The 72089-nt window shown below is 36.8% G+C and overlaps 2 protein-coding genes and 1 long non-coding RNA gene across 6 annotated transcripts in view; 2 read left to right on the forward strand and 1 right to left on the reverse strand.

Moving 5' to 3' along the window:
* Positions 1-7547: 7547 nt before the first annotated feature.
* On the forward strand, positions 7548-16807 carry gata6 (GATA binding protein 6). 3 transcript variants are annotated; one of them, XM_058762834.1, is made up of 7 exons: positions 7548-7670; positions 8376-9281; positions 10456-10622; positions 11073-11198; positions 11326-11413; positions 11516-11616; positions 11833-16806. In XM_058762834.1, exons 2-7 carry the CDS (start codon positions 8429-8431, stop codon positions 11998-12000), a joined length of 1503 nt encoding a protein of 500 aa, XP_058618817.1. In that variant the 5' UTR covers positions 7548-7670; positions 8376-8428; the 3' UTR covers positions 12001-16806. The 3 variants fall into 3 exon arrangements, with proteins under 3 accessions (XP_058618817.1, XP_058618829.1, XP_058618824.1); XM_058762846.1 differs by lacking the exon at positions 7548-7670 and adding an exon at positions 7885-7995 and having other exon boundaries at positions 11833-16807; XM_058762841.1 differs by lacking the exon at positions 7548-7670 and adding an exon at positions 7984-8121 and having other exon boundaries at positions 11833-16807.
* A 34801-nt stretch (positions 16808-51608) lies between these two features.
* On the reverse strand, positions 51609-55258 carry LOC131523776 (uncharacterized). Its single transcript, XR_009266848.1, has 2 exons — positions 55171-55258; positions 51609-52782 (listed from the first exon to the last, which is right to left on the reverse strand). It is a non-coding gene; the product is annotated as an uncharacterized LOC131523776 (long non-coding RNA).
* cables1 (Cdk5 and Abl enzyme substrate 1) overlaps positions 52777-72089 on the forward strand; it is a 27731-nt gene continuing 8418 nt past the window's right edge. Inside the window, exons 1-4 of one of the 2 annotated variants that reach the window (XM_058750409.1) lie at positions 52777-56115; positions 67739-67810; positions 68294-68386; positions 69882-69959. In XM_058750409.1, the coding sequence (XP_058606392.1) occupies positions 55574-56115; positions 67739-67810; positions 68294-68386; positions 69882-69959 (785 nt within the window). In that variant the 5' untranslated portion in view covers positions 52777-55573. The remainder of the gene's footprint in view (positions 56116-67738; positions 67811-68293; positions 68387-69881; positions 69960-72089) is intronic. The other variant, XM_058750415.1, reaches the window with a different exon arrangement.

Consider the following 72089-nt stretch of genomic DNA (forward strand, 5'->3'; position numbering starts at 1 on the left):
CTTAACTAACAGCCGGTGTTAAGTTTTGCATAACAAACTTTTTGGTCAGATTTTTTTTTTGTTGTTGTTGTTTTTTCTTCCAAAATGACATTACACTTATTTATTATTTAATTCCATAAGTTGAGGGGTGGGGGGGAGGGTTCTTTTGGTGGTTTATCTGTTAAAGTTTAAAAAAAAAAACAATACTTACCCTTTTCATTTAAAAGAGGAAAATTCACCCAAATATTTTGTTATAATTTGCTCACCCTCATGTTATTCCAAATTGTCTTCAACCAACTTTTAAACAAGCATGCAATATAAACATGCATGAATGAGAAGAGAACTGAGATCTATAGTAGATTTTCACCAAATGTTGACTTAAATTTATCTGTTCATCAAAAAAAAGCATATGGTTTTGGTCATATGGTTTTAATCTTGTGTATATATAATGCACAACTGATATGAACAAGTTTTACTTTTCTTCTCCATTTAAGAGCTTTAGCAACCCAAGGTAACTGCATGCATTGTGCGGAAAAGAACGTTCTGTTCATCTTTTGTATTGTGTGAAAATGTTTTCACTTTTATATTCTCCCCTTCTTCAGGCTGTGTACGTGCTAAAATCAAGGTATTGATTTTAAAAAAATACCCTGTTTTAAAGTGTGACATTTCTAACAGTCTGCATACGTGCTGTAGAGACATTACATGGAAGTGCTGTATATCTGTCATGGAGCACAGAACTCTGATCTCCCACGCCTCTCAAAACTACTTCACAATGTTAGCATTATACACAGCAGATCTGCCTGATACGACTCCCTTTCTGAAGTTCCGCTTCTTCAAGACTTTGGATCCCTTTGCAAAAACAAGCACAACAAAACCCAGCAGCACTGCAGCCTGGGCACTTTTTTTTTTAAATGGGGCAGAAAAAGAGGTGAAGGAACAAAAATTAAAAACCAATCAATCTGGTAGATATGAGAGGGAGTGACACATCATTTTTAGTGTTATAGAGTATTACATCTTTCATTCTCTCTTTCTTTTTTCCAAAGCAGGGAGCAGATCCAGACTCACTCAATTCCCACCATGAGTAAACAGCGAGTCCTTCTCTTACAGTGCCTGGTACAGCGCTGGTTCTGAAAGAATTATCTCCATTTGACTGTTTGATGACCTGATAAAAACATAATTGAGAATGTGGACTACTTATGTATTTTCTGCCTAAACAAACCCTGGTCATACCACAGAAACTAGGCTCAACAAATCTATTGTGTGTACGTTTTCAAACACGAGGAGCATGTTTAAGTTGTAATTGTGAGCTCCGTGTGTGTGTGTGTGTGTGCATGGAGGTCATGAGGACAAGATGAATTTGTACAGGAGAAACAGTGCCATATCATGGTGGCCATGTTTCTCGGGAGCTCACTCCATTGGAGCAGAGGGAGACCTTATCGTAACTAAAGTGCACAGCTTTGTTTGCCAGACAAAGAAATGGAAAGAAAACTGTCTGAGGCGTGACAAAATTTTTCCATGTACACTGCAAAAATCTAAATGAACTGGTTTTATTCAAATATAAAATATTATTCAATGTGGTTGACTCAAGCCAAATATGTTCATTTTTCATTTTTATTGGTTAAATCAGGTATAAATAGCCTTTTAATTGCAGGTTACCAAATTTTTACAGTGTAGAGGCGAAGGGTAAATACTCTTTAAGCAGTTATTAAAGGATTAGCTCCTATTCTGTTATCATTTATTTATTTATTATCATGTCATTCCAAACCTATGACTTGCTTTCTTTAGTGCAACAGAACACTTTGCATAAAAAAAGCATCATAAAAGTGCTATATTCGAACTCTTCTAGCTGTAGGTGACAAACAAAAAGTAGATATTTCACTGAAAATATTGGTGGGCACTCTTTTGCAGGTATGCAATGACTGAAAAAAAAATGAAATTGATTCAGGTCACTCAAATGCTTTGAATAATTCATTCATTGATCAGTCTAGGTAGAGTAACACATTTAATTTTGGTCTTTCCATCAAACAAAGCTTCAGAGAAATTGAAATAGGGTGCACAAGATGTATGAACCTTTTTCTTTTTCTTTCTTTTTTTTCTATGGTGCTTTTTGTCATTTTTAAAGTGTCCATTTTTGGATTGCATGGAAAAGAGTAACCAGTAGGTTTATGCAGATAAAACAACATGGGTTTGGATTCTGAAGGAACTATTCCTTTAATGATATTAAAATTAAAGTGAAGTGTGTGAGAACATAATGAAGTTACATCTCATTGCCTTCAACATGAAAAACTGTACTGAGCTGGGGGAAAAGCTGTAGAATTTGCTTTACTTTAGAAAAACAAATGTCACTCTGAAATTGCTAGTAAACATCACAAATAATTACAGCAAGTAACACATTGAATTAAATTGGATTGGTAGAGTAATATTTTCTTGAAAACATACTCCAATAATCTTGAAATAGATGACCGCAATTAACAATGTCAAACTCAGTCACACAAACAGGCTTGACTGCCCAGATCTCAGGCCCGAGTGATGTAGCACAAGGCAGATAGCGTCCACTGCCACTAAAACAGCTGATTCGGGGAGAGCCACAGTCTGTACCACAAAGCCGACCTTCCCCCCCTAGACAAAACACAGCCACAGCCCAACAGGATGGAGGCTGATTGGAAGGTGTATGGGAAAAACAACACGGCCCAAAGAACGTTAGCTTCATCGCATTTTATTTTTGGAGGGCATGCCGCGGTAGTAGTGGATATAGACACACAGACACACAGTGGCTAAACAATATCGATTTCACTCTGAGGTCCTCATGAAGAGTTCAACGGCCAAGCACACACTGAAATGTAGCACAGGGTAGTGTGAGAACATCTTGCTCTTACTGTTCATACAAATGGGCAAGATGCCCCGAACCCGTCAGTTTGGTTTCAAGTGAATCCAAGTAATCAGTTTTCAAAGGCTAGAATCAAAAGCAATACAGCAATAAACTTGTAATGATACTAAATTTTTATGTAAATAACTGATATTGTAGTGTCAAAAAAATAAAAATGATTTTTTTTATTTTTTTTATTGTGTAATTAGTGTTTGTTGTGGTCCCCAATATATTTATATATATATATATATTACATTTGATTAGCCTTTTTAATTGGATGTATTATTATATTCATAATTTAAATAAGATATTATTATTATTATCTTAGAAATTAATTTGAAACTTTAAACAATAGGCCTCTACCGGAACAGTCATCATTAAATCTGGTGTTTATAATAGACCTGTGCAGCTCTATCTATTCATCCATTCTACAAATGGCTTTTTTTTAACAATATGTAACAATATTTATTTATATTTTGTTGCTGTTGCTTATAAAATGCATGTAGGCTACTTCTCTTAATAATGTTTTATGTTAAATTCTCTTAGACGTAACAGTAGTTTATCTTTAATTAATCGACAGACCTCTTTCTGAGAATATACAGGCCCTATCAACTATCATGTGCAGCTCTAATAGTTTCTTAAACACTTGAATCAAACGACTAATGACTGGGACTCTTATCTGTAATCCTAGCTCATCTTTCATAGGTCATCTATTGTGCTTGACTGCTCTTGGCTCTTCACTGCCTAACAGCCCATGTGAAACTGTTTGGTTTCTGATTCTCTCTCTCTCTTTCTGTGTGTTACTGTTAATCATTCATTTTGTATATCTACTGTAACTATGCTCTTACATTATTTTTGACATACAATTTTTGGTATTATTATTTATGTTTTAAAGGAGTGAGGCATCTCACAGAGAGCCTAATAGTTCAAAGTCCATACTGTAAATTTGCCTGGTTAATAACTACATTTTCATACAATGTAGCAGCAAAATAATGTGACAACCTTTTCATTTTAATAGCATATTAGATATAGTAACAATTCGATTTAAAAACCATGTGGGTGTGTAAAACAGAAAATTATATTACAATAATTTTAAATAATTTAATGTGATTTAAATGGATTTACATCCACTATTATTATATACTAACAAAACTGACAAAGGACTCAAAAGACATACAACATTGTCCTTTTAAACTTCCTCTACAGTGCTTCTGTATTTCTACTGAATTACTCTCATGTTGAGAGCAAGAGCGAGAGAAATACAGTTGTCACAGACAGTAGTGAATCGCATGACTCCAACAGGGTGTGACCGAAGATCTGTGAGAAGGTTGTTAACACGTTTACTATCAAGGCCTGTCCCACTCGCCCCCATATATAAACTCACACACACACACACACACAAAGGTTGCTTTTACACCTTCTCGTTTAATCATCTACTATTGCAAACATATATGCCTCTGACTGTCCCTCGCAATGGATGACAGTCTCTGACTTTTAGTTCAACTGGAGAAGACAGTACCAGGCATAAAACCATACCATTTGTTGTAAACCACAAGTAAATAGGTCAGGTTTTAATGTAATGGCAAGGAGAGTGAATCACTCAAATGTAAGATGCAACACAAGTGCTCTGTTTTGCTCTTTCAGTGTCAGCCTGAAAGTCTTGAGATCTTAAAGCTTTTAATATTTAATTCATAGCCTACATAAGAACATAAATTGGGAGATTAATATTCACATTTTTTTGTGGGACACTAAGCACTCCGGTGACTTAATGTCCACAATGACTGGTCTTCCGGGGAACGGCCAACACCCTGTCTTACAATATGTCACCAAAGGTAATGAGTATTTGATCACTTCATCATCATTCATGCGGCAACAACTTTAGTTATGTAAAACACAAAGCAAATGAATCTAGCAATGATTGGTCTACAAGAAACATTGTTTGAAGCAACCTGATGAGCCTTGAGCAAATATCTAATATGACATTGACCAACCGCACACATTTTCCTTTACTCTGCTGAAGCTGTCTAATCAAATAGAGATAATCTGATGGCACTGTTGAATTATGAACCTTTTTTTTTTTTTTTTTAGATAGAAAGCAAACTAGTCAAATTATTCTGTAGTTGTAATTATCCAATAATATATGGGTATGTCAACTCTAGTATTTTTTTTTTTAAATGTGTAGATAATTGTCCAAGAAAACAGTTATACCAACAACAGGAAGCAAGGTTCAAAAGGTTCTTCACAGCAATGCCATAGAAGAACCATTTTTGGTTCCACAAAGAATCATTCAGTCAAAGGTTCTTTAAAGAAGCATCTCTTTCTTACCTTTTTATAATCTGAAGAACCTTCTTACGCCACAAAGAACCTTTTGTGAAACAGAAAGGTTCTTCAGATGTTAAAGGTTCTTTATGGAACCATTTAGACAAAAAGGTTCTTCTGTGGCATGGTGAAGCACTTTTAAGAGTGTACCAACAACAAAACACAAACGAATAAAAAAAAGAAAATAATAATAATAATGTAGAATTAAAATGATAATTCTGTCGCTAAAATCATTGATCACTGCAGTTGGCTTATGAGACCATATTTGCACAGACATTGTGTCCCTATTGTGTTCGTTGAATTCGTTTTACATTGTGGGGTCAAAGTACATGGAGGCAGCCTGATAAAGACTCTCTTTGTAGCGGCCTGGCATGCAATAAATAGACTAGTATACGATATTTCACATATACTGTAGGAAAGCATTTATTCCCGTTATTAATTGTAAGGCTGTGGTTTCGATACGCATGTTCGGTTTTTTTTTTAACCTGTTTATTTTAATTGACGGTGATGTTAAATTTCCTTTCCTTATTTCAATGAACAGCAGTGATAGTGATATATGCCTAATGTGTGTGACAACTGCTCAATACTCTGAAACACATTTCACCCATGCTCGCAATATTTCATATAATCAAAGAGAGGCTTTATGATCTCGCTTTAGTTCACTTTAGGGCTTCTGTAAGGTAAATAGGCCTTATTTAATGTATGTGATTTTGCGTCTTTACTTAAAAAAAAACAAAACAAACAAAAAAAAAACATTATCATTATTGTTATTGTTTATGATGACGACGACGATGATGATAATGCCTCTATTTATTTGTTAACAGCAATGCGATTTGTTTATTGCATTTGCTTTAACAGTTTTAATTAGTGAAATTAGTGCGATTAGTTCCTAATTACCACGTATTAAAATTTATATTACATTTCTTTAATTGTAAACCAGAAGTTCCGTTTTCGTCCTAAAAATAAATTGTTGTTCGATTTCTCTGAATGAAAAAAAAAAGCAGATGATTTTATTTCACTGAGTCTTCGATTATTATTATGAGCCGCTCATCTGTCAGATAACTGCAGGACAGACAGCAGACTGACGCCCGGATCATATTCACATGTGCTCCTAAACGGTCTGTAGCATACTAACTATTGACAAATACTCCAGTTGCAAGTGACTATGAAAAAAAAAAAAAAAAGTTTTATATTTATCGTTTTATATTGCACAGTCATTTTTTCCCCTCATATAGTGACAAGAGAGATATTTAGCCTTTTTAAATAATAACCCCTATGCATAATAAGAAATGCATCATATAAAACAACAACGCAACTATTTTTTTCTAGCACAACATTTTTACAGTGGCTTCAGATACCTGTTTTTGACACACACTGTTCTGAAATGATTTATCAATGTATTATTATAACTATCGTTAATGATACAACAAATAAATAAATAATACATTTTTTAATTATGACATGCATGGGTGTTTAACTCAATTGTGCAACAGCAGCTCATAACTCAAATAACACAATAATTCAGTGTTATCGAATAAACTGAACAACAAAAGAGTCACAGACCCTTACGACATTCAAATGATTAATCTAATTGGCTACCTCCAATACTTGATCAGGTCACAATACAATGTATATTCTGCTTGAATGAATTATCTGCTGTTCAAAGTCAAGCACTCAGTAATGCCTATTGCCCGCTGGGTGTTTGTGTTAGGGTCTCTTGCTATCCTAAACGATGCCCCATCGTCTTAGATGAACTAATTAGCAACGACCCTCATTTGCATAGCACAGACAAAGTTCAACAACAAAACAAATAGAAGAGTAAGTGATTTCATCTTTCTGTTTTCGTGATTACCCTCACATTAAACAATTTTACGCTATTAAAAATAGATTGATATCTTTCATATTTGGATACGGAGATTAGTCATCGAAAAGACATTTTTCTCGCTTACATTTCCAAACTGTAACATAGTATGTAGGCTACCTATTTTTGGCAGTGGGCTATGCTTTTTTCTTTTCTTTTCTTTTTAAAGAACTGCTATAAATTAAACCGACATTTTATGCCGGCAAATTAGGCTGGCACCACTTATGAACTGCTTGTAAATTATTGCTTTAAATTACAATTTTAACCAACTTGCACTTGTCCTTCAGAGAGAAAAATATATAGGCTATATAAATAAAAAAGTCCGCTGAAGCAAATCTGTTTGTTAAGCAAATTTGTTCCGTCCCTTTGAGAAAATATAGTTAGATTCATAAGACTCGCATTTTCCATTCGACATCAAGGACATCAAAACTAAGTAAGGTGGAAAGTGAAGAGCAGCACCCCTATCGAGCAGATGTGTTTGCTCAAGCTGGAATCCAATCAGAGGCTCGGAGCACAGGAGGCACCTCCTCTCTTAAACATCGTCACGAGTGAACAGAGAACTTTCATTCCTAATAGTTCTCCAAGTCCTGCAACCACATAACCGCTGGATCCTGCGAACACCAACTTATGGCAAACCACCAATAGGTCAGTGAAGACTTTTTTTGTCTTGATTATAAATGTCTTCTCCAGCTTTTGTCAAACTTCTTGTCGTGGTGCTGAGTTCGGTGCCAGCTGAGGAAAGCCTAAATCATTTCGGGTATTGTTTTTTTTTTTTTCTTTACCCTGCCTCTCTCTCTTATCTTTTGTGGGTCTTATCAAGTGGTTATCTCTTTTCTGCAAAGACATATTACGTTTTGTTTCCTATCTGTTACGTTGTGTGAGTTTTTGGGTAATTATGATGAGGCTACATCAAGAGGGAGGACTCATGACACGGATGGATTCAGATCTTCAGTGTAAAGCCCTGTATGGGGTGTGTATGTGCGTGCGCATGTGTTTTCTGGGAATATTGTGAAGTTGTGTTCAGTCAGTCACGTCATGCAGCTCGACTTTCAAATTTAGAATATTACAAATGGCACAACAATTATGAATTGTTTGAGTAAGTTTGTATTCGACTGTTGCGCGCTTTCTGAATTGAAACTGCTCCTCCGCTATAAAAGAAAAAGTGACCATGTTTCAATTAATATTTGCGCACATTTTAAAACTCAGTAAGCATTCTGGGAAACTTGTTTTATTTGCTTAATGACTTGAGATCTTATGGCATTTAGTGTCTAAAAGTAAAATATTGTCGTTCTCTCATTTCTTTTTTTTTTCTCCCCAGCGTTTCTCACATTTTTATGTTCTCATTTTCAGTGCGCTCTGCCTCTGTATTTTCCACATACTGTGAGAAATAAAAGGGATCCTGGATGGACCTGGGTGATAACAGCTGGTCCATGGTCAAGCGCGAAGTGTCCAGCAGCAGCCCAGGGTCTCCGGCTGAGCAGAGCTACCTGAACACTGACCGCAGGGACCGGCTGAGATCACCGGCGCCGACTCACCTGGACGCGGTGGGAACGCGTCGCACCGAGGGCAGGCCCCTACACTCCTACGTCCACTTTGGGCATCCCAACAACGCCCTGCCCAATTCTGACGACGTTACACTATTCACGGATTTAGACCAGGGCAACAAACTCATCATCTCAGGTGGGCACACCAGGGAGACGCATAAGGGAGGCTTAATTGTGGACCCTACCGACATGTATCAGACCCTGGCCATCGCCGCGGCCCAGAGTCAGGCCGGTTATAACGACACGCCATCGGCCGGTTACATGCACTCCAACCCTAATTCCCCCGTTTATGTGCCGACGTCTCGAGTTGGAACGATGATACCGAGTTTGTCCTACCTACAACCCAGCGTTTCATCGCAGCCGAGTCATGCGGTCAGCAGTCATTCGGTGTGGTCACAGTCCGCCCCAGAGAGCCCATCCTACAGCACTGGAAGCCCACATACCTCCAACCGTTTCCACTACTCCCCCAGTCCGCCTATGAATAACGGCACATCGAGGGATGCCAGCTATACTAATCCTCTGAATGTAAACAGTCGAGACCAGTACCTTTCACGGCCGATAAGTGGATCTTACACAAGCCCGTATCCTCCGTATGTTGCACCGCAGCTATCACAGTTACCGGCGGCATGGCCCGCGGGGCCCTTCGAGAACTCCATGCTGCATTCCCTGCAGTCCAGAAGCGCACCGCTGTCTATCAGGGGACCAAACGGAGGTAAGCTACGGCTATTCATCATGCCAAAGGTCTTTTTTTGACTGTGAATTTCAAAGCCCATGTTTCTCTCACATTTTGGGCAGCGTTATTAGCCTATTATTATTATTATTAGCCTATATTTGTAATAAATTTGTAATAAATGTATGTTTTTTTTTTTGTTTGTTTGTTTGTTTGTTTGTTAAACGGCTGCTAAATAATTAAATGTTAAAGCACAGGTAATTTTCGGGGTGCAATCATTCTAATATGGCGCCATTCTCACACATTGATCAATGTCAGAAAGATTTGTAAAACAAAACATTAAAGTTGTGCGATTTATTTGTAATCAAATGTCTTATATATAGGCCTAATGTACCGCCAGAAATTGTTATGTTGACCTTCTTCGGTACGCGATTTCTGTTCTTTTAGCATGCAGCTTGTTTGGCGACAGGTGAAAACACGAGCTATCGCACAATTTATTTATTTATTATTATTATTTTGTTTTTAATTGTTGTTTGTTTTAAATCAAACTTGCATCGTTACAGAAACAACCGGTGGAACCTTTAGCTGCGTGTGTGAAAAAAATAATAACTTAAAATAATAAAGACCCCAAAATATATTGCTGTGTGTTATCTATCTGGCTATTTTTAAGAAATGAAAATGAATAAATTTAATGAATTCTATCGTTTCAAACCGAAGTTCAAAATTCAAATCACAAATAATAATTTTTTTTTTTTTTACAACAACAGTGACAGCTGTGTAATGAAATTTTTTATGATAACGCCATTTACAAGTTTGAAATTATTTGAACAAAACATAAATCTGAGGCTATCAACGAAGTCCTGTTGCAGCCCCTTGTGTGTTTTACTATGCTAGCTAAAGTTTCTGTTTATTGCCTAGCTATGCACTAGGGTCCGTGTTACAGGTGTACATGTTTATATAATTAATTGCGATTAAAATAAAAATAGGTAGGCTATAGGTAATTACAAGCTGTAAATAATAATACACGAAATAACAAAGTGGATATTTCAGTGTAAATTTAATTAAGAGAAAAGAGTTGCAGAGAAAAGCAATAATCACATCTGTCATTAATGCTATTAGTCTGTTACAATGTGTCATGTCTGCGCAATTCATTTGGCACACATTGAAGTTGATGGTGAATGTGATGTTGACTGACGGGGAACTGTCTGTGTCTCAGATTTGCTGGAGGACATGATGGAGAGCCGCGAGTGCGTCAACTGCGGCTCCATTTCCACCCCGCTGTGGAGACGCGACGGCACGGGTCACTTTCTCTGTAACGCCTGCGGTCTGTACAGCAAAATGAATGGACTCAGCCGACCATTAATTAAACCTCAGAAGCGTATGGTGAGCACCGACTCGATGAGCTACTTAACCACTCAATTTCCTGCCTATTTATTTCAAACAATAGCCAGAGGTTATCTGGGAACATCTTCACAGGTCTACTCCCATAATAAACGCAATTTTTATTGGCGAGACAATTTTATTGAACATGCATTGAACATTAATTGTTTAGGCAAAAAAAAAAAAAAAAGGGGAAAAAAAAGACAGTGCGCATGCATATAGTTGATCATTTTTTAATGTAAATTTAAAAAAAATGCATTTGTGCAATCGATTTTATTGTTTATGATTATGAAATTCACTTTGCTTTAAACAAGTAAAAAATGAATCAAATTAAATACATTTAATCTGCCCACATCTAGGCTATTTAATTCTACCACTTCAGATTCATGACTATAAGAAACTTTAGCATTATCATTATTAATTAATGACAATGTTAATTGCTTTTGTCTCCAGTCGTCTTCAAGGCGGATTGGCCTGTCATGCGCGAACTGCCAGACCAGCACTACAACACTGTGGCGCAGAAACGCAGACGGAGAACCCGTGTGCAACGCGTGTGGACTTTACACAAAATTGCATGGGGTAGGTTATATTAGATGTTTCATAAAAACAAATTATAGGCTACAATTAAAAAAAACAACCAAAAAAAAAACAGGGGAAAGCCACAGGTGTCATTACAGTATTTTAAATCTGATTTCATGTTTTTTAGGTGCCCAGGCCCCTTGCCATGAAGAAAGAAGGTATTCAGACAAGGAAAAGAAAACCAAAAACCTTGAACAAAACAAAGGGATCATCTGGTATGTTAAATAATAATAACAATAAAACACTCAATCAGACAAGTTAAAACCTTTCAGTAATAATCCCACCAAGGTTAACTAACTGGTTCGAATTATTCACAGGAAGTAGTTCTGTCCCCATGACTCCAACTTCTTCGTCGTCTTCTAATTCAGAGGAGTGCACAAAGAACAGTCCTTCATCGACGCAGGTGCCTGTAACATCAGTAAGTTTATGTACCCTTATTTTTTTGCTGCATTAAAATGAGTCAACAGCGTAACCAAACCTTACAGCTAAAAAGTTGCTAGTGCTTGATAAACAATTTTTCTGCATTACTCATGAAACTTTTTGTACTTTTAAGGCATCGTACAAATAGACAATTTCGTTACATCAACTGGTTTGCTTTTTATTTGTCATACTCACATTCTCTGGTTTGATCCAGGTCAACTCTTCGACGCTGGTGGGCCAAGTCGATGTTCCCGGCACGACGGGCTCCATGGTGAAATACCCCGGCCAGGAGAGTCTGTACACGAATGTAGGCCTGACGTCCACGGCTGACGTGGCAACCTCCGTGAGAGGGGACACTTGGTGCCCCATGGCCTTGGCCTAAACCCTGGCATTATGGGCTGGAAGCCATCTGCTGTCCTTCAGCTCTCCAGAACGTCCCTTAAAATCTGGCAGGGTGTGGGGTGTCATCTGTTTTTGGTCTGTGTTAGTGATCTTGAGCAGAGGCTTGATCTGTTCCAAATACTCCCGTTTTTGTTTGACCCGTGGAATACTGGACATCCACGATGGAGATTATCTTTGCTACTCTGCACTAGAGGACGACACTTGAGAGCGTCTGCTTTAACACGCCTTTGGTACTTTCAGAGCACACCCTGCACCATGAATGTTGTTCGGAGGAGTAAGTGGATCAAAAATGATTTTTTTTTGAAAGTAGAGTTGTACATATTAATGCTAACGGATACTTCGCCCATCTGGAAAGACGAGGTTGTTGATTGGATTGTGGTGATCTGAAGAGAAAATGGTTGATCTGTCTGAAACTGGAATTGAAGATAAAGTGTCAAGGTGTTCTTATTGATGAATGCAAACATATTTATAAAGCTACGGTTGTTCAAATAATGCATATATTTGTCAATAAAGATAATGTCAAATAGAGTAGGACTGAAGCCTTGCCCTTCCTTTGATATCTTTAGTTTCAAGCATGATGCTGTTGCAGTGGATGTTGCTCACTAATCTGCACACCTTCTATGTGAAATTTAATCGGAAGAAAACGAGAAAGAAAAAAAAAGCTCTTAGAAGACTGAACTGTTTTGTGATGGTTTAACACAGGGTATCAAAGATCACAGGAACTCACATGAGACTTGTAGTGTTTTGTTCGATTACACATTTTCCTAGAGCTCACTATCAAATGAAAATGGTCTAATCAGAATTCATAGTAAAGAAAATTAGTTTGTTTTTTTGAACCTATGTGGAGATATCCAGCTGGAGTAAATCATGAGCAAAGCATAAAGCATAAATAAAATGACCTTCATATCTCTGTTAGAACAAACGGCACTCAGGATTTCTTTTCTGATGCATTTTTTGTTACAATATAAAACTGCAAAAAACGTTTTGCTGCAATGATTTTGGATGTAATACTACCTAACGTATGACATTGATGTGTGAATATCAGTGCATTTTGTTGTTTATTTTTATTTTATTTTTTTTTTACTTTCAGCGTGATACACGTCTGTGGTCACTGCTTTAGCTGATGAAGGGACAATGTTAAATCTGGATCTCGCTTTCACAATATGTTGAATGTTTTAGAGAGAGTAATGTGAGCCAGAATCAATCAGTAGTGAACGTTTCTTGTGAGTTACTATCTAAAGCACAAACATAATGCACAATGACAGCAATTAATGAGCTATCTAAAGAGTTTCATTCACTGATGAAAGAGTCAGTCTCAAGTGGTTGTGGTGTCCATGATTTACTGCCTCTGATCTGTTAAACAGTTACCCAACTACAAGTTTCCCATGTAAACATCTTATGGCTTTGAAATCTAGAAGAGCCTTCTTCAAATGATTACTCCTTAGAGCAGCAGAGTAATTCCTTGAAAGTGACATTTTTGGACAAGCTTTTTGTGTCATAGAGACAATGTGTGAACAACACAAGAAACATTTTGCTATCATTGTGATTCTCCACCCTTATAACCTCTAGAGTTATTTATTTCTGCAATGTAGTGTGTTTGTTAGAGGTATTTGTTTATTTTATTTGAATTAACGTATTTGTATTTTACGGTTGTTGTTTTTTTTTTTTTTCGCCATAATTTCAGTTCCAAATTATTTCAATTATTGCCATCTGGGTTAAACAGATTTATTTGTTATGGTTTTGTCTGGAAATGATTCAAATTATATGTTTAATTGCAAAGTGTGTTTTCCTTCTTTTTTGTAGATTTTAAGGTTCAAACCTTTCATTTCGTACTCATCACATAAACCACTGGAACCACATCATTTGTACTAATGATAACTTAATCAAAATGATTTTCCGTTTTCATTGTCATCACCAGTCATGAAGCAAATTTTTATGGTAAAAATGTTCTTAAACCACTGACTCTCCCTATTGTTTTCCAGTGAACAGAGTATTAAGAAGGCTGTCATTGTTGGATTTTTTTTTTTTTTGTATTTTTATTTTTATTTTTCCATCAGATTAGTTCATTAACACTGGAACAATAAATAAGAGCCATGACTAAAGTGGTTGTTTTTCCCTTCCCTTATTTTTGTTGCATTCAAGTTGTTTTAATTTAATCAAGTATTAATCAATATTGTTAATTTGATTTTCGAGTCATGCTTTACCACTCACAGGCCAGCTGTTTGCTTTGTTTGATTGTTTTGTTTGTTGGTACGTTGGCGCAAATTAAAAACTTGAAATTTGTTTTTCAATAATAGTCACTTTTTCAGATATATTTTTTATTTCTTTTGTTTCTGTTATTATAATCGCATTAGTTTAGTTCATGAACGATAGCCTACACATTATCACAATATTGACCTAAAATGGCCAGATTTGAATTTGGATCAGTAATGAACATTATCAATGTTAAAATGAAATATTGCGTGACATGTTTCTAGTGCATCTGAAGACTTCTTAAGCCAGAGCCCAGCCCAAATGAATTATTGGTTTATGTGAACTCTTGACATTTGAATGTGCTGATCTTTGCCTCAGGGTTGCACTTTGATTTACGACTGATTGATGACGTCTCGGCTCCAATAGAATGCAGCTCTCTGATGTAATTTCTTGTGCTGTTTGTGATTCTGGTGAATCAAACCATTAGACAGCATGCAAATTTGACACACTGATACACCATGTTGACAACATTTCATTTGCTCGCGATCACTGAAAGGAATCTATGCGGAAAGAACAGAGACCCAGAACCAGTTGTTGTATTGTTTCTTTGTCATAAACGTCTTTTTTGCAGTACATCCAGTATAAATGTTCATCACATTTGTTTCAAATCTTTCTTTACATTGTTTCAAATTCTGTTAATGTTTCGGTTGTGTCTAAAATCGTAAATCACCTTGTCTGTTTGTTGGTTGCAACACCATAACACCAGCCCAGACTAGTATTTCCACAGAGCAAAAGTTGCTCCCTGCTGCCCTTTTGAACTACATTTGCCCTCTTTGCTTCAGAGAGAAGTACCAGCCACAACATAAAGCTCAATAACTCAGAAACACACTCCATTAATAACAGCTTTGGCACAGCCCAACAGAATTCACTTAGACTGCAGTAACGTCACATTACATTCCAGCTCCCCTCTCCTGTCACCTACCGCTCCAGCGTTGATTAAGATTTATTCTTATGCATTCTGGTTATCTGCCCAGGGTGTATGACATATTGCTGTGAGGTTTATTGGGGGCTGGGATCTGTGAAGGATTTCAGCAAATTCTTCTCTTTGTGATTGAGGGCTGGGAGTGGCAATCTGTGCCAAGACGCTCCACGCAAGTGCGGTTCTAGAGGTACAAGTTGGTATTGCATATCCGACTGCTTCTTTCAATGTATCTGTAATACCAGAACAACACACTGCAAAACAAATCCTATTATTATTAATGGGTATTTTGCCTATGTATATGTATATGAGTAAATGACAGTGTATGTCTCAGTTTTTGTCCATTTTTATCTAAAGTGCCAAGTGTAAATATCTAAAAATATACATTTAGTGGAGAAGAAGCATTGCTAAAGACCTGTTTTCAGAAACATCCAATACAAAGTTACATTTTGTCTTACTACAATGGAAGATTTTTATTTGCTTGTTTTATGTGTAAACAAGTAAAGACAGGTAGTAGATAGACAAAACAAACAGTAAAAAGGCAGTATGAAAACCTAATGTAAAAAGCAATGCTACTTCTCAAGTAAATTGATCATGTTTTGAACATTTTTAGATATTTTTACTGATATTTAATTATTTACTTTTTTTTTTTTTTTTGCAGTCCAGAGCTCAATTTTTATTTTATTTTTATCCATGGGATGACGCTTGAGACATTTAGTGGGGTTATTTGTTTACAGTTTATTAATTATCTCTCTCTCTCTGAGAAAGAGTGTTATACACTTTAATTTTTTTTTTTTTTTAGTAAGTTTTTTTTTAAGTAAGTAATTAGAGAAATAATCTGGGGATTGTCCTGATATGGTATTTGTGTACTAATAAAAATGGGAATATGGTTCATTGTGAAAGAAAAAAAAATTATGATTTTAGCTTTAAAATACTATAAAAATCCTACTCTTAAAAAATGCTGTGTGATTTACTTTCATTTCACTTAAAATTGGTTGTACATTTTACAAATAATTGCAAAGAAAGTGAAATTTTGAAATAGAAAGACTGAAAATGTATTTTCTTGTAAAATGTGTTGCAATAATCTTTGTTTTATTTACAACTTTACAGTGTACAGTAAAAATGTTAATTGGTTAATGGTAAGTTCCCTTACTCTGTAAGATGAACTATATAGATCTAACAGGACATTTCATGGAATTTTGTGTATGACAATGTGCATCTTCTATATATTGGTATTTACCCTCATCTTGTGGATTCATCACATTGCTTTCTCACTACCACCTGTGTTTTTAAGGTTGTGTCATTATAAAGGTAAAAATGCATTTTAGTAATTTGGTATATTAACATTATTTCCACAAAAAAGTATACATTTTTTTATTACTGTACATTTAATTTGAATTTTTACAACTTAAAATGTTGCTCTCATTTTTTTGCTGTGAATTTCTTGCACCCACAGCTACTGTTTTTACTGTAAATATGGCTTTCAACTTATCAATACCAAAGAATATTTTTTATTTCAACCCACAGCTTCTGTTGAAGTATTGTGAGGTCTTCACAATACCAAACATGCTCTGAATATTTCTTTGTCTGTGAACTTGTGTACTGGTGTGTTTAAGTTTGGAACAAGACACACTGTATTCCTAAAAATAAGTACACTAGCGTTAATAAAAGACACAAATCACACAACTGAGATTGTAATCAGTCTGAATACTTGTCCAGAAGGATAAGGAACTGACTAAAAATATATGGCCAACGGTCAAGCATTCACATGTGTGTCCTCTTGGAGCTCTCTGGTCTCTCTGGTCTTGCAGACCTTCATAGGTTAACTGGGGAATCCAATTTAAATTTCATTCAAAACTGAAAATGACATTGTCTATTGCACTTTAAATCAATCAATTTTCACTTCACTATGCAGGTGTGCAAAATATAATTCTAACACGCACATGTTTCCCTTTAAATCAGCTCTTGAGTTTTGCTTTAGTTCCACAGCCTCTGATGTCCAGCACTGATCTCTGTATTTGGACAGTGAGTAAAAGGGTCAGTGTCACCCTCTCCTCTCTGGGGTGGAGTTGAAAGTCCACCCTGTGCCAGAGTAAACATGGAGGAGGTCTCAGGATGAAGAGCTGGGAGCCTTAGGCTGTTTGAAAATGGGTAAAGAATGGTTTTCCCCTAGGGGGAGTTACCCAACGGATCTCAGCGAGGCACTGTCTGTGTCCACAGGCTCCGGAAGAGATGGGATCACTGACGCAACCCTTGAGGATTTCTAGTAAAATTCAGCCCAATTTCCAACTGATCTTTCCCTAAACAAACAGGCCTGGCATTCTGAAAAAGGAAATCCTGGGGATATTTCCTCAGAAATATGTGTAACAAATGTTTATGACATATTACAAAGGAATGATAATATAATAATAATAACGAAGACACGGTAGTTCTGTGAAGTCTTTAGTCTTATCATAAAATTTTCATTCGTGTTTTTTTATAGTGTGACAATAAAGAATGTATTTCTTTTTATAGACTATGGCACATGTGTGGAATGTGCATTACATTTTAAAAAGGAAAATGATTAGTTAAAAACACTACCAGTCAAAAGTTTGAAAACATTAACATTTCTTTGCATTAATTACATTGAAAGTGTGATTGGTGGTTTTTCACCTTACGCTCTGCTGGCAGATGCTGTTACTACATGATTGTGCTAGCAAAAAAACAAAAACAACAAAAAAACAATGTTTTTCACTGACAGCCATAACCAAGTAACCATGTAATACTAAAAAGTATTTTTTTTTTTTAACTGTAATCATTTTTTGACACACAATCAGTTGCATGGCATGTTTCCAGAACTGTATGCCCATGAATTAAAGATGAAGGCCTTCAGGTCACATACTTTTGAGGGGACCCTGAGCCAGCCGAGTAACTAGATGAATAGGATTGCTAATGGATATCTTACTCCGGGTACTTTAGACATCCTTGGTTATACCTACAAAATTTGAATTTTGGGTAACAAAGAAGTTTGATGAAGTGCGACTGTGGAAGGAGATTAGTGAGTGATTGAAGAAAGTGCAGGAAGCCAAGGCATTAGTTCTGTTTTTGTTTTTGGTGCTCCTCTCCAAATGTCAAATATGAGGAAGTCAAGGGGAAGGGAAATTAGAACAAACGTAGAAAAAGCTAGGTATACTGTGGAACATGAGGGAAGGGCAAAAGTACAGGTCTTTGGTCTTGAAGAGCGGAAACGCAAACATTAGTCATAACTGACAACTGACTTTTGCATGGCCTCCAATAATGATATGGAGGATATGACACTCACACTTCCACAAGCTCTGTTTGCAAGGGCAATTGCGTATAGAATTTGTCCCATGAGGCAGATTAACGTTCCTGAGAAGCTCGTAATTAAATAGAAAGGCACATCTCAAATAAAAACATTGCTTTTTATATTAGTACTTTTCATTCTTCTCACTCGAGTGTGATTTGAAAAACTGCTATTGACAAATCCAAACTGTTGTTTTTATACTAACAAGAATTTGCTAACACTACAGCTCATCTCACATCTTAAATGTTGAGAACATTAGAGGGTAACATGGTTAGGTCAGTCTCTGGATTATAAGTATTTGACAGTTTATTAAAATAATACCCATTATCTATTAAGGAAATATATATTCAAATTGCTAGTATATTTAGTTCAAACCTTCAAATTCCAAAATATGTTACAAAATATACATTTACAATCTAAAAATACATATTGAATGAATGTAAACCGTTTTAAAAATGCATTTGGTAACACTTTATTTCGATAGTCCACTTTAGCCATTCTAATAACAGTAAGTAACTTTGCAACTACATGTCAACTAACAGTCATTAGAGTATTAGTGGACTGTCTGCTTAATATCTTCTAACACTTTATTTTGATAGGTCCACAACATACAACATACTGACTATGAAAAACTTGGCAAATATATGTCAACTTATTCTACTAACCCTAAACTTACCCTAACAGTCTACTCTGAGAGTTAGTAGACATGTAGTTGGCATGTAGTTACAAAGATACTTATAGTTAGTAGAATGTCTAAAGTGGACTATCGAAATAAAGTGTAACCATGCATTTTGTACAATATGAGTATATTTGATTGAAAGTATATAAAATTTGTCAAAAATAAGAAAATATTAGTAACTATGTATATCAAAAATATGTATATATTAGCAATATTTCCTTTTCAGTATATATTTTGCTTTAAAATTGTGTATAACTTCAGATAGATACCATATTGTGAGGAAGTTCACAGTGCAATTTGACTTGCTTTTCTTTAAAGTTTGCCCATTGCAAAGAAAACAGGGGTAGGATTTTCTCGGCTTTGTGCCAAACTAGACACATTGTTTCCAAGAGTAAACACATAAAAAGCATGAAACAGAGATCACTGTCATTTTTTACTTGTTTTGAAGTCTCTGAACACTTTTAGTTTGAAAATGCACTCATAGGCCAAAGTACAGAAGTTTGACAGTCAGATGCACCAGCGGCTGTGTTAGCAAGAGTGATCCTCTAATGTTATTTTCTCAGTTTCCTTTTCACCTTCTTTCCCCTATTTCAGAACTGTGTCTGTGAGCCGCCCCACTAAATCATGAAGCTCATTTAAGCATTTTCTCCGAATACTCCAGACATAATCCAAGTTTTTGCAGGGGTTCACAGCGAGGTCACTGCTATCTCTCCTCTCCCACTAGCTCAACAGTCATCTCACATCCAAGAGGCTTGGAGCTGAGTTCAACACATTGGTCTATGGGAAACTGTGCTCGCCGCCAATTGCAATACTTCCCGGCGTATTTCTGTCAAAGCTCAAGCCTTTTAAAAACAACACAATCACTGAACTCATTGGAGCCCCATTTGAATCAATTACCAATGTGTCAACAAACCAAATTCTAATCATTCTTAACAGGGGAAGGGGATTGTTGTCGTATGCAAGCCATGTCTAAGCGGCAGAAAATGAGATAGATTAATCAATTGAAATTTACATTTATTTCATCTTTTTTTGTGTGTGATCATTAAAGGCTACTGTTCTGATGATAGAGTCAGGACCATACAATGTGAGTGAGGTATAATCTTGTCTGGTTTTGTAAATGAAAGAGTTTCAAACTAATGTCAATAAACAGAGCAGCACCTGAATGTTTTTTAGAGATCAATGGTGTATAGGTTAAGAATCTGTATAACCTTTAAGATTAATTTTTAGTTAGATCACGACAACTCTCTGAATAGTTTTAGCATGTTATTGGATATGACAATGTTCATGCATTTGGTCTTGGCAGACTAGATCTGCTATACACACTGCCAGTAGATATACTGTACAGACATGCTGCTGTGAGCATATAAAATATGCTGCTGCTGCTACATAAATAGACATACATAAAAATCCTGTAGCGGATCTAGACAGGTGGAGCTGGGGGAGGTGGAGGGTTTCAGAGGAAATCTAACCAGCTTGTGCTATTTTAGTAAATGATGTGACTGCCAGCAAATTGCATATAAAGGACCTATCAGCCTGTACCATCTACAGTGTCATGACTGAACTGAATATATCTTAATTTTGCTCAGAATTTTTAGGGTAGTTCATCCAAAAGTTAATAATGAACGTCATCATTCATTATTCAATTTTGTCTGTAGAAACAGATTTGTTTTTCTTTGCCGAAACAATGAACTCAGTGGGGTTCAGTGTTATTTCGTACTTCATTGACTATCATTGAATAGAAAAAAAAAAAATTTAGTAGCTCTTTATTTTAGGGTGTCCTTGTTACACGTTACTTTATTTTAATAACAATAACTGCATAATTACATGCAAGTAGCCCTAAGCCAAACCCTAATCGTAATCTTACCATATAGTAAGTACGTAGTTAATTAATATTACTCAGTACTTAAATGTGTCATTACACTGTAAGAGGGACACCTTAAAATAAAGTGTAACCACTTATTTTTATGCCAATTATCTCTTTAACTTAAGACAACCGCTGCTTGTTCCTAAATGGTTTATGAGATGCTAAACTAATCTACATAAATGAATAACAAGTGCTCCTCTGTGCTCTGTATAAGCATGTTTATCACACTGCCAATTACACAAAAAGCAGCTTTGGTTATTTGTGGCTCTTGCGATAGAGTGGTCTCTGTGTGTGAGAGTCTAAGTTGTTCTAGGACTGCCCTTCTAAACTATCAGCAGTCCCCTGGGAGCCAATAATAAACTGATAACAAGACAAGAAACCAGAGTAAATCAGAGATGACGTAAGACAGGATACAGCTCAGAGAGACACACTTCGGGAACTATAGTAAGAAACAGACAACCTGTTGGCTGTAGAGTATGGACACTTTTACAACCCCCTTGTTTACAGCAAAACCTTTTTTTTATTATCCAAATCTTATGATTTTATGATGTAAGCATGCATTATTAATGCTGCTTAAGTGTTTTGTATTTAAGTAAGGTTCTGTTTTGAAGAAGTGCAGATGTTGGTTTTATCAACAATAGATATATATATATTTTTTTTTGTACCAAGTTAGACAAATATACAACCTTTTCCTGGATCCTTACAGAGAATGACCATGCAGACCTCTTGGCCAAGGCTGCCTATTAATTACCCACAGGACTTAAAAATTTCCTGTTTCCCCCTCCTTAATTAAGCTAATCTGCCCTGAACCTTAAAGAGAGGAAATACCTAGAAATAGTTCCCAATTTTCAGCACATTCAATTATTTTGTGCCGAGTAGCAGATTGCATCAAATCGTGTCAACGCAGAGATCAACAGTGCTTGATCCTAGGGGGAAATGATGTCTGTCATTTCTTCCTTTGCCATGAAGGGTAATGTGGGAATTTTTCAGAAGGAACAGCGCCTGCCATGGGCATGGCCAGTGCCCAAGCTGTACGTGCTCAAGGTCAGGGCCATCCACCATCAATCTCTGACCATTATGTTTATTATCATTACTTGCACACACTCACTGAGTGTAGAGAAGAATTGTTGACTTATGCTCCCTGTTACTTTTCCTGCCTTATTCACAATGCCTCACACTTCCAATGAAAATTCAGTGGGTGACGATTTAAGAGGGACTTTCTTGTAAAAAACAGGGACTTCCATCTGTCAGCATGAAGCAAGAACATTTTTCCAACTGGTTCCCTCTAAAAGCACCTGCTTAACTGGCATTGACCCTCAGTCTTTTGCCCTCCCATTCTGACAACATTCTCATAATCACAAAAAAAAAAAATCATTAAAGGGGTCTCCACAACCACAAGCCAACAGTTTTCGTAAATGCAGCGTATTCACACTTTTCAACTGTGAACTGAAACTCACCTCTAGCCTCACCCTTCTGTTACTCAAAAGGAAGTAATGAAAGACAGTAGGAAGACGTTTTTTACCACACTGGAGTTTTCAAAGCTGAAGAAAACAAGACTGACTAATACAATATTCATTAATAATTACAATATTGCCAGCAATTGCAATTTTTTTGTCATCTTTGCACAGTACCTTTTGATCGAATGAAATATTTAAAAGCATGAAGCATAATGTTCAGAACTCACAATAACAATGCAATAACATTACAGTAACGGTTACCAATATCATTTTGTTTTGGTTACAGCTGTCATTAGTTCCACATTCTGGATATGCTCCAATGGAATTGGGATTTTCCAATCAAGGGTGTTCCAGCATTCCTGTTATCCTACAATGGACAGGTGGTTTGGAAAATGGATTAATGAGATTGGGAGTTCAGAGAATTAAGTGCAAATGATTAAATAAGACTACTGAATACTGCTTCAAGAGGAGTACCATAAGGAGAACCTTATTCTCTTAGAGTTTCATATTTTTAATGCGGCACTAAAATGATGTTGCACATAATGCCAAATTGATTCATTTACAGCTTTGTTGGTGGAAAAAATACTTCACTACATTAATTCACCTCAATACACACAAGGTAACATATGCTTAAACAGAGAAATATATTAAGGTAACCACCTAACAAACTTAAATCTTAAACTGTCAACATTTTGAATTTCGATATGTATGGTTTTAAGTAGTTGGAAACCAGTAATTATGGTAATTCCGAACGCTGCATCATTAGGGATCTAACTCTAGATTACATAATTAGAGGTATAAATCAAAATTCTATTCTGAGATGTACAAAATTAAAATAAGTACCAGAATGTAAATTGCGATGGCGGTGTGCACCCAGTCTAATGGTGAAAATCTGCGAAATTGTTACATAGCCTCTGTGCATCACAACTATGTAAAGCCTGCCTGCCCCCTACAGAAAACAGGCGGGTTATCACATCACTAACATTTATTTAACCTTTTTCTCCTGTGGAGAGCTAAAGAGGAGGGTGCAGTAGGGGCTGGCTTTTCTTTTTAGAGACATTATTATATATGCCATTACACTACAGTCGGCTAAAATGTCCCATACAATAAACCTTGTCTACAATGATGCTAACTCTAACAGGTTCATGTTTGTGTACACAAAAACTTACAGTACCCTAACACAACCATTATTCTAAATGTGACCCTGGATGACAAAACCAGTCTTACGTGTCAATTTTTCGAAATTGAGATTTATACATCATCTGAAAGCTGAATAAATAAGCTTTCCATTGATGTATGGTTTGTTAGGATAGGACGAGATACGACTATTGGAAAATCTGGAATCTGAGGGTGCAAAAAAATCTAAATATTGAGAAAATCGCCTTTAAAGTTGTCCAAATGAAGTTCTTAGCAATGCATATTACTAATCAAAAATTAAGTTTTGATAAATTTACAGTAAGAATTTTACAAAATATCTTCATGGAACATGATCTTTACTTAATATCCTAATGATTTTTGGCATAAAAGAAAAATCGATAATTTTGACCCATACAATGTATTTTTGGCTATTGCTACAAATATACTCCAGCGACTTAAGACTGGTTTTGTGGTCCAGGGTCACAAATCAGTTTGAATACATGAACACATTGCTTTGCTGCTCTGTCCTAAATCGCCATTTCACATTTAGTTCCTTGCTTTCCACTGGGAGTCATATAGTACATGAAACAGGAGGATGATTTCGCCACAGTGAAGGATTCTCATGTGCATTTATGTCGGCCTGTTTTGGAATTAACGGCAAAACTCCCACTCCCACATATCCCTGTGTGCTTGCTGGGACGTTTTTTTTCTTCTTCTCAGATTCATCACTCACTAGCCAAAAAACTAAGGCTGATACCAAAATAAATAGTGGGTGTTTTGAGTAGACAGAATTTTAGAGCTTTTAAATATGATGCCATAAATATGGAAGAAAATGAGGACCGTCATTTAAGTCTGGGGAGTTTCTCTATCATGCTTTAGTACTGTTTAGTTTGTTGTCCTAAAGCTCGGAAGAGAACTATTAAAGCCATGCGCTCCTTAAGGAATTTTAGTTGGGATTTTAGAATAGCATTTGTTATTGTACAGAAGTTTCAAAATTCACCATTTGTATACCCCATACAAATTCCAGAGGAAGCCCATGGCAAATGCAAAAATAGCCCTGTGGGTGAGAGTGTAAAATGACTGGATAGCTCTATAATGGTCTACGATCGTGTATTAGATATGAAGATAAATGTCTTCAATCAAGTCAGTCAGGTTAATCTTAGTAGTCTTAATTTATAGTAGTAGTCCAAAATTTTACCTAGAAGGAAACTTAAAAATCCATAAATTATTAATGTTTTACAGACCATATTCATCAGAAAAAAGTGCACAGCCATCTTTAGAATTTTGTCTTTTAACTTACTTTTTTGTGGTAGCGCTATTGCATCACACACTGTAAATGTGATAAGTTGACTTAACAAAAAAAACTGAGGAAACCCGTTGCCTTAAAATTTGTAAGTAAATAATAATTAAAAAAATAAGTTAATTGAATTGTCAAGTTCACTTAACTTTTTTTTTTTTTTAATAATTATGTACTTAATAATTTTAAGGCAACGGGTTTCCTCAGTTTTTTTAAGTTAAGTCAACTTTCACTTTTTACAGTGCAGTGCGTTTACATGGACCCTCTTAATGCGATTATAATGAGATTTTGACAATATTACCATTAAACTTTACCTCATGTAAACGCAAGGCAGATATACTGTAAATGCCAGCTTGTAGTCGATTTTAAGAAAGAGGCAGGGTTTAAGTGGACTAAGGGGCCACAGAACAGTTTTTCATTCTACTGTGCTACTTTTCCATTGTTTTTCTAGGTAAACATGCACTTTATACAGATGTGTTTGACCATTGTGCTCGTGTCAAATGTCTTTAGACTTGCCGTTCTAAAAATGCAGCACTCAAGTTAAAATAAGTCCAACTTTTGAAAAAAGCATCTTGAGGCCTTTATCTCCCCCCTCCTCTTTTTAAAGCTAAAATGCGTTCTGTGTGAATAGCCTGAAATGACTGGAGAAGTCCGGAATATGTCACCAGAGAGAAGTCTGTCATTTCACATAAAGATCAAGTTATCACATTTTTATCCAAAATATTTAAATCGCTTTTTGGTCAAAATTTTCACAACAATACGCATTTAGAAAACAGATGGACCACCAATATTGATGACTCGTCTTGCACTGCACAAATCTTTATTCAATCAAACGCTAAAATTCCAAACTTCCAGTTTCCATAAAATAATGGACAGAAAACAACCCCTTGTCAAGCAATTTCATGGGGTGTTCAACTTTTTGATTTTTTTTCTTGGAGAAATGAACACTCAAAAGTTAATTTGTTCTCTTTTGGAAATCAAGCCCCACCAAGCCTTCTGAATGTCTGTGCCTCACTAAGACACTCACCTCTCGTGCCTTCCACTAGGCATCCTCTTGTCTTTGTTTGGCTCTGCTCCTAAACACCTGTCACTCTGCTGTAGCACTGCGGTCCCCGTGTGAGGTCCCCTTCCACAGTCTATTGAACGCTCTCTCAAGCAGAACACTTCAGCAGATCCCCCTGCCCTCCCATCTTTAATGGCTCAGTTCCAGGCTTTTACTGCAGGCTGCCCAGGTCCCTAAAACATCAATGATTTGTTTATAATTAGCCCTGGCACCTCTTCGCTACTTAGAGAGTACTTGTTTTTCAAAAAGGCCAGGGGGGTCGGTTGATGGATGGGTTGAAGGTGGCTGTGCAGAACCTAAGTGAGAGGGTCTTGAGCTGTGGCGAGGTTGGTCGCATTCCTTGCAAGCCGCCTGGAGTCGTAGCTGACAGGGCGATAGCGATAATAACCAAGTTGAGATGGTCTTTTGGGGCTGCTTAACTGGGCCCTGCATTCAGTCACTCAGTTTGAGTATGCAGCAGAAGAGGACCTGAGAGGAAACATGGTGCCCAAGCCTGGCAGTCAGGAACGTTTATGCTCACTGGATGCTCGATTAATAAACACAGGTGTTTATATCAAGATGTGTGAGGTATAAATACACTTTGTGTGGTCCCTGAAGTTTACATGGCTGATGGGGTAAAGTACATCTTTGCACCCTCCTCTGATTGTTTACCAGCAAGGACAATATCCATGGGAACATTACACACAACCCTTCAGCTTTGTAAATGAGCTCATCTCTGGACAATTAATCACTGAGTATTTGGGACGTTTAACAGGATGATGTTTGGAGGACGTCACCTGAGATGGTAAATGCTATTAAATACATCATATGATATTTACATAGCTCAACTCAGTGCTCACTTTGTAATTGTGTCATATTGCATAGTGAAGGCAGTGGACATAAAACCAGTGTTGGACAAGCTATTCAAAAAATGTAACTAGTTAAACTAAAATGAAAACTTCCATGGAAAATACCTACAACATAACACAAATTGCTACATATTGTTTTCACTTAGTTCACACTGTCAGTGTTTGGGATTGACAATCGCATCTATTTACAGGTGTGAGTGTCGAAATGTCCTGTTTACACAGCAACTTACAGCAGCTTGAATACTGTCTGTATTAACATACAACAGAAATCAAGCTCAGACCACCTGTAACCATAGCAACAGTGACTAAAGTATGATGGGTGCCGCCATGTTTGTTCGTGCTGAATCCGAGCTGTGGGATTTACAACACCTAAATTCATCCTCTCCTCCCAAAAACACGTTAAAGTAAGTCTCCGGTAAACTGGGAGAAGAGCAGAGTAAACTTTAAAGTTATCTACATAATCTGTATATGATATAAATAAAACATGTCGTCAGATTATATTTGCAAGGATCATTATTGCTCCTTCCATAGACATCAGTGCATATTTTACAAACTATAAATGTATGTTTTTGCTAGTACTTATGTGCATTTAACTGTCTGAAACCTAAAATAAGCATTATATGGTTGAAAACACTGAATATTTGTGATAATATGAAAAGCCAGCCGCGCGAAAGCAGATTTGAATTCAGCAGTTTATGACGTGAAGCACTGAACGTTCTAATCACACCAGTGTGATTTTACGCCTTGTTAATTAACTACATGAACCTAAATATATGGTTAGGGTTACTTGCATGTAATTAGGCATAAATTATTGTTATTATAATAGTAAGTACATGTAACGTGTTGCACACCTTAAAATAAAGTGTTACCCAAAATAAATGTAGGCCTAATAGTAATCAGCTAACAGTTACTGACAAATGGAAATGTTAACGTCTACAAAGGGGGTTAAATCTGAATTTTGTATTTTTTTTTTCTTCTTCACATACACCCACATACACACTTTCATAAATTGCATTGACTGCTCTAAAATATGAGACACCAATGATTCAGTTTAGGACACAGAACAGGACACATGCTTATTCGATAAATGTATTATTTCCTATTTGGGGTTATGTATATGCTTTTTTTTTTTTCTTTTTTCTTTTTTTTGGATTAACTGTTTTTTCCAAGCCATTGTTAGTGTTTCTTGTCATATGCAAAGATTTGATTTCAAAAACAGTATAGCTACTAAACTATTTCTTGTTATGGTTTGTATTTAACCTCAGAATGATCTCAAAGTAAGTCTGATTTTGTGGTGGCTGTGCTTTAAAATTTAATTATTATAATCTTAATTCAAGTGATGAAGGATTTTTAAAGTCTGACAGTAACCGGTGTTGTTAACCCTGCCTGGTTTACATGTTTGAAAACAATTAACAGTTGAAAACAAGAACAATTTAGAAAAGTAATCAAATGTAATCAGTTACATTACTTTAATAAAGTAATTGAAATAGTTACACTAATTAATATAGTTTAGATAACTTGTAATGTCTAACCTATAACATTTCCAAAGTAACCTTATACCAACACTGTTTATGGTGACGGGGAAGGGACATGTTTGGTTCCCCCTCACTGTAGTAACTGAATGTGGTTGTCACTTCCATAAAATATCCGAACTGTGAGTAACCAAATTAATACCTCAAATACAGAACAGACAACAGTATTCTGCTGCTGTCTGAATGTGGCCTAATTAGCAGTAAACCTGCAGTCATGTGTTTGATGTCTTCAATATGAAAAGTAGATTCTACTTTGGACTGCAGAATTAATATTTAAATGTGACCCTGGACCACCAAACCAGTCATAAGGGTCAAGTTTTTTGAGATTTATACATCATCTGAAAGCTGAATAAATAAGCTTTCCATTGATGTATGGTTTGTTAGGACAATATTTGGCCGAGATACAACAATTTGAAAATCTGGAATCTGAGGGTGCAAAAAAAAAAATTCAAAATATTGAGAAAATCGCCTTTAAAGTTGTCCAAATGAAGTCCTTAGTGATGCATAATACTAATCAAAAATTAAGTTTTGATATATTTAAGGTAGGGAATTTACAAAATATCTTCTGGAACATGCTCTTTACTTAATATCCTTATGATTTTTGGCATAAAAGAAAAATTGGTAATTTTGACACATGTAACGTATTGTTGGCTATTTCTACAAATATACCTGTGCTACTTATGACTGGTTTTGTGCTCCAGGGTCACAAATATGTCTTTTTCACTTATTTCTATTTATTTCATGCAACTGGCAATGTATGGACATGGTGACTCACTGTCCTGATACAAGGTCATGTGGGAGAGCTAGAAGGTTAGAGTGTGAACATGCAAACCGCTTATCTGCTGGAGGAATCACTCAACTGATTCAGTGAGTGAGTGAGTCATTTACGCTGGAACTAATAAAAAAACACTCTAATAAATTCAAGCTCAAACTTTTGACCTTGGTAATTCATATTGGTTTGATTGATTAACTAAAAAGAGACTATTCAGTAATTAAGAAAACATTTTTTATTTATTTTTTGTTAACAGTGTCTAATGTTAATTCTCCACTCACTCATTACTGTTAAAGCTGATAAAATATATATCAAAGAAAATAACCTATTCAAAAGAGTCATTGAACATTTCTTGATCTGATTCTAAACAGCCAGTGCATATGTCTTTATACAAAATAATGTCCAACAAACTGTAATGTTTTAGTATCACAACTCTGCTTAATTAGATTTGCTAAGAAAGAGCAAATGACTGGTGATCTCGCTACTGAGAAATGTAGTTCATATAATAGCTTTACTACTTTTAGTCATTCACTTAAGCATACACACAACATATCAATGGCCCAATTATTTCTCTACATTCTCATAAAAGAACATGACACAACTTATCTGCATCTATTGGGTAGTTTTACTATGCCTGTATCAATATACGTCAAAAGCTGATGCTAAATGATGATGAATTTCATACCTAATGGCACCAGTTTGAAGCTGTGTCTACAAATCCAGGAAACAAATCATGCCTGGGCAACTCCTTAGTGTATCACTTAGTTTGTGTTGCCATGTAATCAGCTTTCTTTGTTTATTTAGCAGTATTTCAAGAGTCTTTAAATGTGAAAATGTTTGAGTATTTTCATCTTCGGAGCATACCATGCTGAAATAATACCATGTGATTGAGGGTTATTTTCATTTCCATTTCCTTCCTTCCCATGGCAGCAGCTAAATGGACATATCGCGTGTCACCTGTCGCTGACCTTTTACCTGTAGTTGCCCTCTCACTCTCTTTCATCTAAGAAAGACTCTGTGTGTACAGTAGAGGTCACATTCACAGACACACACACCCTCACACCTTTCCGTGTGACGTAGTGTCGCATACAATAGTCTATTTACCTGTGTTGTCTGATGCTTAATCAGGGATTAAACATTAAAGCTCAGCAAGTGTGAGGTAAATACGTCCAGGCTGTATTTGAACACTTCTAAGCTGCAGATATTAGTGTCAATACTGGCCTTTTTCAGCCTGCCATCAAATGTTTGCCCTTTTCCAAGAAATGAATGCAGTGGGAGGCTAGACAGACTCACTATCAGGAGCAGGGCACCATAGTAGGTGGAAAAGAAAAACGAGAATAGTGGTAACTTTAAGTGAGTTGCTTTGTAATGGTGTCATCATAAAGTTTGCTATGGATGGGGTAATATTACTGTGAAACTATGAAAATACTTTCCAAAGGGACAACTTTGTAATAGGATTTTCTCTATGCGCAGTTCGATGTGTAATCTGTTGTTGTTTATCTTGTGCAAAAAGTATCTGTTTGTGTTTTGTATTGATGCTAATACTAATACTGATCCTACTGAAACTATTTAGCTTTTTAAAATGATCATTATGTAATATTAAAACTGTTTAGTACAATGTAAGAAATTACAGTGCCCTGCCCTAAAATATAATGTATGTGCATTCAAATTTTGGCATGTTAAATATATATGCATGTGTACTTATGGGAGAAATAGCCAGGAATGTTTTATTTTTCTTACTTCTCTGAACAGGCTTGGGAAAAGAGGCACATATCTTGATTTTAATTTTTCTCTTCATAATAGCCCCTAGTATTGTAAAGTCAAGTTTTACTCCAAAAGATTTTGTTTCAAAATGTTCATGTTGATAGATTCAAGAGAGAGAAGTTGAAAAATTCCCATAACATTTGGGAATCAAGTTTCTTGTGTGCTGCTAATGTAGTGTAAACTTCAACAGAACACCCTCACAGGAGCTTTGTAATTCATTATCAAAATTGGAGATGAAGCATGAGTTGGTTCAGATGCTGAAAATTCTCTTTTAAAAGCACCCATTTGTCACAGGGATAATTATAAAAATAAAACAGTTGTGTCACATTGAAGTAGAAAGAACAAATTCAAAATTTATCCTCACAGAGCCTTCTACTGTCAGTTTCTTCTAAAGCATTGTCCACTAGAGAATTGTTTATTCTGGTCCTCATTGCATCTGGGTTGAAAAAAAGACAAAAAAAAAAAAAAAAGACCTTGGAGTCATGGCCTAGTGGTTAGTAGCATTTGTGAGAGACACAGGTTTGAGTATGGTCTGCATTCTGTTTCCATGCTTCCCCTTTCTTCTTGATATTCTGAGATATTTTCACTCTCTACATAAAATAAAAAGTGAAAGAAGGACAACAATAAAAGGTGTATTAAAAAGCAATTATTAGGCAATGGAAGTACATTTTCCCAGCAGTGACCGAGCTGCTTTTGAATTTTGAAAGAATTTGAATTATGCCATTTATGGCAAATAACGATAAGGTCATGTTCTATAAAATTAAAAAAAAAAAAAAATTATATTAATAACAATTAATCCATATTAACTGAAACAATACCTCCAATGAAGGCAAAGTTTGTCAAGCTTATTTCTTAGACAAATTTTTGCATTAGAATCTCACTGAAATTTATAATTATATCCCTTACTTTCTAATAATGCTTTTTTAAATGACCCTTTTCAGATTTGATCTCTGCACTGGGGCCGGATTACAAGATGCAGTGTTCTTGCTCATTCCGAATACTTCTTCACTGACTGTTTCATTAAGGTGACACAGGATAAATGAATGTGTTGATGGTGTTAAACAATGGTAGGTTTACTCTTGGGGACTCTAAACACTTTCGGGTTGTGTGTCATTTGTCAGATGCTCGGGGAATTTGCTGAAGCAACACTGCTTTACCAGGGCCATGTGGAGGGGGCAGTAAAGGGGTGTAAAATATTATCCAGATCTATTATTCATATCTAAACATATCACATTCACTAGTTTTCATGGTAATTAGCACAGAGGAGAGGAGAAAGTAAAAAATGTGGTGTACAGCCTGTGATGGAGGAGAGAGTCCAGACCCAGTTTGGCTTTGAAACCCTCCTGCCTCCCGGGGCAACAGTAAGTGTGGATTTTGGATGCTGGAAGAATTGTTAGTAGTGAGGTAAGCTGCTGTCATGCATCTATTGTGTTACTATTGGCTAGAATTATCTGAACATGCTCCTTCAATGGCTCCACAATTCTTAGTATCACATAGGATTTTAAAAATCCTATGTTTTTGGGTTCGTCATGTACCAGGAACATGCTTTGATAAGTTGAGTTAAAGGCTAACCAAGCCAAATTTTTATCGAATTATAACAAATGTTTTTACTAAATGACACCAGCATGAAAAATCGAAGGAATGGAGAAGTAAATAGTGAGGTAGTGGTTTTATACTATGCATGACTAATGTGCATATAAGGGTAAATCATCCATTAGTATCTCTTTATTTTCTATCCAATGCGAGATTCCAGAGAAGTCTGAACTGAACAACACTTAAGAGTGGGAGGCTTGCTCATGTAATTGCTTAAAGTAAAAATGTGCTGAAATCATGAATCGTGTGAAGAAGATTCACAATGAAATTATTTAAAAGGCAATCATGCAGAAACAAAAACATAATACAGGAAATTATATCACATAGAGCACCCCTGCAGACTCTATTCTTAAACTGTCAGATACTTTGTAATGACAAGGCAAGGTTAGTTCAGGTTGTAAAATGTTAAAATAATAATAATAATTATATGAAACCAACAAGAATCACATTTTTTTTACTAAGATTCATCAAACTGTCAGTTGTATGTGGAATTTAAATCTAAAATCATACAGTTTAGAGATTACATTTTGAAGGTGCATAATGCACCTTGGTACACTTTATAGCCTAGGAAACGTAATGATATACAAATGCCTTGCAAAAGTATTCATTTTTTTCACGTTTTTCATGTTGCTTCCTTTTGTTAAACTGCTTTAAATTCCCTTTTTCCCACATCAATCTTCACTCCATACACCATAATGACACAGCAAAAAAACAACTTGGCAAATTTATTAAAAAGTCAAAACACAAATAAGTAATTTGCATAAATATTCATACCCTTAACGCAGTACTTGCTCATGTTCTGTCAGGTTGGATGGGGGCTGACAGACATTTTCAGGTTTCTCCAGAATATATTCAATTGGGTTCAAGCCCTGAATTTCAGCAGAGACCAGGACAACTAGATACGCCCAAGAGACAGATCCCCTCTGAAGGCCTCGTCATCTAGATCAGGGGTTCCCAAACTTTTCAACCAACGACCCCCAAAATAACGGTGCCAGTGGCTCGTGACCCCCACTATCCTTGGGGGTGGTTAAAATATACAAACGTTGCACGCAATGCGCACACACATCAATAGGCCTATCCAAATACGAGCACAATGACAACACAAACGAACACAACAGTCTAACAACCATATAATTTTTACAGTAATTTACTCATTCGTTTAATTTCAACATTAACCTCACCTAATGAGGTGGGTGGGCACAATGCTTGGAGCACAGTAAGTCCATTCTTGGTTCCATCAGAAATAAGCGCATTCTGGGTCAAGTGTTTTGCTTGCAAGAACTTCTCTGTGTATAATACAATGTGTGAATTTTACGTGAGGCGCCACTTGTAAGACTCTTGCTTTAAGACCTTTCTTTTTTCCCAGCAAACCTCCAGCACTATCTGTACACACACTGATGCACTTGCTCCAAGATAGTCCATCTTCTTTTAGTTTGTAGTCAAGTTTTATGAAAATGTGCACTGTGCACGTTCCCTCCAGCGGGGTGCAAAACAGAATGTCTTCGTTAAGTTTTCCGTCAAAACTGTGTTTGAGTTTGATACATCTGTGGATTCATCTAGCTGTAAAGCCTATTTCCCTTTCTTCACTCTGTCTACCAGCTGGCACTTTCTGTCCTGGGCCATGTCGGAGATGCACAGCATTAGACAGCGGCACTGATTCTAGCTCACGGGCCAGTTTATCCCCATGCATAGCCCGACTTATAGCTATAGCAGCGGGATTAATGAGGGTTTCCTCATTAATCATGTGTGTTTTGCCTGTGAAATTAAATATGCCACCTCATATGATGCCTGTTGAGCTTTGGCGGGTATTGTTGTTTGTTTAGTTAGGACTTTTCTTTTGGCCTTGTAACTCTGGCTCCTTTCATCGGAAAAAAATCTACTGGTTTAACAGCAAGAGAGGGTTGCTTGGTTTTCAAGTGTCGTAGCATTTTTACAGGCTTTAGGCTTGTACAAGCACCTCAGTGGACACTACACATTGGGGATGTTGTACTTCGTTGACGATGACGCATGTGAATCCATACTGGATAAATTCCTCTCGATATTTTCGACACTTTTTAGAGTAAGGCTGATCCGACTGCTTATGGATGTCCTCTTTCCGTACCTGAGGTCGATGGCCTTTCTGACTGTGGTGCTTCTCCGCTTTCCTCCGCTGGCCTCTCTGCTGGCCTCCCTGCGTGCATTGTCTTTAGTCGATATTAACCGACATTTCATTTCATCAGAAATAATATCCTAAACTTAAAGCGAAAAAAATTACCCACGTGCACATGTCGGAATGTTTAACATGGTGCTGTAAATTGATTTGCTGCAACTGACGCTATTGCTGTGACGTTAATCTGTCGTAATCACCTCAGGGGTCGCAATCGATCGAACGGAAAGAAAATCGAAAGGCTGATGGCTGATGGTTTTTTTAATGTAACTATTAACTACTATTTTTTAAATCTTTTGTTAGTTATGGATAAAATATGCTATTTCTAATAGTTTAAAAAGTTTATTTGATTTCTGGAAATCATCTCGGGACCCCCCAGGGGCCCCTTCTTTGGGAACCTCTGACCTAGATGGCCATCGGGACAAGACCACGGGAACCAGATGAGTCCTCTGCACAATCTGACTTTGTTGCAGCCTAGAATTAAACTGCTGTTTTCATCTGGCCAGAGGTGAACGGAACACTATTTCAACACACTATTTCCCTGCTTAATCCTGTAAAGCTGCTTTGACACAATCTGCATTGTAAAAAGCGCTATAAAAATAATGGCTTGACTTGACTTCAAGCCCATGCTCTGGCTGGGTCACTAAATGACATGCACAGAATTGTCCATAAGCCACTCTTGCATTGTCTTAGCTGTGTGCTTAGGGTCACCTTCTGCCCAGTCTGAGGTTCTGAATACTTTGGACTAGGTTTTCATTAAGGCTTTCTCTATATGTCGTTGTGTAGAGCTTTCCTTCTACTCTGACAAATTCCCACCGCATAAGGTTTCCAGCACCACTTTACTGTTGGGATGGTATTGTTCAGGTGATGATCAGTGCCTGCTTTCCTCTATACATGATGCTTGGAACTAAGGATCATCAAACCAGAAAATCTTGTTTCTCACAGTCTGAGAGTCTTTTAGGTGTTTTTGGCAGATTCCAAGTGGGTTTTCATGTGTCTTCACTGAGGAGAGGGTTGAGTCTGTACACTCTGCTATAAAGCCCAGATCGGTGGAGTGTTGCAGTGATGTTTGTCATTCTGTAAGTTTCTCCCATCTCCATATATAATCATGGAGCTAAACTAGCATGACCATCAGTTTCTTGGTCACCACTCTAACCAAGGCTCTTCTCCATCGATTGCTCAGTTTGGTCTAGAGGCCAGCTCTAGAATCCTGGTTGTTCCAAACAACTTCCATTAAGAATAATGGAGGTTACATGATTCTGTGAACCTTCACTGCTGCATAATTTTTTCTCTGAACTCTTCCCCAGAACTGTGTCTTGATACAATCATCTCTGAGACAGCTCTGAGCTCTATGTGCAGTTCTTTTGACCTCAGGGTTTAGTTTTTGCTCTGATATGCATTTTCAGCTGTTATACCTTTTATTGAGAGGTATATGCCTTTCCAAATCATGCCCATTTAATTGAATTTGCAACAGGTTAACTCAACTCCAAGTGTAGTGATATCTAAACTGTAAAAAAAAATCCCATAAAAAAAACGGTAATATTCTGGCAGCTGGGGTGCCGGAAAAATACCGATAAATAACGGACCATAACCGTAACGGACCATCGACCGTAAAAATACGGTAATTTTCCGTAGTTAAAAAATGGAATTATTCCGGCAGCTGGGGCACCAGAAAAAAAAGCAAAATAACAATTAAAATAGGTTTGTTCCTGTAATTTTCATATCAAAACATCAAAAAGACTACAATGCTGTTCCATCATATTCATTATTTAACACTGAAATATTACATTCTCACATTTCTGTGCACATTTTTTGTTTTTACAGAATGAGCATTAAATATTGTATCACAACATGTCATCAATATAGCAGGATGCATATTGAGTAATTTCACATTTCCAAAAATAGTATAAACATTTACTGTACTTTCATACCATTAACATTATCACATAGATTAGACTATTTCACTTTTTGTAAAAAAAAAAAAAAAAATTGATTTTAAATGTACAATTTTTCAACAACAGAGTATGTGTCAAGGGCCTAAAAGTCCATTTCCTGGTTTAATTGTACTCTATTCGGTTCAACTTGAATGCATGGAAATGCACAAGACACTGAATTTAAAAGCTCACCACACAGACATCATATAGCTTTGACAATCAAGGTATCTTGGTCACATCACTGAATACAAATTACACTAAATATCCAAGGCATTCACATGAGGTTGTATCTTCAATAGCAACAAATTCCTACTGCAGCCAAATAAAAAAAAAATTGTTCAAAACTGGGGATCAGTCTCTGGGGCTCATCTTGGTGTCCTGGTCTCCGCTGACGTTCAGGGCTGTAAAGGTCATCTCTAGGTGCTGATCCACCGTCTGGTTTGGATACGGACTGAATCTGGGTGGCTCCAGTGACCTTGGAACAACAATGAAAGAGATTAATATTAGTGTAGATGCCATTTTTCTTACAATATAACAAGTACATCATGGGAAATGTTCCCGGTTTCGGTTGGCCAAATTAATGCAGCCCAACAATCCTTTAACAGATTTGAATAACAGAAATTTGTTAGTGTGTTATATGTAATCACTCAGAATAAACTGAACTTTATCATCCCTTTTGTGGATGCTAATATAGTAGAGGATGTAATGATATTATCAATATAGTGGTATCACGATAGCAAAACATGATATTATCGTGGTCACATGATAATATGAAACGATAGGTCTTCTGGGCAAAAAGTGTAGATTTTTAAAATATATTTAAACTTCTTATTCTAACATAAAAGTTCTTTAAAGTTGTGTTTTGGGCCATTATGTTTTGGCACAGTCTCTGTCAAACAAACTAAAACCAAAAGCACAATATGGCTTAATTTTTTTCTGACTTTTTTCTTTTCTTAGTTAAGATCATGGGTTGGAGCTTGTAATTTTGACCTCTCTAAGTGCATTAGATAGAAGAATTTAACTTTAAAATAAAAAAAAACTCCAAGTCTTCATTTGTTCTTTTTTTTATTAATCGCAATAAATATATTATCAGGGACTTCATATCTAGATATTATCGTATCGTGAGATTTTGATATCGTTATTCGTTACATCCCTATAATATCATTAGTTATTGGTCTTGGAGTGAAAGAGTGGGGCTTCAGGACAGGTTAGAGAAGCTATGTGTTAATGTATACACTTACCCCTAACATAGATCTGGGATAGGATCCTGGAGTTTCTTCAGACAGCATTATTCTCCTTGCTCTGAATTTGTGTTTGAGGAACTGGTACCATAACTGCAAACATAGAGAAACAAATCAGATTAAAAGAAAAACCTCCAATTATAAAAATGTATATAAACAGAAACTTCTGATCATTAGAACTTCTGAGTTATCTTACACTTTTCACATAAGGTAAAGTCTGCAAAGCAACTCACCTAGCCATTTCCTTCTAGATTCTTAAGGAAAGTAATATTTCCCAAGAAGAAAACCTGCACATATTCAGCATTGGTAGGGTACCTGAAAGATAAAATTACAACAGTTAGCCATTAAAAAAAACAAAACATGTTAGCCATGTTTGTATTACTTAAAAAGTACCATAGATACTTTGAATGAATATTAGCGAAGAAAGGGGAACAAATTACAAATAAGTTCACATACCGGACTTACATGTGTTTGATTTTTGGAGGATTTCTGACGTGTTTTTATCGGAGTCTGGTCTGAGGATTTCTGGAAAAGAGGGAATGACAAAACCAGCATGCAGCAAATTCCGCTTGAATCATTATAATTACCAATGTACCTATTAAGACATATTACTTAAAGTTATACTTAACATTTCTTTTGTTGAAGACAAATGGCATTTTGATGGCATTCTGTTGGTACTGGTTCAAGTGTAACCACCTCCATCTCACTAAATTTGTTGAATTGGGTCCGTCTTGTTCTCGTTATGCCCATCCACCTTATTATATGCATGAAAGGAAGAACAGTTACTTTTCTAATATGAAAGTTGCACAAATTAAATGTAAATAATAAATGTATGTACAAATTAAAACACATACTTGTAGTTTTGATTCGTGAAAGCGCTCTCCTCACTTCTACTGGCTTTATGACGTGAAGGACACTCTCTTGTACATGGTTCATGATGATATGCGTTTTCTAGATGGGTGAGATGTGAAACATTTTTTCAGGATATGTGCCTCATTTCTAGCCTTGATGCATGACCTTTTAGAGATTTTCACAGAAACACCACAACGAATATAATATAATATAATCATATACATCTTTTACATTATTCTACTGACTATAAGTAACTTTGCAAGAACGTGTCACCTTAATCTAACCCTAACCCTTCCAGTCAACTAATACACTACTAACACTCTAATGAGAGTTAGCAGAAATGTAGGTGCAACATTACTTATAGTCAATAGAATGTGTTAAAGGGACCATCAAAATAAAGTGAAACCAAATTCTCAAGAGCTAAATTTCAAGTGTCCCAGAAAAGGGTCTGAATACTAATGCAATGTAATCATTTCAGGTTTTTATTTTTAATAAATTTGCAAAGTTAATTCCAAACCTGTTTTATGTTTTGTCATTATGGTGTATGGAGTATAGATTCATGTGAAAAAAAGTTATCTAAAGCAGTTTAACATAAGGCAGAAACATAACAAAAGATGAATAAATAAATAAATTAATTAATTAATTAATACTTTCGCAAGGCACTGTAGGTGTAAGATGAGTTCATGAAATAGTCCAGTTTTTGTTTAGTGTGCAAGAGGACCTGAGTGCAAAATCCAACTTATCCGTCTATATATTTATAGTTATATATAATAAGTCTAGCAGTTAGTCTTGACAGTCGGGGTGATCACCATGCATTTTCTATCCAAAGAACATCTTAGACATTTTGTCCTATAGGTTTTGAGTGATATGAGGGTGGGTTAATGGTGATGATAATTGTGCAAGTTAATTATCAAAGATTCAACTAACTAATACCAATAGGCCGCAGTGAGTAGTGAACAAACACACACACACACACACACACACACACACCCAGAGCAGTGGACAGCCATTTTTGCTGTGGCACCTGGGGAGTAGTTGGGGGTTCGGTGCCTTGCTCAAGGGTCTCACATCAGTCGTAGTATTGAAGGTGGAAGAGAGTGCTGTACATTCACTTTCCCCACCTACAGTTCCTGCCAGTACCTTTGGGTTACAAATCAGACTCTCTAACTGTTAGGCCACAATGAAGCTTATAGTCACCTAAATTTCTGTAATATTCTTTGTCCCTGAAAAGATTAGACATTTTCTTTCAGTGTTGCTTTGTTTTCAGTCTTGTGGGACCTCTTTAAAAAATAATACCCACACCCCAGTTCTGTGAGTGCAAAGTACAACATTTTAAAAAACTGTCAAAGCTGTCACATTGCCAAATGGTGATTTGTTCTGTTTGGACTTATTTCCATATTTTCCTTATTTAATTTCAGCTTGTTCATTTCCCACGTTATTCAAAGTACTCTGCAAACATTAGGGACAAATCAATAATCTCCCCTAGAACACAGTTCAGCTCACATAACATTAAGGAATAAACTATTACTAGACTCCTTTTTTGTTTTCACTTGTTGAATAGGATTTTATTCCAGGTGGTCAAAAGAGCACATGAAATACAGCCACCTCTGATAAAGTTACTATTTTAGTCCCACTGTTTTCTTGGAATGCACTTTTTTTTTTTGGCTTCAAGGAGAACTCCTTTTTGCGTTTAATCCCTTTTGAAAGGCAAGGTAAGATACAGTCCCGTCAGTAGAGCTCCAGTGCATTGTGACTAATCAGGCCACAGTGCTTTAAATAAACTCTATGGAGCAGATGTACAGTAACTGCTGAAAGCCCAATTAGGTTCACTTCAAAGCAGTGTTTTCAGTACTTCCCGTTGGCATTTCAAGTTGTGCCAGTGCTTTCATCTTGTCCTGTGTCCCAACTGGTCTCAGCTCATAGACAGAGTCAGGAAGTCATCGGGAACGCCTGCCACATTAATGTTCCAGGGACGGCGTGACTGTGTGACTAGTATCTAGTTGGCTGGGAAGAGGATCCAAAGAAAATCTCTAAAATCTCAGATTAGACCCTAAAAGTCGTGATACAGTTATTCTGTATGTTTGTGTCTTTACAAAAATGTGTGATTTTTTGGTTACACTTTATTTTGATAGTCCACTTTAGACATTTTACAAGCTATAACTAACTTTGCAACTACATGTCAACTAATTCTCATTAATTTGCAACTACATGTCTACTTACTCTCAGAGTAGACTGTTACGGTAGGTTTAGGGTTAGCAGAATAAGTTGACATATACTTGCAAAGTTTCTCATAGTCAGTTGTGGACCCATCAAAATAAAGTGTTGGAAGATATTAAGCAGATAGTCTACTAATACTCTAATGACTGCTAGTTGACATGTAGTTGCAAAGTTACTTACTGTTAGTAGAATGTCTAAAGTGGACTATCAAAATAAAGTGTTACTGATTTTCCACTTCTAAAGGTGCAGACACATTTACTGTTACTGCGATTTTTGGCAGGCAGCGAAATATAGTCATTTCAATTGGAATCCATCTGATTGGGAGTTTCTTGTAAGGAAGAAAGATTTCCCCATGCATATTTTGCAACAGGTTCAAGTTGTTTGTGCACATCTGCGTTGGCAAACAGAAAGCTGCTTGTTTTAAAAGTGAGCTGTGCTTCATACAACGCTACGCTATTGAAAATAATTGGATCTTTTTTGCCAGTTAAATTTAGTTGGAATATCATTAATGCGATAGCACCTTGACCACACCTTCTTAATAGTGAGGCATAAGTAGATTTATATGAAAACATACAAATAAGGTTGTACGAAAACATACAAGTGAGACTTCGCCATGAGTGTGCTAAAAAGTCTCAGTCTTAACTTCACTATTGGAAATGAAAGGCTAGATGTATCGTATAAGGTGAACTTTGAAATGAAACACACATGCATTTTATTTTATGTGCACCACCACAAAAAAACTAAACAAAAAACAAACAAACCAAAAAACATAGACAACATAAAAATAGCAAATAATACAAAATAAATAAATTTTCAATTTTCAAGTGGCCCACCCCCTTTCTCAGGTTATGGTTTTGGATGTCAAAAAAACAACTTTCTCTGTGTACTGTTGTATTTTTGCAACTTTGAAGATACATTTGAAACGTTAAGATTTTGCTTCTCTTTCTCAATTCTCAACTGCAAGCAAAAGCTTTCTTCAGTTACTCATGAGAAACTGCTGATGGAGTGTTTTTGAAAGTACTCCGGCATCGCTGTCACACGTCTCCATCCATTAGTTCGGCAGGGAGAGGGGAAATGATGCGGGCCATCATTGTGTGTCGGCAGAGCCTGAGAGAGATTGCGGGATCGGAGGGAGCCTCGCGGTGCTGCCGTAGAGGAAAGCGTCGGCTCCACAGGGCTTCCCTCCTCCCCGCGGAGCCGCGATAGGCTGGGTGGCAGGAGGGCCGATTGGAGGATGAGGCCGCAGCTGTGGGGGAGGGTAGCGGCTGTGCCGGGCTCCCTTCTGCCCTCTCGCTGACAGGATCTGGTCAGTGTCCTGCTGCTGAGGGTCACGGCCCAGCTTACGAACACAAACTTATCTTCCGTACATCTGCCGGGCCGCCTGCGCAGTCAGTCTGTCTCCACGGCAGGCTGCGCTCTCTTTCCTGGTTGGGGGATGCTTTGGTTGAGGAGAGTGACAGAGCGAGGAAGAGGGCCAGCGGGAAAGGGGGACAAAGTGGGAAACCAAGGATCTAGACCCTGCCAAGACGCTGAGCAACATGGAAAACACGAGCTGCCTCCAGGGTAACAGGCCCACTTCTGAATTTCGGCAAACAAAAATAACTCCGGCGACTGGATACGTCCATTCCTCAAGCACTGTGCACTTTTTCTATCTGTCAGCCCGAATTCCCAGAAGCTGAGCAAACTCATTCTGGAACCTGGACTGTCTTTGAGGACTGCTAATTTGCTCTACTGTTACAAGCGAGGAAGAAACTCAATAATACTGTTTTGCCCCAGTTATTTATCATTCCTCTCTCCACAGATGGAGATGACCTTTGAGTGACCAATGGTGAAGCTCAACCCCAGCCCTTTCGGTGACTTATTTCATCATTTGAGCGGCGTATGATTAAATTCTCATGACCTAATGCATTGTAGAATGCCTTGGAACTGAAGTTAATGTTTTTTTTTTTCTCTTCTTTTTTTCATTCTACTCCCACCCTTTCCTCAGCAGAGCAAGGGAATGCTGGCTGCGTCTGCCCAGGAGAAAATGACAACTTCATTAGAAGAGCTTGGATAGAGCAGAGAGTGGGAAAACAAATGACTGTGAGCGGTGTTGATGGAGTGCAGTGAGGCTAACTCAGAGGAGTTCTACCTGCCAAAACCTTGTCTGCCTAACCTTAACCCAGACGAGAGAATTAGGAGATGATGTATGGCTGAGAGCGTGCTATCTGATGGGAGGAGCGCTATGAAAAGCATGATTTGGGTCTCTTCTTTTTTTAGGAAGCAGTTTTGGTTCAAAGTGCTGGTTTTGCAGTGAGCCTTTGACACATGACATGATGCTCATATGCTCATTGTTTTTGTCCATGAAAAGCATGTTTTTAATTTCTAAAAGAATACATTTTTATTAATTATTTTTTTGTTTGTTTGTTTTTTCCACTGCTTTACTTTATTAAAATTTGAAAAACTTTAGCCCATCAAATCAAAGTGGTGCAATATGCAAAAAAAGGTAAAGATATCACACAGAGTACCCCTGCAGACCCTCATGATAGTGTGTCAAGGTCTCTAAAAGTCATTTATAATATTTGTTTAAAAAAGAAGAGTAAGAAGAAAATATTTTATTCCTTTTTGCTTGTTGGTGACACAACCTGATTTAAAAAAAAAAAAATGAAAGTGAAAAAAGAAAAAGAAGAAGAAAAAAAAACAGAAGCCAACATGAATGATTACTTTTCTAAAATGTGTTATGAATTACATTTTTAAAAGATTGTTCTTTTGTTATTGTAAACACTGCACTGCATGTTACTGAAAAAACTGAAAAGACACTGATTTTTTTCTAGTTCTTCTTCTTCATTTTATTTATGCATGCATGCACGTCACACTCTAGTGATGAGTAACTGAGAAAGAAAATAGAAAGAAACTTGACTTGACCTAAGATGTGATATATGAACATATAAAGTTGTGACTAGTTACAATGTATTAATTTGGATATTTTGTTTGCTAATTATTAATTTCTAATGATACTAGCAATATTAATTGCTAATGAGTTGTGAGTGTTTCTCAAACCCTCACCCTGATATTTTATGTGTGCTCACCGAATGGGAGAAGCTCTTGTTAATGTCAGATGTAAGTAATGATTTGTTTTATTAGAACTTAGAATTTTTATTTTATTTATTTTAAATTTTTTCCAAGAAAGAATTATGCTGGTACAACCAGGAAACACTGTAATAACAAATTTGAATGGGAGACCTTTCATTAAAATGTAAAATGGTAAACCTCTTCTTTGGAAGTGCTTTTTTTTTTCAGTCTTTGCAACTAGGGGTGTGTTATCAGAGTTTAAAATGAATATGAAGTATATTTAGAATTAGATTCGATTCTTTTTCCCTTAAAATACAAGAATCTGTACACTAGTAACATGCAAGTCTTACCTCAAGAAATTATTTCTATATAACCTAACCTTTACAAATTAAATTAATTGGTGTAACCTAATGTAATCAAGTTGTTTCAGGGATGAATTTAATTTCAGTTTTATCACATTAAAACCTTATCGCTAATGTTTTCTGTGGTTAAAAATGTATTACTGTGCATTAATCCTTTGGAATTTTTGTTGCATTTTTTTATTATTTTTTTTTTACTTCCTCGTTAAGTTTGCTCTTTTTCCTTTAACATTATAACATGATTGTCTAATTCTACAAAATTACACATCTGTTTTCACATTTTATGATATTTCTGTTATGATCAATGACACTGAGCAACCCTTTTGAGGTTGATTAGCGTGGATTTCAGTCTGTGGTGCTCAGGAATGCCACAAACAGGGTAGAAAAGGTCATTTGTTTCATGTTTCATGATGTGAAATACAAGTTGGATAAGGCAGAGGATCAAGCTGTGTCAAAAAAGACCACTAACCACAGACTGCCCTGCTTTTCCTAAAGCCCCTCTGACAAGACACTGTAGACTGAGCCATAAAACCTGTAGCACATCACTCACTGCTCATCCACTGTACCCTATTAACCCTTCTTAATACTGTACACCATACAAAACATCTGCTCTGCTTTGTTTTCACTTCAGTAGGTCTCACTAGAATGCCTAAGTACATATCAACTTTAACCAGTTAGTCTGTGTGCACTAGACTGCTAAAAACCTTTATGATGCACCATATGATCAGACATCAGGTGATAAGGACGGTGCACTGCATGTGATGCTGAAAATATCTGAACACTTTTCCTCCATGTATTGGATCTGCTAAACTTTATGATAGTTCCAGAAACAGCCATAATGAAAAGTACTTTTACAGTAACATCAACACAATGTCAGTTTAACAGATTTCATAGTGTTTGCTCTCCACATCAGTGTGTTTCATGAATTATCGTGGCCGTTAAACACGGCTTGATCTAATATGGGGAAGCTATAATAAAAACGTCAAACCACTTCACAATTTATGAGTCATTGTGGTGATCTATAACTCACACCTTGAACCTGTAGGCTGAGACTCCTTACAGACTTGCTAACATTACAAAAAGACCTCAAAAACAAAGCACAGGGGTGTTCCCAGCATGCATTCCCTAAACATTGTTCACTTCTCTGCTTGTAAGCATTGTGAGCTGGGGGAGAGGCTTGGATGAAATAGGGGGTGCTCAGGCTCAGCGTACATTCTGTCCTGGCTGCCTCTCTCAAGGCTGGCTGGGGCGTGTGCTGTGTGGTTTCCACGCCATCCGTTCAAGCAGGTGCCAGGCACGGTGAGAGGCTTCAGTCCTGCGGCACTGACCCAAGACGCCCTCAGCCAGCCGTGATGGATTCTCTCCTCCTCCATGCAGCTACATGGGCCAGAGGCATGAGCTGTAATGGGCTGGAGCCTCACATTCCTGTTTATCAGCATTTACGGTACATGCATACATGTACACAAACACAGCAAGATTAAAGGGATAGTTCACCAAAAAAGGAAAATTCTGTCATCAATTTCTCACCCTCATGTCGTTCCAAACTCGTAAGACCTTCGTTCATCTTTCGGAGCACAAATTAAGATACTTTTGAAAAAAATCCGAGAGCTCTCTGACCCTCCCATAGACAGCAAGGTTACTACCACGATCAAGGTCCAGAAACATAGCAAGGACATTGGTAGAATAGTCCGTGTGATATCAGGGGCTCAACTGTAATTTTACGAAGCTACGAGAATACTTTTTGTGCGCAAAGAAAACAAAAATAATGACTTTATTCAATGATTCTTCTCCTCTTCATCCCTTATGCTGTGGCGTGCCGCCATTGTGGAGAGAGTATCATGATGCATTCGCTTACTTCCACTTCATGTAAATGACACATGTGCATGGTGCTGCTGCTTACGTTAACACACACATGTGTTGTTTACATGAAGTGGAAGTAAGCGAATGCGTTATGATACTCTCTCCACAATGGCGGCAAAAAAAAAACATGGTTAGATGTTACCTGTCTAGATTTCCAGGTTGTAAAATGTCAGTGTTTTTACAACCTTTTACAACTGTTTATAGTTTTTAGTTTATAGTTTATAGTTTTTACTAAATTATACTTTTTAAAATGATTTTATTTCACTTATTTAAAAAAATAAAATAAAATACTGATTAAGCCGTGTACCTACAGTGTGTAGGTAAAATATGTTGTTACTTTTTACTTGATGGTTACACCACATGCTTTATTGAATGTGTATTAAAATTTCTTGAAAATGATATAATAGAGGATTGTGGTGAAGGTGAAGTTACAGTGTAATAAATACATGGAGCAATATTAATTAACTACATGTTCTTACTATAAGGTTAGGTTTAGGGTTAGTTACATGTAATTTTGAATTTAAAATAAAATAAAAATAAAATATTAAAAGTTTGAACAATTAAAATAATGATCCTTAAAATTATGATCTCAAATCAGTGTCAAAGGACAGGTAACGGGCAGGTTGTTTAAGATCAAACAGCTTTCAACAGAGATTGGAATGAATGAATCATTGATCATTGACAGCTTGTATTTCAGGGGAAAAGGTCATTACGACATAAAAGTCAATGAAATGTATTACATGGATTTCTATGGAGCACATATTTTAAAGCACTAAACCAATACATTTGACACAGTTCTTTGAATACACACAGTACAGTCATCCACATGGCTTTGGAATACACAGGTCTTCTTCCTCTCTACATGCTGACTCATAATATACTCCTTCCTCTTATACTGAAAGACTGCTGTTTTTGCCCACTCACTTGCGTGGGCTTTTCCTCACAGTTATCACAGGCTGCTGTTACAGTAAACTTAGAGTCTATACGCTGACCTTCCCAATGAACCAGCAGCTACTGTTTTCACCTCATACTTCCCCCATAAATCCTCCATCATGTTTCCTCTTAGCCACCCAAATGTGGCCCTTTATTGTTTCATCCAGTGTCCCCATCCTGCCATGCTTAATTTTACCTAAAATCAAAATATTCCCCAAACAGTAAGGCTGGGTTGTGCTCTTTTACCTAAGAAGGGGTTTCCATGAAACATAAGCCTCCGGTTTCACAGACGAGTCTTAAGGCTCGTCCCAGACTTAAATGCATGTTTGAGCTGTTCTGAAATATGTTAAAATATGTCAGTGCCATTGTTCTGTCTCAAGATGTACACCTGTAATGTTTTCTTCTAAGGCATTTTTATAAACGCTGCTTAAATAGCTACCTTAATTTAACTAAGGCCTAGTCCTGGCTTAAGCTAAGCCCCATCTGTGAAACCAGGCCAAGGTGTGTCCAGTCTGTGTGTGTTGTTTTCTTGAACGCAAAGTGAAAGTGGATGCCAGAGAATCTCTTTTAAAGGCAATAACTTGGATAAACAACTTTAGAAAACTGAAGTGGAACGAGTGATAGGGAAACATACTGGGCAGATAATTTCTTGATGAGGTCTGTGGTGTACCTTTTTACTCTGAGACAATAGCTCTGTCCAAATCCTAGTCAGCTGCATACAGAGATAGAATTTTTAGGTATCATTATTTGAGTGTAAAGGCAATTCTAGAATGTGCTATATTAAAATTCAAAAATAAATCCAAGATGGCAATGTAAACATATGGCTATACATATAAAATGATGTATAAAAATAGTTATTTGTTATTAAAATCTATTTTAGTTGTTTACAGCTGTTAGCTTAGCCACATGCTAATGCTAAACTCCACACTGACACATTGGCTGGACCAACCTGTTTTTTTAGTTTTATTGAAATGTTATTGAGCTTTTTATTTTATTTTTTATTTTATTTTATTTTATTTTATTTTTATTTATTTTTTATTTTTATTTTTTTACCATGCAATTAAATAGGTGCTGTACTTGCCTTGAAAGGAGCATGTGGAACTACTCTTGTAGGCCTACAATGTCAAATCGGTCAATTTTTTATATGCCACAAACCCCTAAAAATGATTATCCGGTAACATTAGGGAACACATATTCATTATTATCTAAGAGTTTTCCCTCAATAAACTTCTAATTTGATGCTTACTAATAGTAAGGTACTAGGTAGTGGTTAACTTTAGGTATTGGGTCAGCTTAAGGGATCTAGAATATGATCATGCAGAATAAGCATTAGAACATGCATTAATTTGTGCCTGATAAGTACTAATAAACAGCCAATATGCTAGTAATATGCATGCTAATAACTAAGCTACAAGTTATTAATGAGAATTGGTCCTACTCATTGTAGTACTGTACTGTTGGATATTTAGAATGTACACTCTCAGAAATAAAGGTACAAAAGCTGTCACTGGGGCGGTACGCTTTTGTACCTATTAGCAGGGCTGTTTCTAGCCATTTTGACGCCCTAAGCGAAATCCCTATTAGCATATATATATATATATATATATATATATATATATATATATATATATAATTTATTTTTCAGACATCAGTTTCTTGTCACATTCAAATTGGTTGTCATAGTAACGACACTAATTTGTGGAAATTCAGCGCATTGTGAGTTCCACAAATCTGAACACATTAGGCCTATTTGTAAATTGACTGTTAAGATAAAACATTTTGCACAGTTTATTATCTGTGATACCATTATGCACTGGATGCCTGTATAGCTCTATGTAACAATCCCTAGTTGCTAAGAAATTGTCATCACACATAAATTAATTTTATTACATTTGGATTTGGATACATGTTTAGATATTATCAATGGCTACTTTTTGACTTTATCTGTTTTTTTTTTTTTGTTTTTTTTGTTCAATTGTTTTGTTGTTGTTGTGTCAGTTATTGCATTATTATTTCAGTCAAACCTATAAAACCCTTTGTTACCCCAAACTACATAGGATAGGCCTATAAAAGCCTGATCAGTGAAGTAATCAGAATGCAGCTACTTCTTCTTTTGTTACTCATTGACGCGTGAACTTCCCCTTTAAATAACGCGACGCTCTGCCCTCTATATGTATGACGCTGCTCCCTTTAAGAGCTGTTACCTTATCCCATGGCACTTCTCATAAAAGAGTAGGGGTGTATCCCGGTGTCCTGGCCAAATCCCCTCCTCTGGCCCTTGTCAATGATTGGCTCGATGACTCTCTCTCCTCTCCACCTGTAGCTGGTGTGTGGTGAGCGCACTGGTGCCGTTGTCCTGTGGCTGCCGTCGCATCATCCAAGTGGATGCTGCACACTGGTGGTGGTTGAGGAGAAACCCCCCACATGATTGTAAAGCGCTTTGGGTGTACGACAATACACAATAAAGCGCTATATAAATGCATCATTCATTCATTCATTCATACCAAAACACAGACAGAACCCATTGATGTAATGGCATTGCTAAGCGCTACAAATCCAAATGCAAACTTTGCATGATGCAACAATCAGAGGCGGCAATTGACAGCGCTCTGATCCAATGGCATACAGGCATCGTCAGAATGACAGTACTCTAGCCCAATGGTGTTGGGGGATCCAGTGGGATCGGCAATCATATTTCAGGGTGTCCATGCCACTCTTGATCACAACCCTGTTAAAATGTAGCGGCAGCAGGTGCACACATTGGTGCCCCTCCAGCTGGTTGCGCTCTAGGCGACCGCCTAGCTTGCCTACGCCTAGAATCGGTACTGCTTATTAGGTTCAAATACGTACACTTTAAGTACTAATGTGTACCTTTAAGGTACCAAAATGGACCCTTTAGGCACAAACATGTACCTTTTGAAAACCGCCCCAGTGACAGCTTTTGTACCTTTATTTCTGAGAGTGTAATTATTTGATTATTATTATTTTTTGTATTCATTTAGTTTAAACTTTTACATTGTTTTTCTTAAAATTTTTCACAAAACCCCTAGTATTTGCTTGCAGCCACCTTTTAAAAACCCTGAATGATGCTGCCTAAGAAGAAAGTTGTCTATGTAGACAACAAGGCACCTCACTAGGTTTTGGAAGAGAGCTCATGTGTGCCAACTTCAGTGTCTCCCTCCAAATGCTTGCTTATCCTCTTCAAATGAATACAAATGAATGTTTTCATTTTGAGCCGAACAGTAAAGTATGTTATCACAGGCCTGCTTTCTTCCACGCAAGAGAAGAGAAAACAAATACAGATTCAAACCGTTTTCAAAAAATGCTATCCCATTATGAGTAAATTGTTTTAATGTTGAAGTTGTGTGCAAGAATGATGGTGTGATTAATATGGTCAGCTCTCATTTGACAGCTTTATGAAGTGCCTCAGTTACCAACATTTCAAGAGGTCATGACCTCACATGTAACACATGATCATTAGACTTACATCATGGAGAAATTTAGTATCGTTTAATTTTATTCCCATAAATGATGAATAATTTATATAATAAATATATTATTATGCAGTTTAATTCCAGAAGTCCCCCCACAAATTTCCCAAGCAGTTTGCTGTTACGCAAAATCTTTTTATAATTTTATTATAAGATAATAATGATTTTTACCTGATCTTAAAATCAAATAATAATCATTCTAAAACGGAATTAAACTATATTTATGCTGTAAAGTATGAACCTTTAAGAAGAAACTGGTCAGTTGGAGTTTTTAAAATGATCTGATAATCTAATTTTCAAGGAATTCAGACTCATTCCAGGTCCAGGAACATGTCAGAATTGTGTGTGTTTGGGTGGGGTGTGTGTGTGTGTGTGGGGGGGGGGGGGATGTGGGGAGGTTTCCTAAATGTTGAATGATCACATCACTATTATAATGCTATAGTACTGCTGCTTGAGCTGAGTGTACAGCGAACAGTGAATTTGATTTCATAAAATGTGTCCGTGATTTTATGAAAGGCCAAATCTTTTAAAAATCAAGTTTTTCAAGCATTTTTCAAGTTCTTAGAACTTGTACTTTTTGTATTCAGGTTGTATAGCTCTGAAAAACATTTATATCACTGTCAAACTTTCAATTTAATGACATGAAAGTCTTGTGGTGGAAGCATCAAGTAAAATTAACATCTTCCTAAAGTTTGACACATCCTAAAGTACACATCTTAAATATATATATATATATATATATATATATATACTGTATATATTCATTCTAATATTATAATATCATTCATTTTTAAGGGAATCACACCACATGACATTTTAATCCCTAATTTTTTTTTTTTTATCAATTTATATGGCATTTCAAGAGAATTTTTGACAAATTGCCATGCTGGTCTTTAAGGGTCCTCCATATGATATCTTATATATAAATATATAATAAATCATGTGTTCTTTGTTGAGTATATCATATTTTATGCCATTATGGCTTATTTAGTATGAGAGAATAAGAAGTTATTACTCAAGGAGAAAATAAACACCTTAATTTTATTAATAAAACCAAACTGAGCAAAAATGTACAATTTGGTGCAGTTGCATGATATTTATATGGCCAAAGCATATAAATATCAGTGGTCAGTCATAATAAATAAGATGATATTTAAATGCTTTTTACGATCAAAGCTCTGTAGTTTCTATTGTGGGGGCAAAACATAATGCAATGAAATACAGTGATGACTGAGAGATATTTGAGAACAAATGAACTTTCCTCAAAATCCTCAAGTATCATATTTGATACTGACTTATTAAACATGATTTTTCTTTAAAAAATTATATATGGATAATCAAGTAAATGGTAAAAACATAAAATGAAAGTATTAATAATATAAACAAGTATGCATATGCATAAAAATCAGTAAAGATTTCACAGCAAACAGGCATGCGTACCACAATATGAAGAGGGATGTTTTAGAATTATATTAAAAGGATGTTTACTTGCTAAAAAAGTATGAAGCACCAATCAGAAAGCATGTAATGTATTATGTAAGAGATATTTCTCCAGCAATTAATTTTTTTCTAAGAGGACTTAGACATTTTTTATGATACAGTAGGCTTTATAGAGTAAAAGTCATCGTATAAATGAATTGCATTTGCATTGGTCACATCAATGACCATTTTATTATTGAACAGTCTGGGAAAAAGTATTTTGTACACAGATTTTAATATTATCAATATTTTTCCAATATTTAGTATCCACTCAACCCATCTCTGCCCAGAATGTGTCTTCAGCTAAAGTGGACTAATATAAATCTCTCCAGTTTGAGGGCCAGGCCTGACCTGTACTGTTGGCCCCCATGAGCCTTTGTTTGGCAGACGCCTCTGCTTCTCCTTTCATCCTCCCTTGAGATAAATCCCTTGATGGACCTTCTCGACTCTGGTTGAAAGTGCAGCGCAGCCGCCATACATCACAGTGGAGCTGGTCCGTTTGATGTGGGGCTGCTGTGGCCCACGGGTGGGCTGGAGATGGACTTCCTCACAGTTCCCCCTAGAAACTCACTCATCAATCCTACGGTCTGACCGCAGATCTCCCTCTGCCCGGCCACCTCTGCCCTCTTGACCACAGAGAAGCAACAACAAGAACGCTCAGCGTCAGACTGGGTGACGTTAGGGCAGAAGCAGCTATCCGTCACTCTGATTAGGCTTCTGAAAGTATATAAATCACCACTTAAATTGGTATCTTATTAAAAACAACTTGCATACATTTCTAACAAAACTGACTGATATCATGTGACTCCTAAATTTCTTAGTCACTCCCAAAACAAATGTATTTAAAAATAAACTTTAGTCGCATCGCATGAATCACGTTTTACTCCCTGAACCCAACTGATAAGAACAGACTGATAGTTCTGATAAATCACTTTCACTTTCAGTTCTGTCAGAAAACCATCAGCAATATTTTTGTTCTTTTCCTCAAATCAACGTGAAGCAGTTGCCACACCGTGTGCATCATGACTCACAATAAGGTGCCAAAATCACTTGAGGGGGAGGAAACCCCACACAAACACAGGAAGTGCTGCATTTCACACACAGGGACAGAGAGTCTGAGGTCTGTGCTCTGCTCCACTGATTCTGGGATAAGATTAACCTGGCCGAGAGTTACATTATTGTTGCTCGTGACAGCGCAGCCTCAAAAAAACACTGTGAAAAGTTGTGTTATTTTGGTGCGTTATGAGACTGAGGAAGTAATAAAACAGCACAGAATGTGCAACCAATTGAGGATCTGTCAAATTAGGAGTGGAAAGTGAAAGTAGGTCTTGTTTTATTGATGTTTAATGCTGATATTTGACTTTGTCCATCCAATTGTCTTTCCAACTTTTTTGCCCCTGAAAACCATGGCTGATATGCAGATTCTGGCTATAAAGGGGGAAAAAAGGAAAAATATCACTAAACAGCTACTGCGGTGAAGGAGTTGCTTAAGTATTTCTTCGCTTGAGTATCTGTCATTACCATAACATGGTTAACTCAGCATGTTAGAATAATGTCATTGACCTGAGTGCTTCTGACCGAGGAAGGTTATCAGTGGGGAAGAATTCTGACCAGATGACAGAGCAAAGGGACCACCCACTGTTACTGGAGCATGGATGTTGTAGTCCACATTTACAAGAATCTGTTTCAATTAGTTGGCCAAATCAGTGGAAAATTATGATTTTTTTTTTTTTTTTTTTTTTTTAAGAAGGCTACAAATATTCCATGTAGTCGCCCAGTTTATATGAGCTCATAAAACTGTTTGAGATGGGAGTCCTCATATGTAACTAACTGTGTAAACCACAAAATTCCCAAATTGCACCACAGACTTTTAATTTCCTTCACAAACGCCTCTTGTAACCCAGGGAACTGATTGAGAAAGAATTCCTGAGTATCTGTTACAAACGGCAAATGAACTTGAATCTCAAATATTTCATCACTGGTTTATATCACCTCCCTCATTCATTTCATCACTGGAATCTCTCACTCGCACCATTATCTGGGTACAAAAAAATATATAATTTGAACATTTAGGCAACACTCTGGCGCCATCTAGTGAACACCTTAAAGAAATCATTATTTTATCGCCACATAACTTCTAGGCATATGCGTATAACTTAATTAGCCACTAGATGGCGTAGTGATGTTGAAAATAACTGCTATTAAACAGACTAAAAAACAACAACAACAACAAAAAAAAAAAACAGCCAGTCTTTTAGAGCAACTAAGGAAGTTACAGTGATAAATTGTGCCATAATGTAGAGTTTCGTCATTTCAGCTTAGTTGGGTAGAAGAGGAATCCATAACACTCACACATTGTTTTTATATTCATGTGTGTGACGGTCAGTTACTAAATTATCATAGGCTGCCTACCCAGCTGGACAATCCAACTTAAAATATTAAATATGTTTTGGAACATGGTTGTCAAACCAGGGTGGTCTGCAAGCTTCCCATTTAAGCATGCTAAATTGTATGCTTGTATTGTACTTCATTTCCTAACACACTTAAGTGCACTTTGTGATCATTTCAAATTGAACGCTTTAATTTAAAATGTCCTTCAAGTGCTTATTTTGATGTCTACCTACGAAAGCACATCTAAAGTAGCCTGATTATCATGATTTGACTGTAGTATTACTAAACTGCAGCTTCATCATTACAAATTTGTAATTACACATATACATGACAATGACATACACATTTCAATAGAAATGGCAGAAAAGTGCCTATATTTTCGTATTTCCATGACTGCTTGTCAGTAGGCTACATTCAAGCTACACTTACGCAGCTATGTAAAATGACCCAAGTCAATTTCAATACATATTAAATGTTTATAAGTCTTAAAAAGGGAGCAAGTCTATTTCCAGTTGTTTGAGGTGAACTGAAATGTTATTTGAACGCACAATAACGATATCTTAAAGGGCATCAAGATCTCGTGCTACCTCGGACTGTTCGTACCTAAAATGTTTACTTTTATGTAATTTTTAATGTCCTGTCCAAGTAGCCCAGAAGGGCGGAACAAAAATGAAGGCAAGGGGAAAAACACGCAGGCTGTGTTTCAAAACGTACCGAGCCGCCTTAGTAGACAGCATTTTCAGCAGCGAGGGCGTGCTCAGAATCCGTTCAGCTAAATGAACTAACCCGCTCTCGAACGTGCTTGTCTAGAATTTTGAACTCAATTCCAAAAGCGCTACCGAATGCTGTCTAGTTAGGCGACTCACTATGTTTTGGTCCACCGCCTTGTTCTCATGAATCCCCATTGGTCAGACTAAAGCTCTTGCTGCCACAATACTGCACACACGTGACCCATCTTTTCTGTACACACACACACACACACACACACACATTCACAGTAAAACACAGCAGGCACTTAAAAGCCAACGCCATGGCGCTTTGACCACCAATTTCACCCCATATCCAAACAATCACTATGAACCCTCTCCGTTGACAAACACGCACTATCCCACGGCTAATGGCGAGCGCGCTGCAGATGAAGCACTCCAGTCTGGAGCACACACGGAAGCGCGCAATAGATCCACGGCGGAGGCAAGCTGCACTCTCATTCCTCAGCAACATCTCTCTGGACGGACGACCCGTGCAGGATGACGGGGAGGATCAGACCGAGGACGAGGACAGCTCCAGGACTACACAGAGCCTGGTTTCTGCAGTGGGCCAGCAGGCATTGGCCGCAGCAGCGAACCAGGCTCTCAGCAGTGCCCGAGCTGCTGGTTTCATGGCTGGGATCACGGGTCCCAGCGCGGCCGCCGCTGCTGCTGCTCCTCCTCCTCCTCCAGCGTGCGGAGCGGATGCGGAGGGGGATGTGTGCGGCTCTCAGGTGCTCCAGTCCGTGTTCAGCTCCCCCTTTTCAGCAGTTCCGCCGGCTACGAGAGGGAGACTTCAGACGTACACTCAGGGAATCCTGCCTGTGTCCTACCCCAGACAGTCCAGCCAGAACTACTGCTGTCTGGAGGGAGGGCAGATAGCCAACTCAGCCCTGGAACTGCAGAGATCCAGGTAACCTTGTGCACTGGGAAGAGGACAGGTCATTAATTACAACAGTAATGTAGTAAGGCGCTCCACGAATTATTAACATGCAAGTTCATTTGTGTTAATCACTACTTACATATGCATATACAGGGGCGGACTTATTGATTTGGGGGCCCTAAGCAAATTTCAGGACTGGGCCCCCAACACAATAACTATGTGCTCTTTTACACCTAACCCTTATTTTGCTCACTCTCTCTCATAGTTTATAGATTATTTACCCCATCACAACTTAAGTAAATAATTACTCAATCTGTTGGTGTTCTAAAGCCATATTAGGCTACCTTATTTTTTTCGGATCACAAAAGAAGACATTATAAACAACAACAACAAAAAAAATGCTTGCACTTGTCCATTCAATGCATTCTTCAATCTTTTTACAAAAAGGATTCAAATGTCATAATATTATCCCATGCAGCACGTTCCATATTCCAAGTGTTCTTAAGGCATGCGGTAGGGTTTGCAGAGAAACAAATCGAAAATGTAATCTATTATTAAGTGAAAATCTCCAGTCATCGCATTCGTGTATGAGTGCGCAGCAGTTCGTGCCGGTGCGCATAGGAAAAGCACACAAGCGAGTCATTTTAAAACATCAAGACAAATAAAATCATGACACGAAACACAATACTTTCTTCTCGGAGGTTAAAATATCCGTTCTGAGACAGTCAGACAGGATTATACAGCCTAGAAAGTGTGCAAAGAGCGCTCTCTCTATAATCACTGAAAGTTGTCATTCACTTCAGTTCATTGCGATCTCACAACGCTCCGTTAATCAATGAAGCTGTCTGCACTGCTCAATGAATCTCTTATTTACGTTGTATCTCACGTTGTTATAATGAGAGGAATCGCGAGCTTGCAGAATTCAGCACTTGACAAAAACTTTGCGTTTTGAGCGGTAAGTGAACATTTGACGCTCTCCAGAACACAAATACACACTGGAGCGTTTGCCAAATATGTTTCGCCAATATCAGAAGGGGCCCCCTGATTTCCTGGGGCCCTAAGTGGCCGCTTACCTCGCTTATTGGTTGAGTCCACCCCTGCAAATATGCACCAACAAATCTAATCCTTTAAATTTAGCTCACTTGTAGTATTGCATTGATATTGACGCGTATAAATAATCTTATCAAAAAGGCAAACCAAGTGCCATATGAAAAACAAATGATTCTAGAAATAAATTAACCTTTCGGAGTCATTTTTGTAAGCACTTTTAACCGACTAATGTCAAGGTGATTTTTAGAAGATTTATGAAATCTTCTCAAGTTTACTTATGTGTTACTTGAGTAACCACAGGTGTAGTTCCTCACATAAACTGTGAATATGTTCCACTAATGTTTACTACCACAAAGTGTCTGTCCAAATACATTTTATTCAGTATATCAATTGTATTAACAAACTTTATTTACATTTCACTCATGTGAGAAGTAAACTAGTACCATCTTTCTCTAAAATAAATGCGGTATGGGTAGATATTTAGAATATTTAATAGAATTGCATTCATGCATAGTTTTTTTCTTTTGGGGCACCTGTGGCACCTGTCTGTGTTAAACATGGTTCTTTAATAATGTAAAATTATTCTATAAAATAGTAAATGCAAAGTACTAACATTTGCAATTACGTTGTAATATGAATACTCTGATATAAAGACACTTTTTTTTTAAATCAGTGGTATGGTAATTTTCAAACTAAATTCAGCCAGTACATATAAATACTGTACATCACAATGTTTGTGTATAGTAATGGGTCCCATTAGGTGTCTTTAATTGTTTGCTACAGTGTACTTTTTTGTTGTTGTTGTATTGCAAAAGTTTCACAATATTGCTATTGAGGTGGGATACAGGTATATTTTTAGATGAATACACATTATAGAAGCTGTGAAGTGAGGGATTACTTAGACTTTATTGAAATGGGAGATTAGCTGCCATTGAACTAATGGCCCCATTAGACACATTAAACACAATCCCTGAAAAAACAAATCAATAAACTCCATTCAGACTTTTCTACAGTACATCGTTCATTCATTAATATCCTAAGTGACCTGCACTCTGAGGATACTGCCGATGACACAGTTTGCATGGGTGAATTTCTCAGTTCACCTGTGCTTACCTAAACATTTTAACAAGAATTTAAAAGATATCTTTACATTTAATATCAGACAATTTTTTTTTATTGAATTGCTAATGGTTTTATTTAATCACTAATGTTTTTATTAATCACTTTTCTCCTTGACAGCATTTAAAAAATACATATTTCCTCATTGTCAGAACTGTTTAAATGTAAAAACCTATTAATATGGCCCTTAAAACTCTTCAAAGCGTATTCATTTTTTAAATGTGCCCTATGAAGAAAAACACACAGCAGCCAATATCTCTAAAGTACCAGGATCATATATTTAGCATGTTCATAGTGACAACTGTGTCTAATTGGAGATGAGCAGGTGGCAACACTGAAGTATCTGCCAGGCACATTAGTTTCAGTTCCAGCCAACATAACCACAACATTTCAATCTCAGCCAAACAGCCATAGCACTGGTGTCTGTTGCTCTAACTGTTGCTTTTGAGGCATCCAAAACTCAACCAAATCTACAGTCATTAACGTTCGGGTTACAGTATCTTTTATTTTCTCTTTCTAGCATACACACACACCTTCTGCACCTGCTTTGAGTGCTTTAATGTGAACATGCTGTAATTTGAGACACTAGTAGAGGCCATGCATGCAAGTTAGATGTCCTTTGTTCGGTTGCTTTGTTTTGGAGCCAGAGACAGCAGGGAATGTTTTTTTGAATATAGATAGTATGCAATATTGCACTGTTTTCTTTGGTGTTTGTAAGGAAAGAGTGAACCAAAATGGACTCACAACAAATTACAGAAAAATTATGTTATGCGCAACTGTTTTCTCATGACAATAACTGTTTTAGTGCTTCACTGTGGTACTGACAGGCACTGGACTGACCTGAAACCTAATTCTTGCTTCATTTCACAGTAATTATGTGTCTCCTGTTGGTTTAGTTGTGCAAGGTACTCAGAGATGGGTCAAAAAATGTCCCAACATCTAAATGAACTGGTTTGACTCCAGACAAATACAATATGTCTGAATTATTCTTACTATATTAGGATACTTTAAAACAATAAAATAAAATGAATAAGCAAATACATAAATAAAGTTTAAGGTCAAATAGAAACAGTAACCTTTATTTTGAACTATCACTTACAGAGAATGCTGGGGCACTTTAAATGTAATGCTTATAGGTATATTCAATATAATCTGAAAATGCACATTTTTCATTTAACTTCAAGATGATTTGTCATGTATCAGTACACTTTATTCGTTGTGAGGACAGTTGTATTGCCACTCTAATCTGTATCATGTGTATCGATACAAAAGTGTATCATTTTTGAGCTACCCAAAAAGAGTGGTAAAAATAATGATGGTTTTTAAACAGGTCTCCCCAATACAATTGGTTGAACTAAGTGGGTATTCCCACCCCAAAACTCACTTCATTATTTGAGTGTGTCTCCACAGGAGTTAGCCTACAAATAGCTAACATCCACTGCAAAATAAATAAATAAATAAAAACAATTAATTGGTTAATGGTAAGTTCAGTAAAAGTTACAGTAAATCACTGTTAAATTTATAGTTCCTTTTGACACTTCACTTTTGATGGTTTTTACCTGAAATGACCGTTTCTTCTTAGTTTTTTTTCTTATCAGTTATGTACATTAGTGCTTTATGTTACAACCTAAGTTGGTAAATCAGTGTTTATTAATTTAGTGTCATATGTTGTATACCATGATGGTGGTTTTGTATTTGTGTGCATGACACTGTGCATCTTCTATGTATTATTTGCCTGCGCTTGTGGAAAAGCTACAGCACTTGGGGATTACCTTTGATTGTACATGTGGCCTTTTCGTTATCACTTGTGTTTTTGGTGATATAAAGATACAAAGCCTTTTTAGTACTTCAGCAGCTGGGTATATTAACATTATGGCAGTTAATTTTTATATATATATATACACACACACAGTGGGTACGGAAAGTATTCAGACCCCCTTAAATTTTTCACTCTTTGTTATATTGCAGCCATTTGCTAAAATCATTTAAGTTCATTTTTTTCCTCATTAATGTACACACAGCACCCAGAAAAACACAGAATTGTTGACATTTTTGCAGATTTATTAAAAAAGAAAAACTGAAATATCACATGGTTCTAAGTATTCAGACCCTTTGCTCAGTATTTAGTAGAAGCACCCTTTTGATCTAATACAGCCATGAGTCTTTTTGGGAAAGATGCAACAAGTTTTTCACACCTGGATTTGGGGATCCTCTGCTATTCCTCCTTGCAGATCCTCTCCAGTTCTGTCAGGTTGGATGGTAAACGTTGGTGGACACTGGACAGCCATTTTTAGGTCTCTCCAGAGATGCTCAATTAGGTTTAAGTCAGGGCTCTGGCTGGGCCATTCAAGAACAGTCACGGAGTTGTTGTGAAGCCACTCCATTATTTTAGTTGTGTGCTTAGGGTCATTGTCTTGTTGGAAGGTAAACCTTCGGCCCAGTCTGAGGTCCTGAGCACTCTGGAGAAGGTTTTCGTCCAGGTTATCCCTGTACTTGGCCGCATTCATCTTTCCCTCGATTGCAACCAGTCGTCCTGTCCCTGCAGCTGAAAAACACCCCCACAGCATGATGCTGCCACCACCATGCTTCACTGTTGGGACTGTATTGGACAGGTGATGAGCAGTGCCTGGTTTTCTCCACACATACCGCTTAGAGATCTTGGTCTCATCAGACCAGAGAATCTTATTTCTCACCATCTTGGAGTCCTTGAGGTGTTTTTTAGCAAACTCCATGCAGGCTTTCATGTGTCTTGCACTGAGGAGAGGGCCACTCTGCCATAAAGCCCCGACTGGTGGAGGGCTGCAGTGATGGTTGACTTTCTACAACTTTCTCCCATCTCCCGACTGCATCTCTGGAGCTCAGCCACAGTGATCTTTGGGTTCTTCTTTACCTCTCTCACCAAGGCTCTTCTCCCCCGATAGCTCAGTTTGGCCGGACGGCCAGCTCTAGGAAGGGTTCTGGTCGTCCCAAACGTCTTCCATTTAAGGATTATGGAGGCCACTATGCTCTTAGGAACCTTAAGTTAAATTTTTTTGTAACCTTGGCCAGATCTGTGCCTTGCCACAATTCTGTCTCTGAGCTCTTCAGGCAGTTCCTTTGACCTCATGATTCTCATTTGCTCTGACATGCACTGTGAGCTGTAAGGTCTTATATAGACAGGTGTGTGGCTTTCCTAATCAAGTCCAATCAGTATAATCAAACACAGCTGGACTCAAATGAAGGTGTAGAACCATCTCAAGGATGATCAGAAGAAATGGACAGCACCTGAGTTAAATATATGAGTGTCACAGCAAAGGGTCTGAATACTTAGGACCATGTGATATTTCAGTTTGTCTTTTTTAATAAATCTGCAAAAATGTCAACAATTCTGTGTTTTTCTGTCAATATGGGGTGCTGTGTGTACATTAATGAGGGAAAAAAATTAACTTAAATGATTTTAGCAAATGGCTGCAATATAACAAAGAGTGAAACATTTAAGGGGGTCTGAATAGTTTCCGTACCCACTGTATATATATATGTATATATTGTTTTTAAACTGTAGATTCAATCTGTAAAAGCTGAAATGTTGCTACCTTATTTTTTAAGGTGAATTTCTAGCCGGTTTTTACAGTAAATTTCACTGATTTAAAAAAAAAAAAATTTATAGTCATCTCTGCATATTTAGCTCAGATAGGAGAAAGTATTTTAACATTACATACCTGAGCTTTAAACAGTGTAGGACTTGTTCTAAATGGGCAGCTGCTAGAAACAAACACAGGTTCCAGGCAGGATGCCCAGTCTCTTCCCTGAACCCCCACCCCCTTCCTCCACTCCCTGTCTCTGACCACCACTTCCTCTCCCAGACCCCCTCCTGCATGGGCTGCCACTTTCCACCAGGAAGACCAAAACCTTTAGAAGCACTGCCAAGAGCAGCCTGGGAGGAGAGAGTGTGCAATGTAGTTCTGTCTCTCATGTGCTGATACATGCCTTCAAGAACAAAATGTACACACACACCCTATATGATCCTGTTCTTCAGGGCCTTCTGTTAAGCTACAGTCTGTCTTGATTGGGCGGCCCAGACAAAAGCATTATTGCAAACCTGTCAGGTCTAACTGTGTGAAGAGTATGGTGTTATGTAATTCCTGAGTTCTAATGGGTGGCTATCTGTGCAAATAGCCTGTATCTTTCTGGTGCCGACTTTAATCTTTCCTCACAATTGCAAAGACCTCCAAGACAACAAGTAGAGGGCTCTAAAATTTTCAAGGGTTTAGCCATAATTTACAGCATAATACCGCATTCCATTTTACTGTGGGGGAAAAAGTATCTATATCACACTATGCTATGTAAAATAAGTGTTAGACAGTTTCCATTATGGGGATTAGTGTTCTGTAGCCTTTGGTTGGAAACGTGGACCTAATTTACTTTTTAATTATTTTTATAGTGTAACAGTGTTACAGAACACAATTTGTTACAAGGCTTGGAGAATTTTTATTTAGTGATTGTTCAACAGGCATCATTTTAGATAAAAAATGTACTTTGAACATTTCTAATGACCGCAAATTGGCACAAAATAATATAATAAAAATACACGGCACAATTATTTAACCATTTAAAATATTACTTTAAAATAGGGCATAGCTAATCACTTGTGTTCACATCATTTCCTGCTCCTATGCATTATGAAGTAAATTGTAGAACTACTACTATAAAAGTTACTGTTAAAATACAGCAACTAATAGCCAGGAATACACTGTAAATTCATTTTAGAGTGCATGAATGAGAAAGAGAGAAAAAACAAACAAACGTGAACATTATTTGTATAATGTACTTTGTCTAAATATCATCGTTTTTCTTTTTTCCACATATTTTTAAGCTTTGCACCTAATTTATTCTTAACAAAACATTGACATTTCCTCCAGAATTACTCCATTTTTTGATATGTTCCATAACCATTGAAACGAGTCATGTTTTGGATGAACCATGTCCTTTTCCTTTGTGTTGTGCGGTTAACTGGCATTGCTGAGAGATTATGCTGGCATTTTTTTCCAGTGAAATAAATTAAGTCAGGAAAAGGTTTTAAACCAGAACTTAAAACCAGTATCGGATGTGGTAGGAATTGCAACCAGGCAAATTCAGGCCAAGACATGATTAAAAAAAAAAAAAAAGCATGGGCTGCTGTGGCTTGTTGCTCTGTTTTTATCCTGAGAGTTTTCAAGAACACAGTACTTTTACAGGATTATATCCCACTGGTTACTTAAAACAATGAATGGTGGTATTTTAAGGATTGAAGTAAAGGAAATGCTGTTGTGTAATGGCAAGCAGATGTGGCAGGAATAAAGTATGGCATGTATGTGGACTCATCAGTAGGGTGGAAAATTGCATAAAGTGAGATTTTACTGCTGTTACGAGTCAAGTTCACAAACGAGTAACCTCTCATGTTTAGAAAGCTGCTATTTGCATGGTAAAGGCCCACTTCTGTGCTTTGACTATCAGTGGATGACACTTGTAATTCCTGCTATAGATAAACTGTGAGAATAAGTCTTTGCTATAGCCTTGTAGCTTGAAAAGTCTTTCATAAACATTAGACACGTTGTGCATTGATGTTTTGACTGAGGTAATTTAGTTTGGTCTGGTCATGACCATTGTTTTCTTACCATTCCAATGGTGTAAAGCATAATCACCCAGAACACACAGCTCTGTTTTTCATTCACTCGTCTAAGATCAAAGATTCAGACAACATTTGAAATTGAGATTAGCTTTTGATGTTTTGATTTCCCTGCTAAAAAAACAATAGAAGCCCAATAGAAACCATCACAGAAATTCCAATAGTTTCCATCAAAATACCATTTTTATAGTGTGTTTTGGGCATTTTCCCAATAGGATTTAACATCCCACCAATAAAATCCATCACATACCAGTAGACACCATTATAGTTTCCATTAAAACCAATACAATTTCCATTATAACCATTAAATCCATTACATTTTCTATTGTGTTTTGGGCAGGGTTCTATTGTTTTTTTTCAGCAGGGTTGTCCCTGTAAGAGCAAAATTTAACATAGTAGTTTTGTTGTGTTTTTAATGAAAGAACATAAGTATGCAAGTACTTAAGTAGCTTAACTTGTTGATATATTACTAACTTAGTTGAACTGAAAAGGAAAACTAGTTCCATCTCAAATGATGTACTAGTCACTGTGCACTAACCAATAACCCTATACAACAAGAGTACTGTTGTGGAGTATATAAATTTTACTAGTATTTTACTAGTTTTCTATTTGAAGAAAATTACATTTAAAATGCACCTGGTGTTTAATATATTTATCTTTCATTTCTTCAGGAAAGCTGTGACTTGAATGCATATAGCATTTTTTTTTTACACCTGTAGTGCACCATCCCTCATTACATTTTTAGTGTGTGAACACACTATTGGCACTACATATACTACAAAATGGTGTCTTTCAGCAATCCGAGAAAGCAGCGTGTAGTTCCGTTTTGTTTAGAATTTGCTTCTGACACTTTTTGGAACACAACAGCACATGAAATCAAGCTTTTATAGCTTGAAGCATTGCATTCTAGTATTACCATTGAGTATGTTTTGGGCCAAGTTGTTTGTGAAGAATGACACAAAACCAACAGTGGTTCAATTACACTGGAGGGAAGTTTATTTTAGATCATCATGTAGAATAAATTTAGGTTGTTTTTGTTTGCAGCCTGTGCTGGATTTGGTGCTCTCTGGTGTTATTTTATAAGGCAAGTGTGGGGGCTTGGGCTTATGAAGTGGCCTTGTTTAGTTGTTTCCTGGGATAGTCCATGAAAGACATAAATGTTCTGTGGGAGTTGAGGCTCACCTTGCTGACATATTAATGCATCTTGTGCCTTATCCTCTGATGAGCATTAATTGCAGACAGGTGCCTATGATTAATCCTCCTTTTGTTATGGTGATCATGGCTGCATCCGAAAACTTAGGCAGCTGCCTCGCTGCCTTATGACGCAATGACTTTGCAGGCAGCGTTTATGCACGAAGGCACCTCACGAAACTGATTTCGGACAGGCTTCTGAGGCAGCGTAACGGTTTCACGATCTACAACAAAATTGAACGTTGCTGCTCCGAAGGCAGCATTTTTCAGTTTTCGGATGCAGCCCATGTGACCATCATTGCCCAAGGTGACACTAACAAGTGCACTGAAGACTCAGGCCACTTACCAACTAGTGCAGGGGTTTTCAAAGTGTGGGGTGCCAGAGCATGTCAGGGAAGGCCCACAGAGTGGTTAGTTAGTTAGTTAGTTAATTAAGGCTGCCCCTTTACCCACACTGTTAGAGCAATTTCTTTTTTCATGCCACTTATGCCATTTTAAAGCCAAATTGACATTTAATGTCATTTTGAGACATTTGATTTTGTCATGTTTCAGTTGGGAGACATTGTTATGTTTCTGCTAATCTGTTTGCGATCAGATCAATTTAAAGCTATAAACTTCTAGAAAGTTTTCAGTCCAAGGATCCAGTAAGTGAATGCACTCACGTCCAGATTTCAGTAAATTATTCATTTCAGTGTGAATTTGGCCTCAAAGCACAACCTCTCTCGTATTCTAGGAATGTTTCGGAGCATCCAAGCTGTATTTTTCTAAATCACCCAGCCACTGCATGAGCATATGATATGCAAACTACATCTCTTGATTGGATAAAGAAAACCAGTGTCACGCTAATAGAAGTAGTAGTAGTTTTGATGGATGACTATTGTAATCAAGGTAAAGACAGTTACAATGACATACAACAGTGGTCCTTACATGCACTTGAGTCCATTATTATTGATGCATAAACAAACTGTGTGTATGCTCTCGGCACACTGATTGCTGTAACATTGCATTTTTGTATGAAAACATTTCTGTATTCTCAAAATGCATGTCCTGCGAGTGTGTTATAATTGATTGTTTTTTTAAACACTCTAACATTCTATTTAAAGAATCAAAGAGTCCTGAAAAAAAACATTGAAATGTTTCTTGAGCAGCAAATCAGCATATTAGTATGATTTCTAAAGGATCATGTGACACTAGGAGTAATGACTGCTGAAAATTCAACTTTGCCATCACACAAATAAATTACATTTTACGTACATTAAGCGTGTTCAAATAGAAAACAGACATTTTAAATTGTAATAATATTTCACAATATCACTGTTTTATTGTATTTTTGATTAAAAAGCCTGGTTTCTCCCAAGGTTTTTTCTCAGTTTCTGTCACCGATGGAGTTTGGGTTCCTTGCCACTTTCGCCTTTTGGCTTGCTTAGTTGGGGACACTAAATTGAAATTAGCTGGATGATGATTTGGCTGTTTTGCATTCCATAATTCAGGAACTTTACACAGTTATTGAACCAGACTGAATCAACAATGAACTGATTTCAGCTGAATAATGACTGTTTACTGTTGTCTTTTCAGAGCTGCTTTACAGCAGAATTGAATTCTGTTTGCTGCACTGAATCATTATTTTACCTTTAATAACTGTAAAACTGCTTTGAAACAATCTGTATTGTATAAAGCGCTATATATACAAAGATGACTTGACTTGAATGTAAAGAAGAATGAGCTTGAATGAACAGTACATACAGTGTACTTTTGCAGTGGTCACACTCTTATCAGGTGTCTGTTATTGGTCTGGTTTCAGAGCTTATTTGGCAGGAACACAAGCATTCTTGAGCCCACGTTTCCACAGATACAGGTCTTTGCAACAAGGCCATGCTTGACCTGCTTTTCAGTGCTGCTCTCTGCTTTTGAAAAGAAAATATGAAGAACTTGAGCTCAGAGTGTGTGAACTTAGAGGACAAACTGCTTATGATAATGTCTTGAAATAGAAACAAGTGTTGCTTTTAAGGCTTTTTCTCAATCTCTGGTTGTCCCCTATCAACAGACTAATAGATGTCTGTTATTACCTCAGCTTGTTAGAAGGAATGTGTTATGTGAAAGTGTAACTGAAATCTCTGCTGGAGCCATGACTTATCCTCTTACAGGTGCTTGTTTCTGGAACATTCTGTGTGTGATCTCATATTACATCAAGAAAATAACAAAGTCGAACACTTGTGCTGTAACAGGTTTGGTATTGATGGGCAACTTTAACCTGAATTTGAAGTAATGCTCTAAAACCCAACAGTCATGTGCGCTCATTCAAGCTTTGTTTGGCAACGTGCTAAATCATAAGTTGGTTATATGTTTGACTAAATAGGAGGTGTGCGAAATTCTGCAGTTGCTATTTTTGTACATAAGCCTATTGTGCGGTTAAAAACTCTAGTGAAATGATTAATTGTTGAGTAAGTGTGTTGGTTATGGCACATGTAAGATTGACATTCGGGTTCGAGTCTTGCTTGCAACATTCCCTTTTACCATTCCAATAAAATAAGCACAATTTACACACTTTTATTCTGTGTAATATATGAAAATGTGAACTTACTACTGCAAGTTTATGACTGTGATTTTATTAAATGGAGCATTAAAAATCTTTTTGTTGTTAATTTGCAGGCGGAGACTAATATCCCAGCGTTCCTCACTGGAGACTCTGGAGGATATTGAGGAGAATGCCCCTCTACGCAGGTATTACCAGCAAGACCATAATTGTTTTGTGCTGAATCTTTTCAACGGCCAGAGGCGTAACTTGGTACATGTCTGTGTGATTCTGACAGATTGTGATAAATTATTGCTTGGGTAACCCATCTAATTGTTCTTTCAGTTAAAATTTACTTTAAAAGTGATATATTAAAAGTAATTTTAGTGCTGTTCAGAATGATTTTGCACATAGTTTATGATTAACACAATTGTTTTATTTACTCTTTAACAAGACTGGTCTCTTCAGACGTATTCTGTAAAAAACAATAGCAGTAAGTGTAAGAAAAAGGTTAGAAGTCAAGGAAAAAACTGATTTATATAGCACTTAAAATCCTAATCTTAATGTTAAGAATAGTATCTTAATGCAGTATTATATTTAGCAGATTAGCTGAGATTTGCTCTATATTGCCTTAAGCATATCAGTATTTATTTCTCTAATGAACAGTGTTGATGCTGCTTTGTTTCATCTAGATGCCGAACTTTATCTGGTTCACCCCGACCAAAGAGTTTCAAGAAGGTCCATTTCATCAAAAACATAAGACAGCATGATATGCGCAATGGAAGGTATGCACACAGCTACCCAACGGCCCACACGCACACATCTCACAGAAAACAGCACCCACACATCAAGTATTTCAGCAAAAGACTCCTGAATTTATTAATAGATTTTTCCTGATTCTCTCTTCGTTTTTTGTTTTTTTACTTTTGAAATTAAATTTGAAATTTGTTAAATTATTTCCCTTTTTGTTGAAATTTTCCCTGGATAGTCATGTACATTGCAACCATCATATTTTTTCCGATTTTATTAGGTCATGCCATTTGGATATAATAAATTTTCTTTAAAAAAAACAAAAAACAACAACAAATAAACAAGACCACTTGAAGTTATAGAACCTGGAAAATGAAAGGATTTTGGTCACACTTTATATTAGGTGGCCTTAACTACTATGTACTTATTGTGTTCATACTGTATTTCAAAACACTTTTGCAGCTATTGAGGTGGGATATGGGTAAGGTTAGGAACAGGTTTGGTGGTTTGGGTAGGTTTAAGGGTAGGTTAAGCTGTAAGGGATGGGTCAACAGTGTAATTATAAATGTAATTACAGAAATTAATTACAGATGTAATTACATAAAGGTATTATTAACAATATAAATACAATGTAAGAACATGTATGTACACAATAAGTGCATTGTACCAAATGATTAATTTAAATGTAAGTACATAGTAGTTAAGGCCACCTAATATAAAGTGGGACCAGGATTTTTTTGTTACTCTCATGCAGATGTTCATCAGTTTGTGTGTGTGTGTGTGTGTGTGTGTGTGTGTGTTTGTTTGTGTGTGTGCGATATTTTATATCTCTAACTGACCCTCTGGTATTTTAAATTGGTAGTTGAAGCAGACACTCTCTAAAACCCAAACTTTTGGGGCATGTTATTAGTGTTTTTTGTTTGTTTGTTTGTTTTGTTTTTTATAATTGATTATAGAGTGTTAGCCAGATACTCTCTTTTATCTGAATGGGATTTTGAATGGGTGTGTTGGAAAACAAGAGGTCGTGACCAGCTTTGTTTTTCTTTTAGGCTTTTGAGAAAATCCATAAAATAAACACATTTGCAGCCTTCCACTGAAGTGACTGACTTTTGTTTTGTAAAGCTAACTGCAGTGTTTGATGTGTCAGAGAGCTTTTTTTTTCTGGCTGTACTTTGATCCAACATATTTTTTATTTTGTGCTTTAGTTCAGTTATTAGCAGTTGATGAACTTCTGAAGGAAATATAAGAACTTGAAAAGCCTTGGCAGAATATTACATTCTTAAATCCGTTGTTTGTTTGTAAACATGTTCGGTTTTCAGTGGTCTCAATCTGGTTTTAATTTACTTCAAAGATTGTTTTTACAAGCAATTTGCCTTTCTTTTTGTTTTCTTCTGATCTTTGTTGCATAATCGTTCAGATACATTACTACGTAATATATGACTGTGTTTCTCTTCATCTTTGCCTGTGGTCCTGACCTCTATATTGACAGAGTTCACTTCAATTAGTTTATGTATCATTTTGTCTTTATAGGATAGTCCTTATCAGTGGCAGAAGATCCTTCTATAGTGTTTTTTCTGTCCTGCCCTATCGAGATTGTAGCCAAACAGGGTATGTATTCTTCAGCATGTAAATCTTCTTTTCATTATCATCCTTTTTATCCTTTCACTTTCGAGTCCTACCATTTTTTTTTTTCCTGGCCATTATCAATGGGTCCAAAAAGAAACATTCTGTATCCTTCTTTCTTTTCTTTTATTTAACTATTATTTGGATTTTTTTATATAGTGTTCGTTTGTTATAAGTTTTGTATCATGCATAGCTCTCCCAATTTTTGGTAGTACGTGTGTAATTTCAGTTCAGAGAAACTGACCAACAAGCTTGGGCATGCTTTACATAGACCTCACCCTTGACTTTACCGCTTTGTTTCCCTGGTTTTTTTTATTATCTAGAACAGGCTTTTTTAATTACTGGATCTGCAGCTATAGAGCTATTTGCTTTGATATTTAACACAATTTTTCTAACTTCTAATGGGATGTTTTTCTTACCTACATCTTGGCATTGTCTGCTTTCCCATTGTTTAAAGCTGAAACTTGTCATTTATTTTTTTAATACATTAAAATGGTTTCTCCTATCATTTTTTAATATGCAGAGACAACTGTAAGTAAGCCATTTGTAGGTTTATTTATCTGAAAAGTGAGAGTGTTTTCAAACACTGTTTGAGTATCTTGAAAATCTACAGCTCAACCAATTTTGTAAATTTGAGGCGAAAACTTGTTAGAAAACAGTTATTTTTGACCTTCCATTTAGTGATGCTAATAGAAATTACACACTTAAGCTTTAACATAGTTTGTGCTTTTTAGAGTTGAGGCCTACAGAGTAAAAATTCAATTTAAACAGTTCAGCTTGCTTTGAGCATAAGAGTGGAGGCTGTTTGTTGGGTTGTTGGTTTGGTTTTAATGATAGCAACTTGAGGGAATCTCAATCTTTGGATTTATTACTGGCTGAGATTAGGCTCTGTGGGGGATGGTGTAGACCTTGAGTCCTGCTGTATCTGTATTCACATGACTTATTAATAATGACTTACTGAATGGCTAGATGTTGCACTGTTTCTTTTCATGATTCTATTCACTACTAAAAAAGTGTTCATATTAATGGTTTAACAGAAACAACATGTGAATAATTTGTGATCCAGATTGTGAAACTGTATATTAACCTGGACAAAGGGCAGCGTTAAATCCATTTAAATGTCCTTTTTATGGCTACACTTGTATTTATTGAGGTACTATGGAAAGCTGATAAAAGCGTTGTAGAGATAAAAGCCTCTCTGTATTAGAATGTATGGTATATGGATAAATACAGACCAAAAGTCTCAGAGTGTCTTCCATACTAGGTGTGTTATTGGCTTTTTAAGTACATTCAAGAATTAACATAAGTGTCAAAATGACTTTTTTGGTTAGTCCATCTTTTGTTTCAGTGACAGCAGAGCTGACATGAACTTCCAACACTTAGTGATCCATGTTGTCCATCTTGATTTGTTAATATTCCGATTCCAATGGAAGAAAGGAACTCTGACTTTTTGTGCAAAGGGTTAACATGGTGAAAAACTGATTTGGACATGTTGAACGTTAGAACGTTAGCTAATTTGCTTAAGTGGTTGATTAAATTTGACCTTGAAATGCTGAATGCTTCTTTGTTTTCAATGTGATCTCCAACATTTGGAGCCCCTTGTACACATAGTATTATATAACTGAGTCTGCTTAGTTATGCATTCAGTATGATGAATTTCTCATGGCAAAATTCAGCATGATTTATTCCATTGATGTTTTGGCTTGGCTGATTGGCAGTAAAGTGCACAGTATTGACAGAGCAATCTAAGTGGGGTTGTCCTGGATAGAGTGACAAGTTTATGGACAAGTTTTGCTTGCATCAGCGCCACCATTGGCCGAAGAGTATTAGATGCTCCTGTATTCCTGATTGAGTGCTAACAAACTAAAACACTCACAAGGTTTATGTCAGCAAACTGAAGGAACGAGTCAGGTGAACTGATAATTAGCTATGGGATTTATACACTGTGGATCTAGGAGTGGCCATGGACTTTTCCTGAAAATCTGTTTTTTTTATATTTATATGAAAACTCTCAAGGGCACCTGTTCCTATTAGTTCTTGCCTAATGCTTTTCCATCCACCAAGCTGTTTGAAGGGCTCCTGTGCACATTACCTATAACTGCTGTCTATCCTCAT

Source organism: Onychostoma macrolepis, chromosome 02 (genome assembly GCF_012432095.1).
Source record: "Onychostoma macrolepis isolate SWU-2019 chromosome 02, ASM1243209v1, whole genome shotgun sequence".
NCBI classification, from domain to species: Eukaryota; Metazoa; Chordata; class Actinopteri; order Cypriniformes; family Cyprinidae; genus Onychostoma; species Onychostoma macrolepis.

Excerpts from the sequence above, each read along its gene's own strand:
- gata6 (XM_058762834.1), top strand. The coding sequence starts at position 8,429 with ATGGACCTGGGTGATAACAGCTGGTCCATGGTCAAGCGCGAAGTGTCC. Across the intron at positions 11,199-11,325 it reads TTTACACAAAATTGCATGGG|GTGCCCAGGCCCCTTGCCAT; the intron begins GTAGGTTATATT and ends CATGTTTTTTAG. Across the intron at positions 11,414-11,515 it reads CAAAACAAAGGGATCATCTG|GAAGTAGTTCTGTCCCCATG; the intron begins GTATGTTAAATA and ends AATTATTCACAG.